Below are 72,089 nucleotides of genomic sequence, written 5' to 3'. Positions count from 1 at the left end.
TGGTAAAACCGGCAAGGCTACCTCCGAACTTGCAAGAAAGTCCGGCACCCGCGAATGGGCAATTACCGGGGTATTTCAGCCCCGCCGGACCCGGTAATTGCCCTTATGCTGGTGCCGGAAGCAGGTGATTCTCCATTCCCATTGACCCCTATAGGGGTCAATGGGAATGTGGAGGCCTGTAGCACTGGCACTGTTCATAACGGTGCCTGTGCTATAGGCATGCTGTGCTGGTGGGTGCCTTTCATTCTGCCAGGTCAGGCCTGGCGGAATAAAAGGCACCCGCGAGCACAACTCAGAGTTTGCCGGTCCGGATACAATGGTACCGGCAAGTTTACCGATACCGTTGGATATCCGGACCGGCAAGCTCCTAATGAGGCCCAATGAGTGGTATTTCAATTTGAATGGAAACATATTCATGTTTTTTTCAAAGGAGTGCTCTGATCAGCTTCAAGGTCTAATAGTGCCTACATCATCAACCACAAAGCCTTGTCCACAATAGGAGGGAACGCAATGGAATTCAGCAAAAAAGAGAAGTCATATTGTTGGTTCCTATGATGTTGAAGTCCAAGTAAAAGAGGTGACTGTCCCTGGAAATACCAGACAGTTCAGATGGCCTTGAACAGAAAGAAAGTATAAACCTTGTCTAATGAAGAAGCTTTCATTCATTTAATTTCATTCATTCAAATATTATTCAGCCAAAAGGACTTTAGTTACATGTGACACTACTTTTAGACCTTAAAGATGATCCCATTTGAATATTGGTTGACAATACTGACCCTCAAACTATCATGGTCTCTCTCCCCCTCCCGCCTCCCGACCCGCCCATCCCCACTCTCATTGGGCCTCGAGCCCGGGCTGCATGGGTCTAGCGACCCAGCTCACATCGGCTCCTCCATCCATAGCGAGGAAGCCGGCGTGAGGTGAGCAGCCCACCCCTGGGCACTTAGTGTTTTCTGGTGCATACCAGGGCCCCATGCCCCCATAGCATCCCTCTCCCACCCCGCACCCGCTTCCTGGTCTCTCTCCCCCTCCCACCTCCCGACCCGCCCATCCCTGCTCTCATTGGGCCTTGAGCCCTGGCTGCAAGGGTCTAGCGACCCAGCTCACACCGGCTCCTCCAACCATAGCGAGGAAGCCAGCGTGAGGTGACCCGCCCACCCCTGGGCACTTAGTGTTTTATGACTCATACCAGGCCCCCAGGGCCCTGTAGCGTCCCTCTCCCACCCCCGCACCCGCTTCCTGGTCTCTCTCCTCCTCCTGCCTCCTGACCCTCCCATCCCCGCTCTCATTGGGCCTCGAGCACTGGCTGCAAGGGTCTAGCAACCAAGCTCACACCAGCTCCTCCATCCATAGTGAGGAAGCCGGCATGAGGTGAGCCGCCCACCCCTGGGCACTTAGTGTTTTCTGGCACATACCAGGCCCCCAGGCCCCTGTAGCGTCCCTCTCCCAACCTGCACCCGCTTCCTGGTCTCTCTCCCCCTCCCGCCTCCCGATCCGCCCATCCCCGCTCTCATTGGGCCTCGAGCCCTGGCTGCAGGGGTCTAGCGACTCAGCTCACACTGGCTCCTCCATCCATAGCGAGGAGGCCGGCGTGAGGTGAGCGGCTCACCCCTGGGCACTTAGTGTTTTCTGGCCCATACCAGGCCCCCAGGCCCCCGTATCGTCCCTCTCCCACCTCACACCCGCTTCCTGGTCTCTCTCCCCCTCCCGCCTCCCGACCTGCCCATCCCCGCTCTCATTGGGCCTCAAGCCCTGGCTGCAGGGGTCTAGCGACCAAGCTCACACCGGCTCCTCCATCCATAGCGAGGAAGCGGCGTGAGGTGAACCGCCCACCCCTGGGCACTTAGTGTTTTCTGGCCCATACCAGGCCCCCAGGCCCCCGTAGCGTCCCACTCCCACCCCGCACCAGCTTCCTGGTCCCTCTCTCCTTCCCGCCTCCTGACCCACCCATCCCCACTCTCATTGGGCCTCGAGCCCTGGCTGCAAGGGTCTAGCGACCCAGCTCACACCGGCTCCTCCATCCATAGCGAGGAAGCCGGCGTGAGGTGAGCCGCCCACCCCTGGGCACTTAGTGTTTTCTGGCCTTTACCAGGCCCCCAGGACCCCAAAACGTCCCACTCCCACCCCGCATCAGCTTCCTGGTCTCTCTCCCCCTCCCGCCTCTTGACCCGCCCATCCCCGCTCTCATTGGGCCTCGAGCCCTGTCTGCAAGGGTCTAGCGACCATGCTCACACCAGCTCCTCCATCCATAGCGAGGAAGCCGGGGTGTGGTGAGCCTCCCACTCCTGGGCACTTAGTGTTTTCTGGCCCATACCAGGCCCCAATGCCCCCGTAGCATCCCTCTCCCACACCACACCCGCTTCCTGGTCTCTCTCCCCCTCCCGCCTCCCGACCCGCCCATCCCCGCTCTCATTGGGCCTCGAGCCCTGGCTGCAGGGGTCTAGCAACCCAGCTCACACTGGCTCCTCCATCCATGGCGAGGAAGCCGGCATGAGGTGAGCCGCCCACCCCTAGGCACTTAATGTTTTCTGGCCCATACCAGGCCCCCAGGCCACCGTAGCGTCCCTCTCCCACCTCGCACCCACTTCCTGGTCTCTCTCCCCCTCCCGCCTCCCGACCCGCCCATCCCCGCGCTCATTGGGCCTCGAGCCCTGGCTGCAGGGGTCTAGCAACCCAGCTCACACTGGCTCCTCCATCCATAGCGAGGAAGCCGGCATGAGGTGAGCCGCCCACCCCTAGGCACTTAGTGTTTTCTGGCCCATACCAGGCCCCAGACCCCCGTAGCGTCCCTCTCCCACCCTGCACCCACTTCCTGGTCTCTCTCCCCCTCCTGCCTCCCGACCCTCCCATCCCCGCTCTCATTGGGCCTCGAGCCCTGGCCGCAGGGGTCTAGCGACCCAGCTCACACCAGCTCCTCCATCCATAGCGAGGAAGCCGGCTTGAGGTGAGCTACCCACCCCTGTGCACTTAGTGTTTTCTGGCCCATACCAGGCCCTCAGTCCCCTGTAGCGTCCCTCTCCCACCCCACACCCGCTTCCTGGTCTCTCTCCTCCTCCGGCCGCCCTACCCACCCATCCCCGCTCTCATTGGCCTCGAGCCCTGGCTGCAAGGGTCTAGCGACCCAGCTCTCACCGGCTCCTCCATCCATAGCGAGGAAGCGGCATGAGGTGAGCCGCCCACCCCTGGGCACTTAGTGTTTTCTGGCCCATACCAGGCCCCCAGGTCCCCGTAGCGTCCCTCTACCACCGCGCACCAGCTTCCTGGTCTCTCTCCCCTCTCGCCTCCTGACCCGCCCATCCCCACTCTCATTGGGCCTCGAGCCCTGGCTGCAAGGGTCTAGCGACCCAGCTCACACCGGCTCCTTCATCCATAGCGAGGAAGCCGGCGTGAGGTGAGCCGGCCACCGCTGGGCACTTAGTATTTTCTGGCCCTTACCAGGCCCCCAGGACCCCATAGCGTACCACTCCCACCCCGCACCCGCTTCCTGGTCTCTCTCCCGCTCCCGCCTCCCGACCCGCCCATCCCCGCTCTCATTGGGCCTCGAGCCCTGTCTGCAAGGGTCTAGCAACCAAGCTCACACCGGCTCCTCCATCCATAGCGAGGAAGCCGGCGTGAGGTGAGCCGGCCACCGCTGGGCACTTAGTATTTTCTGGCCCTTACCAGGCCCCCAGGACCCCATAGCGCCCCACTCCCACCCCGCACCCGCTTCCTGGTCTCTCTCCCCCTCCCGCCTCCCGACCTGCCCATCCCCGCTCTCATTGGGCCTCAAGCCCAGGCTGCAGGGGTCTAGCCACCAAGCTCACACCGGCTCTTCCATCCATAGCGAGGAAGCGGCGTGAGGTGAGCCGCCCACCCCTGGGCACTTACTGTTTTCTGGCCCATACCAGGCCCCCAGGTCCCCGTAGCGTCCCACTCCCTCCCCGCACCAGCTTCCTGGTCTCTCTCCCCCTCCTGCCTCCTGACCCGCCCATCCCCACTCTCATTGGGCCTCGAGCCCTGGCTGCAAGGGTCTAGCGACCCAGCTCACACCGGCTCCTCCATCCATAGCGAGGATGCCGGCGTGAGGTGAGCCGCCCACCCCTGGGAACTTAGTATTTTCTGGCCCTTACCAGGCCCCCAGGGCCCCATAGCGTCCCTCTCCCACCCCGCACCCGCTTCCTGGTCTCTCTCCCGCTCCCGCCTCCCGACCCGCCCATCCCCGCTCTCATTGGGCCTCGAGCCCTGTCTGCAAGGGTCTAGCAACCAAGCTCACACCGGCTCCTCCATCCATAGCGAGGAAGCGGGGTGTGGTGAGCCACCCACTCCTGGGCACTTAGTGTTTTCTGGCCCATACCAGGCCCCCATGCCCCCGTAGCACCCCTCTCCCACCCCGCACCTGCTTCCTGGTCTCTCTCCCCCTCTCGCCTCCTGACCCGCCCATCCCCGCTCTCATTGGGCCTCAAGCCCTGGCTGCAGGGGTCTAGCAACCCAGCTCACACTGACTCCTCCATCCATAGCGAGAAAGCCGGCATGAGGTGAGCCGCCCACCCCAGGCACTTAATGTTTTCTGGCCAATACCATGGCCTCAGGCCACCGTAGCGTCCCTCTCCCACCCCGCACCCACTTCCTGGTCTCTCTCCCCCTCCCGCCTCCCGACCCACCCATCCCCACTCTCATTGGGCCTCGAGCCCTGGCTGCAGGGGTCTAGCGACCCAGCTCACACCAGCTCCTCCATCCATAGCGAGAAAGCCGGAGTGAGGTGAGCCGGCCACCGCTGGGCACTTAGTATTTTCTGGCCCTTACCAGGCCCCCAGGACCCCATAGCGCCCCACTCCCACCCCGCACCCGCTTCCTGGTCTCTCTCCCCCTCCCGCCTCCCGACCTGCCCATCCCCGCTCTCATTGGGCCTCAAGCCCAGGCTGCAGGGGTCTAGCGACCAAGCTCACACCGGCTCTTCCATCCATAGCGAGGAAGCGGCGTGAGGTGAGCCGCCTACCCCTGGGCACTTACTGTTTTCTGGCCCATACCAGGCCCCCAGGCCCCCGTAGCGTCCCACTCCCTCCCCGCACCAGCTTCCTGGTCTCTCTCCCCCTCCTGCCTCCTGACCCGCCCATCCCCACTCTCATTGGGCCTAAAGCCCTGGCTGCAAGGGTTTAGCGACCCAGCTCACACCGGCTCCTCCATCCATAGCGAGGATGCCGGCGTGAGGTGAGCCGCCCACCCCTGGGAACTTAGTATTTTCTGGCCCTTACCAGGCCCCCAGGGCCCCATAGCGTCCCTCTCCCACCCCGCACCCGCTTCCTGGTCTCTCTCCCGCTCCCGCCTCCCGACCCGCCCATCCCCGCTCTCATTGGGCCTCGAGCCCTGTCTGCAAGGGTCTAGCAACCAAGCTCACACCGGCTCCTCCATCCATAGCGAGGAAGCCGGGGTGTGGTGAGCCACCCACTCCTGGGCACTTAGTGTTTTCTGGCCCATACCAGGCCCCCATGCCCTCGTAGCACCCCTCTCCCACCCCGCACCTGCTTCCTGGTCTCTCTCCCCCTCTCGCCTCCTGACCCGCCCATCCCCGCTCTCATTGGGCCTCAAGCCCTGGCTGCAGGGGTCTAGCAAGCCAGCTCACACTGACTCCTCCATCCATAGCGAGAAAGCCGGCATGAGGTGAGCCGCCCACCCCAGGCACTTAATGTTTTCTGGCCAATACCATGGCCTCAGGCCACCGTAGCGTCCCTCTCCCACCCCGCACCCACTTCCTGGTCTCTCTCCCCCTCCCGCCTCCCGACCCACCCATCCCCACTCTCATTGGGCCTCTAGCGACCCAGCTCACACCAGCTCCTCCATCCATAGCGAGGAAGCCAGAGTGAGGTGAGCTGCCCACGAGGTGAGCTGCCCACCCCTGGGCACTTAGTGTTTTCTGGCCCTTACCAGGCCCCAGGACCCCATAGCGTCCCTCTTCCACCCCGCACCCGCTTCCTGGTCTCTCTCCCCCTCCCGCCTCCCGACCCTCCCATCCCCGCTCTCATTGTGCCTCGAGCCCTGGCCGCAGGGGTCTAGCGACCCAGCTCACACCAGCTCCTCCATCCATAGCGAGGAAGCCGGCATGAGGTGAGCTGCCCACCCCTGGGCACTTAGTGTTTTCTGGCCCATACCAAGCACCCAAGCCCCCGTAGCGTCCCTCTCCCACCGCGCACCAGCTTCCTGGTCTCTCCCCCTCTCGCCTCCTGACCCACCCATCCCCACTCTTATTGGGCCTCGAGCCCTGGCTGCAAGGGTCTAGCGACCCAGCTCACACCGGCTCCTCCATCGATAGCGAGGAAGCCGGCGTGAGGTGGGCCGCCCACCCCTGGGCACTTAGTGTTTCCTGGCCCTTACCAGGCCCCCAGGACCCCATAGCGTCCCTCTCCCACCCCGCACCTGCTTCCTGGTCTCTCTCCCCCTCCCGCCTCCCAACCCGCCCATCCCCGCTCTCATTGGGCCTCGAGGCCTGGCTGCAAGGGTCTAGCGAGCAAGCTCACACCGACTCCTCCATCCATACCGAGGAAGCTTGGGTGTGGTGAGCCGCCCACTCCTGGGCACTTAGTGTTTTCTGGCCCATACCAGGCCCCCATGCCCCCGTAGCGTCCCTCTCCCACCCTGCACCCGCTTCCTGGTCTCTCTACCCCTCCAGCCTCTCGACCCGCCCATCCCCGCTCTCATTGGGCCTCTAGCCCTGGCTGCAGGGGTCTAGCAACCCAGCTCACACTGGCTCCTCCATCCATAGCGAGGAAGCCGGCATGAGGTGAGTCGCCCACCCCTAGGCACTTAGTGTTTTCTGCCCCATACCAGGCCCCCAGGCCACCGTAGCATCTCTCTCCCACCCCGCACCCACTTCCTGGTCTCTCTCCCCCTCCCGCCTCCCGACCCGCCCATCCCTGCTTTCATTGGGCCTTGAGCCCTGGCCGCAGCGGTCTAGCGACCCAGCTCACACCAGCTCCTCCATCCATAGCGAGGAAGCCGGCGTGAGGTGAGCTGCCCACCCCTGGGCACTTAGTGTTTTTTGGCCCTTACCAGGCCCCCAGGACCCCATAGCGTCCATCTCCCACCCCACACCCGCTTCCTGGTCTCTCTCCCCCTCCAGCCTTCTGACCCGCCCATCCCCACTCTCATTGGGCCTCGAGCCCTGGCTGCAAGGGTCTAGCGACCAAGCTCACACCGGCTCCTCCATCCATAGCGAGGAAGCCGGGGTGTGGTGAGCTGCCCACTCCTGGGCACTTAGTGTTTTCTGGCCCATACCAGGCCCCCATGCCTCCGTAGCGTCCCTCTCCCACCCCGCACCCGCTTCCTGGTCTCTCTCCCCCTCCCGCCTCCCGACCCGCCCATCCCTGCTCTCATTGGGCCTCGAGCCCTGGCCGCAGGGGTCTAGCGACCCAGCTCACACCAGCTCCTCCATCCATAGCGAGGAAGCCGGCGTGAGGTGAGCTGCCCACCTCTGGGCACTTAGTGCTTTCTGGCCCTTACCAGGCCCCCAGGACCCCATAGCGTCCCTCTCCCACCCCACACCCGCTTCCTGGTCTCTCTCCCCCTCCCGCCTCCTGACCCGCCCATCCCCACTCTCATTGGGCCTCTAGCCCTGGCTGCAGGGGTCTAGCAACCCAGCTCACACTGGCTCCTCCATCCATAGCGAGGAAGCCGGCATGAGGTGAGCCGCCCACCCCTAGGCACTTAGTGTTTTCTGACCCATACCAGGCCCCCAGGCCACCGTAGCATCTCTCTCCCACCCCGCACCCACTTCCTGGTCTCTCACCCCCTCCCGACTCCCGAACCGGCCATCCCCGCTCTCATTGGGCCTTGAGCCCTGGCCGCAGCGGTCTAGCGACCCAGCTCACACCAGCTCCTCCATCCATAGCGAGGAAGCCAGCGTGAGGTGAGCTGCCCCCCCCCTGGGCACTTAGTGTTTTCTGGCCCATACCAGGCCCTAAGGCCCCTGGAGAGTCCCTCTCCCACCCCGCACCCGCTTCCTGGTCTCTCTCCCCCTCCCGCCTCCTGACCCGCCCATCCCCGCTCTCATTGGGCCTCGAGCCCTAGCTGCAAGGGTCTAGCGACCCAGCTCACACCGGCTCCTCCATCCATAGCGAGGAAGCTGGCGTGAGGTGAGCCGCCCACCACTTGGCACTTAGTGTTTTCTGGCCCATACCAGGCCCCCTCTCCCACTATAAAAGTCTCTCAAATTTAGCATGACCCCTGTGCCCAAACTGCATTGTGAGATATTTAGACTGCATTGATAGGCCTCTCTTCCACTATACAGGTCTCTCAAATTTAGCAGGGCCTCTGTGCCCAAATTGCATGGGATGATAGTCAGATGGCATTGACAGGCTTCTCTCCCACGGTGCTGGTCTCTCAAATTTAGCAGGGCCTCTGTGCCCAATCTGCATTGTGTGATATTCAGATCGCATTGATAGGCTTCTCTCCCACTATACAGGTCTCTCAAATTTAGCCTGGCCTCTGTGCCCAAATTGCATTGTGTGATACTTAGTCTGCATTGATAGGCCTCTCTCCCACTATACAGGTCTCTTAAATTTAGTAGGTCCCCTGTACCCAAATTGCTTTGTGTGATATTTAGATTGCATTGAAAGGCCTCTCTCCAACTGTACAGATCTCGCAAGTTTAGCAGGAACCCTGTGCCCAAATTCCATTGGGTGACATCCAGATTGCATTGACAGGCCTCTCTCCAACTATACAGATCTCGCAAGTTTAGCAGGGCTTCTGTGCCCAACTTGCACCCTGTGATATTAGATTGCATTGATAGGCCTCTCTCCCACTATACAGGCCTCTCAGATTTCGCTGAACAACTCACTCTTAAGTGAGACAGAACCCACCAGTGAATTACAGTGAATTGACACTCTGATTACGGGCTCATGCAGCACAAAGCGCAAGTCTGAGCTGCGCCCTCCAAGCCACCCTCCAACTAATAGATACCCTTCCCAAACCCACATAGCTAGCTCACCACAGTGAATCGCGCTCAGAGAGACGGACACTAAAGAGAGCCACCGATAACATCCAACTATATAACCCCTAACCACCACCCTACCCCTCTCAAGACAGTGACTGAACGAGTCGGCTACTTCAGCCGGAACACCACCTACAGACAGAGCCCAAACTAGTAGCGGACAGCCTCCACACCCACTACTGCACCACAAGACAACCAAACCAAAGCCGGACCAACTGGACATCACCAAACAAAGACTAAAACAACTCTCAATCTTATAATGACACGCAAACAACCCATTCCTAGGAAAAGACAAAGAGAAGTAAGAAAAAACACTCTGGAACAGCAACTAAGAACGACAACTATAGAATGCACCCCCACAGACAGGAACACAAATCGAACCAACACTGAGAGAAGAGACAAATCCCTCTACCTAACTCCATACCTCACTAACAACTGGCCACCACAGCAATCCAATCCAACGCTAGAAGCAGCAACATCAAACAACCTAACACAAGCAAGTAGAAGAAGGATGAACAACACAAAAAACTGCAAACACACGACCGATGCAATAACACCCTACATCACCAAAACAAGAGGAACTTCCAACCGACAACCACAACTCCTGGAAGACGAACCCGATGAAAACAAAAAAGCCCCAAAACAGAACCTAGAAGAACTTTTTGAAGACGCTGACACCCCGAAACCCACAGCCCAACAAGAGATTAACCAGGAAGGAAACCTCAACACCGTTCAGAAGACGACCTCAACATGAAAGTTCAAACCTAACAACACCTCCAAACTTCACTGCAATCTAATAAATGCAAGATCCATGTCAAAACACTCAACAGAGATCTTGAACCTACTCGACGACAAAGGCATTGACATCCTGTTCATCACAGAAACATGGCTGGACAACAATTACAAAATCACACTCCAAAGCTGCTTCCAACCAACTTCAAATGCCTGCAAACAAACAGGAAAAACAAAAAGGGGGAGGCATCGCAATAGCATTCAAACAACACCTGAAATAAAACCGGACGAACCACTCAACATCCTCAACTGCGAAACCATGGTAATACACCTAACAGCGAGCCCAAAAACCAACATCACATTCATCCTCATTTACAGACCGCCGACATATGATGCAACCTTCGTCGACAACTTCATAGAAGCCATCACCAACCTAGCCATCAATCACGAACACCTAACAATCCTGGGGGACTTCAACATCTGTTTTGAAGACAGTCACGCCAATTCCCAAAACTCACTGATTGAACAACTCACCACCATGAAACTATGACAACTAGTCAAAGGGGCAACACACTCAGCAGGACACACACTCAATGCAATTTTTGCATAGAAAAACCATCACCACGGCACCACCAATACAAATACTGTTAGCGACCACCTCATCATCCCATTCGTGATCACTCTGCCAACTCAAGTCTGCATCCAACCCCCAAAACTCACAACCACCACAAAAAGAAATTGGAAACACATCAAAGAAAGCAACCTATTCGAACAATTGGAATTAACCAAACCCTCAACTACAGAACTAGAGCTAGTTGACCTAGACGGGACGGCTGACCTAGCTGACCTAGATAGCTAAAAGAGCAATGGCAAAATGGTGCACCCCATTATTGAACGCCAGGAAAAAGGAAAACAAAAAGATGGAACTGGAATGGAGGAAAGAATACAACCCAGATAAAAAAACACTGTTGCAGAAACAAATCCGCGCATACAAGAAGGAAATTCAAAAGGCGAAGAGAAGACACTACGATGACAGAATCACCAATGCCACTAACACACAAAAAGAAATGTTCAGCATCATTAAAGAAATGAGAAACCCACCAGGCTGCGATAACACCCCAACCCCCTCAGAGAAACTATGCAACGACCTGGCAGACCACTTCAAGAAAAAAATCTGTGATATCCGACAAACCATACAAAAGAGACGAACCAACCACAACATACAACCTAACAAACCTAACATGAAACCACAGCACAAACTCTGAACCTTTCCTGAAATATCAGTAGAGGCATTCGCAATGCTGGTAAAAAAAAGCAAGAAAGCTGGATCACCCATGGACCCCTGTCCTCCGGACATCTTCAAATCAATCCTTGCGCAAGGAACGCCGGCAGATCACTACAGAAACCTTCTAAACCTATCCCTAGCAACAGTGACTGTACCGAGGATCTTCAAATCATCATATATCAAGCCACTCCTAAAAAACACAAGTGGTGACGTAGAAGACCTCTCCAACTATAGGCCGATCTCTAACATCCCCTACCCGGCAAAACTCCTAGAAACTTACCTATATAAACTAACCCAAGAACATGTAGAAAAACACCACCTGCTAGACCAAGACCAAGCCGGTTTCAGACCAGCAAGAGGAACGGAAACAGCACTACTATCCATCTGGGACGACCTCAAAACTAATGTAGACTCAAACACTACCTCAGCCCTTATTCTGCTCGACCTCTCCGTAGCCTTTGACACAGTTAGCCACGACACCCTGACCAAAAGACTAGAAGGCATAGGCATAACAGACAAAGCACTACTCTGGACCAAATCATTCCTAGCAGACAGAACAGAAACCGTATGGGTTAAACCATTCAAATCCACTCCCTTAGTTAACGACTGTGGAGTGCCACAAGGATCCTCACTATCTCCACTATATTTCAACATCTACCAGACTCCGGTCATCAGAATCTTCAAAAAATACATTACATGCTACAACTACGCAGATGATACTCAAATCATCTACAAAATCAAAGATGCCGATGCCGAGCATTCAAACCTAATTGACTGTCTAAAAGAAGTCTTCAGCTGGATGAATGCCAACAACCTGAAAATCAACCCAGGAAAGACAGAAATCATGATCATATCCAAAGACCAAGAGAATGAAACCACAATCCCGTGGCCTACGGAAATGGGAAATGCACTAACACCATCTAAGGTAGTAAAAAATCTGGGAGTCCTTACCTTAGAACCACAAATTAATGCAACAGTGAAGAAATGCTTTTTCCTCCTCCACACGGCAAGAAGAATTCTACCTTTCATTTCGTCCATGCACAAAACACTCACTATCATCACCCTCATCATGTCAAGAATCGACTATGCAAACAGCCTCTAGCTCGGAATACCAGAATACCTCCTGAAGAAACTACAACAGATCCAAAATGCAGCAGCAAGACTACTCCTCAAACTATCCAGAAGAGACCACATCACTCCTGCCCTAAAAACACTACACTGGCTCCCAGTAAAACATCCCATCACCTTCAAAACAATGTGCATAGCGCACAGGGCAATCAGCGGACAAGGAGCAGAATTCCTACAAAAGAAAATAACAATCTACAAACCATCGAGACCCCTCCGATCAAGCAACGAAATCCACCTGGGACTTAAACCATATCTTAAGAAAAAACTTGGAGGCACCTCCTTCTACCACTTAGCCGCAAAAACCTGGAACAACATCCCAAAAGAAATAAGAAACACAGAAGATCACCCAAAATTCAGGAAATCACTAAAAACCTGGCTCTTCAACACCACAGACTCAAACTAAAAACCGGAACAAAGAAAAAGGATGACAAAACGGGAAAGGACACGGACAACCCCAGAACTGACAGGGAAGCTCCCACGGCACCCAGACGGGTGACTCTGTACGACTGTATCACAGGCGACACGCATGAAGACCCAGTCAACTAACCCAGCCAACCCCACTCAACATCTTCACCCGCCCCTTAGTTACCACCAGGTACCACAGTGTTGTGGAATTGTCGAGAAATTGACAACCACCTATGAGTTGTTGACATTGGCAGGTGCACTGGCCACAGGAGTATGAAGGGAGGACAGGTGGGGCTATGAGAGAGAGCCTGATAGAGGTGGGGGCCAGATGAGAAAGGGACCGTGAATGCCAGACGGGCCCAGATCAGGACAGAGGCGCATCAGGGGAAACTATGCAAGCCCAGCGCCTCAATTCAGGATAGAAATGCCAACTAACCAACTCAACTAACAATTTCACCCTCTGCATGCACCTCTCAAACTCCAAACCAAACACATCCAGAACCTACAGCACAACAAACCACACAAACTTCACTACATTGCAACAACAAAACAAAATTCACACATAGACTCGCACAACAGTACATGACGACTAATGGCCGCAAAAACCCCAGGCCCAGCCAATGGACCCACCGGGCTGAGGCCGCCATCAGAACATCACTGCTCTCTTGCACTTTTCCTGCTTCCTCCCACTAACTCAACCTCTCCTCCTTTTTCAGAGCCACCAGAGTGCCAGGGGACCACTCCGGTGGTGATAGTGCGCGGTGAAAATATCCTTTAACATTAACATTAACATTAACATACTCTGTAGAGAGACCTCTATTAGACTGGCTACTGACTCTCAATATTTGTTGATGATTTGAAAAAATCTAATTATTTGTCCAATAGCTCAAGATTGCTATGGCACTACTGATGGTATTCAACCTACAAATATCTACACTCAATAAGGGGGCACTTCTTGGTGCACTCTCAATGCCCTTATGGGATAAAGTAGGTTATCTGTGACATTTGGAAAGAACAAATGGCATACTGAGTTACAAATAACTCTCGATACAAAAGAGTGATTCTTGAAATTAGACCCCTTTATAGATATTGTCCCACCCAACTCATGGCTACAGCTGAGATTCCAACATCAGAGGATTTCCCAGGCTCCCTTCAGATGGTCAATAACCAGATTGGTCTGACAGATGACTTTGAGACCAATGAGCAAAGACAACAAATGAGACGGATGTTTTTGAATTTCTAGAGAATCTTTTTTTTTTATTACTACAACTGTGGACGTACATCTCTACATTATACCACAATACAGATGGACTCAGATATGACCCCAGTATTCATTTGGTAGTACCGGTTGCCTCTCATATCCATGGAATCCCTCAGAAAGATTATCAAGAATTTGGAAGCCAGTAGCATCATTCTTCCAATTTACAATATTTTTAATAACCCTGTACTGGAAATATTAAAATCAAATGAACAACTGAGACTATGTTCCTAGCTTTTACAACTGAAGAAAATCGCTCCACATGCCAAGGAGACTTCTTCCGTATATCGATCAAAGATTTGCATAGATCCAAGTGTCTTGTGTTAAGGCATTGCGCCACGGGCAAGAAAAATTCAGTCCACAAGAACTGTGCGTTAGATATTCATTCAAGATTACAGTTGGAAACAGTAAATGTTGGTATCAACATTCTAACCCAAAAATTGAGTGTTACTGTATAAGCCTCATACACGTATTGTACACAGTGAACCTCATTACGAGGTTGGCGGTCCGGTAACAACGGTACCGTATGCTTGCCGGTACCGTTGTTACAGGACCGTCAAACTCTGAGTTGTGCCGCGGGTGCCTTTCATTCCGCCAGGTCTGCCCTGGCAGAATGAAAGGCACCCGCGAGTACAGCAAGCCTGTAGCACCGGCACCGTTATTAACGGTGCTGGTGCTAAAGGCATCCCCATTCCCATTAAGCCCTATGGGGCTGAAATGGGAATGGGGATACACCGGCACCAGCATCCGCGAATGGGCAATTACTGGGTGCGGCGGGGCTGGAATATCCTGGTAATTGCCCATTCGCGGGTGCCGGATTTTCATGCGAGGTATGGAGGTAGCCTTGCCAGTAAAACCAGAAAGGCTACCTCCAACTTCGTAATGAGGCCCAATACGTATATGAGGCTAATAGTCAATGTGTGTGTTAGAATGTTGATACCGAAATTTACTGTTTCCAATTTTAATCTTGAATAAATATATAACGTACACTTCTTGCGGACTGAATATTTCTTGGCCATGGCGCAATACCTTACCTAACTAACAAACAAAGCACAAATGTGTCTTGATTGATGAGGGGAATGGCAATTACAGTTAGGTATTTACAGCCGGCCGACACACATTGAAACAACCAGCTGAGACAATGAAGGGAGGCGCACAGACTTGCTACTTTGCCCAAACCCCATAAATCAATAAATTTGCTCAGCCCTTGATTTAACAAACAGATATTGTACGAAGGCCATGATTTGGGAACATCAATATAAACTTGCCTTTACCTTTTGGAGATAACTGCAAACATGGACTCATATGGCTTCATTACAATGTTGGTGGTATGCCACCGGTACATCCTGTGGGATAATACCAAAATGGTAATACTGTTACCGGCACTTGGAAAACCGGAATTACTGGCATATTCTAAGTGCTGGCAACAGTGGTAATTCCCCATTCCATGGAGTCCCATAGAACGTCAAAGGGGGAATTGCCAGTATTGCCAGCACTGGTAATACCGGTGCTGGTAATAGTGGAATATTTTGGTGGTGGGGTGCCAGAATTACCAGCAGCTCCGAGCTGCAGGTAATTGCAGCCACCTTACCACCGCACTTGTAGTTTGGCGGTGCAGGAAAAGTGGCAGCAACAGAATTACCACCCCCTTTTTCCTGCACCACCAAACTTGTATTGAGGCCCATAGCCTTTGGGTACATTAAAAGTGGGAGTCAATTAAATATCTTCCTGCATACGACTATGCCTGGCTACGCTAAAGAGGAAACCTGCCCTATGTAGATGATCTACTAAGTACAACAGTGGAAGAATATCTTCTGACACAATATAAAAAGGCAGATGATGTCATGAAAAGACTTCTGCCCTGCAGGAGTATGAGCATGAGTAGATGCTAAAACGCCCAATCAGCCCTCACACTTCTATAAACCAAGAGCCAACACAATCATAAAGGTAAAGCAGGCACAGTCAAGAGAGATATGCCTCCTTGTGGTAATGTGGGCCTCGGGAAGGCTATACTCTCAAGAGGGGGGTGAATGTGTTTCATTAGCAACCCAGCAGTTAAGTATTACAGTGCAAAATAAAGGCATGGCCAAAGCAAGGTTCTATAAAAATATATACATGTTCATCAAACACACCATGTTCAATAATAACTAACTAGAAAAACACTACACAAAACCCACCCCTGAGGAAAGAATACAGAATACACAATAATGGTAGATGCTGCACTATGGGTAATGAATCAGGGATGCAAGGCAAGCAAAAGCAACAATGTTCTTTAAAAAATATACATGCTTGTGAGCAAAAAGTGTTCAACATGACCTAACCAGTCTATAGGGCCCTGAAAAAGACCAAGGGGGACGTTAGAAGTCAATAATACTTTCTTTGCAACTCTTGGTGTTTCAGCAGCCAGACTTCTTGTTGCTGTGTGATGATATTGAGAGAGCAAAAAGCAGCAACGCAGTGGTTGAAATGTGTTGAACATTTCTTGAAACACGCTCCAAGCAGCTCAATGGTGAAAAGCAGTAGGATTCCCGCTGTCTCAGCTTGCAGGGGGTTGTGAAACCCAATCCAAGGGCTCAGGACAAGATGAAACCTTTTCTTTTGCTCCCAAATATAGGGGAGGTTGGCACACAACTGCAGGGTTCCTCCAACACAGTGAGGTCCTTGGTACCACTCGGAATGGCAGAGAGGCAGGTCCTGTACTCAGCAGCATATCACCCCCAGTGGTCCCTGGGGATGGTTCGGGACAGAGCTGCTCTCTGCCCTGGAACACCTGCCTTCACCTCACAACTGTAGGACTTTAGAAAGGGCTGCTCTCTAAACAGGGTCTAGTGAAATCTTCCCAATTGATGATCCAAAGATGCTTCAAGATGATTCTCAAGATGATTCCAAGAAGTGGTAGGAACACTCTTATTTTATAGGCAACCGTCCCCAGGTGATTGGACTAAAGCTAGCCTGATTTAGGGGTTCAATCCCTGCTCTTGAAATCTGTGGACATTTCCCTTATAATGTCACACCCAAAGTGCTTGTCTCCAGAGGAAGTGGAGGAGACAGGAAAGAGAAAGGAAGGCAGAGAGACTCTAGATGGCAGATCCCATACAAAACAGTACAGATCCATCTCTGGCTAATCTAGTTCTGCCCCTGCAGCTTCTCAATAGGATCAAAGATCTTTAAAAATGCAGCACCCTGGTGTGATGCCTGGCTCTCTGTGAATGAGTGTGTCTCTTGGTTTCTGTTCCCAAGTCAGCGTCCTCTGGAGTGGCTCTCCAAGGGAGAAGGGTATTATCTGTCCTTGCAAATGAACAATGAGAGACACCCCATTGTCCCACCAGCCTACTTTCCTGCTAATAGGGCAGGCTCCAGCCTGTCTGGGGGAATACATATATCCCTTAAACAGCTGAACTGGGCCCAGGTCTGACTCGTGTGTGATATCAATTTAATGTGGCTGGGATACCTCTGAGAGATGCTGCATACCATACGCGTGTTGGGTGTGTTGCGGCTTATACATTTTTTTTCATTCATTCATTCATTCATTCATTCATTCATTCATTCATTCATTCATACCCTAACTCAGGGTTGGCTTATATTTATAGTAGTATGTGCCACCAGGACAACATCTTCAGAGTTTTGTTGTTTTTGGAACAGGGGTGCATATTTTGAATTCAGCTCCTGCGCTGCAGAAACTTGGGTGTCACTGCAGCTGTCAAGAAGGCACCTGTGACCTCTGAACCTGCTCTGTGCCATTGGTAAAGCAGGTGCTGCGAGTCAGAGGTACTGATGCAGCAAAGCACAAGTATGCACTATGCTATTGGCAAGGAGCTTATGAAAGGAGAATCTGATGAGCAGATTCAGAGGTGGAAATACCTGCATCATGTTATTACTTAATACAAATCAAAAAGCAATGGTTTTCACACCCTTGCCAGATGGCAACTCATCACATGCCCCCAGCCAAAATGGTTCTCAAGGCGAGAAAATAACTGAAAATCATCTGCACTCGCATGTCGAGGTCCAGACCCAAGCAGCCTTTCCATTTTAATGCTTGGTATTGAGATGTCCCAATGCCCAAACTCTGGATTATTCCCACCCCTGGCCCAGTTTTTCTCTAATCCCATCAGCAACATGTGAAGACAGGTAATGGGCTGATCAGCAACATCTAGGCTCTGTTGAGTCCACTCCAATTCCAGCTTTGCATGGGCCTGTCTGGCTTTTATTTCCCTGTCCATAGTCTGGGAGGTCTAGAATTGGAGCCCTACTTAAGTCAACTTTCCAGTGCTGGAAAGTGGTTTGGCAGACAGAGGCCAGATCAGCGTTCTGTGTTGTCTGCACAGCCACACAGATTACATGGCATCCCCTGTCAGTTATGATATTTTTGGGGGATCCCACTTGAAAGAAGTTACTTTTATTCTCACCCAACCACCCAACCCCAGGTAGTGGATTATTTGGGTCTTGTGTGCCTCTCCTGTCCTGTCAGTAACTAGGCAGGACCGGACTAAGGGCACATTTCCGATCTATGAACCCACACAGGGATTACAGAAATGATCTGACAAGCTGTCAGATGTCTGAGTCATATCTAAGTGGCCAGCAAGTTTGTCAGGGAGCAAGTCCAGTAGGAAACTCCTGGTGCCTTAGTAAACGTCAAGCTGACCCGGCCTCCAGCTGAAGGCAACTCTTCCAGCTCTGGCAGGCCCTTCAGATCTGAGACTTCCCTGTTTATCATCTCAGGTATTCCCTCTATGCTCATAGGCAACCCTGAGATCACTGAATCTGGTGCAAACTCCATAGTCACTTCAGTGGTGGCTACGTCCTCTCTCACAAGAGTTTGAGCTTCGGGGACTTCAGGCCTGGCCTGTAAACTGCCAGTGAGACCGGTCTCTCACACTTTGCATGTGAGGAATCAATCCTCAGGGCCTCAGCCCTCAAGCACGTACTCCTGTGCTGCTCTACAAGCTCACGCTCTAAGTACTGCTTCGACTATGTACGAGTCAGGGAAGTCACTGCCTCACAAACACCCTAGTGGAATTCCGTTCTGGACTGCAACACAGTGCAGGCAGGTTCAGGTAGGTGATGCCCCTCCAAATAAGCCAAGTCTTTCACATTTTTGCCAGATGGTAATTCATCACAGATAAGTCTTAATTCCTAGTGGTGCTGAACCAAATACATTTTCCAGCACACAAAATCATAGATGAAGACTTTGACCTGGATAAAAAGAAGGTTGAAGTATTACTGGAATTAAATAACTACACCATTTTCTTTGAATTAGGAAGCTTCTTCTGGGGGCGGGGGAGTGTGCTCAATAATAGTTCTATGTTCATAGAGGACTATGCAATGATCACTCAAGAACTAGTACATTTATTGGATACAGGGGTGAAGTGGGAGTGGGTTGATTGACAAACAGATGCTGTAAAATAACTGAACAGAAGCCTGCCTTACGCTCCATGATTGACTTACCTCATTAAAGAAGGAGTTGGTCCAGGAAGCAGAATTGTTTGATACCTGTTTGACTGCAGTAGTGTGCCCGAGACTGTGATCAGCTATGAAAGGGGATCTTGTATCTAAGTAAAACGTTATCACCTGTAGGAAAAACTTCAATTAATGTAAAAGGCACACACTGGTAATGGTATGGACAGAGAAGAATGATCACCCATTTCTTCATTGGGAGCACATTATAGTGAAAACCACTCACTGATCTCTGTAACATCAAGAGAGTGGTCTGATACAAACTGGAATGTCAGCAATTTGAGAATAACTTTATTGATTCTTTCTATGTAAGGCTTCATGGTAGAGATCAGGTATGGCCAAAATAAAAAGAGTCGGATGGCCCAAGGATTAGTTGTGCTGAGGAACGTTGTTTAGAAGAATATTCAATAATAAATTCTAACATGGACGAATTTCTAGCCTCCCCGCACAAGGTGAATGAAGAAACATGTCCTGGGATTCCCACTGTTTACCTGGATGATATTGATATTGATATTTTATTTATATTGCGCTTGTACACAAGTGTTTCAGAGCGTGACAAAGCAAAGGGAGGGGAATAGGGGAGAACAAAAACAACAATATTACTAGGCCCAGTGACATTGAGAACGTGCAGGTGCATGGGAGAGGGAAAGGGGGAAATGTGCATGGAAAGGGAGGGAGAAGTGGAAAGTGAAAATCAGACGAGAAAGAGTAAATTATAAAGAACAAATAAATAAATAAAAAAAGGAAACAAAGAGTGGTAGTGCAGCCAGCAAGTGGCAGGTGCTGGGTTTAAGGCAGCAGACAGGGTAGGTCTGATAAGTGCAAGAAGAACAGGAGGGGGGCTGTATGGGTACAGATACACACCCCAGTGCGAGGGGTGGCCCGAAGGCAGTGTGGGAGGGTGGCAGGGGGTGCAGGTACCTGGGCACGGATGACAGAGGGTAGGTCAAGTGCATGGTGCTGAGAGAGAACAGATAAGCAGGGGAGAGGGGGCGAAGGCAGAAGCAAAGAGGAAGGTCTTGTGGTTCTTCCGGAACCAGAGTTGGTTCTCCTCAAGTTTAAGAGCGGCAGGGAAGCTGTTCCAGAGGGAAGCCCTGGCCGAGGACAGAGATCTGGCCCCAGCTCATTTCTTTGAGAAACGACTTACCCTGAGGGAGTTGGCGGTAGAGGAGCAAAGAGTTTGTGAGGGAAGGTATTAGCGTAGGGTTAGCTGAAGGTATTTTGAACCCAGGCCCCAGAAAGCCTTGTGGACAATTCTGAGGGTTTTGAATGTAATCATTTTATCCACTGGGAGCTAATGGAGATATTTCAGGGCTGGAGAGATACGATCCCTGGGCTTAAGGCCAAGGAGAAGTCTTGCAGTCCTGTTCTGGATTAGTTGCAGAGGGCGCAGGGTGGTGGCAGGTAGATTTAGAAAGATGCAGTTACAATAGTCCAACCTAGAGCAAACCAGAGCTTGAGAGACAGTGAGATTCTGGAGGAAGGAGAGGAAGGGCAGAGTACCTCTGAGGAGGTGCAGTAGGACGCTTGACTTTTTAGAGACATCAGAGATGTTTGTCCAGAGAAGGAAAGTGTGGAGTCAAAGATGACCCCAAGGTTCTTAGCCTCGCAGGTAGGGGTGGGAGAAGGGCCAAGGGAGGCCGGCCAGAGAGTGAGGGGGAAGGAGGGTGAGGGTGTGCCGATGAGGAGGATCTCCGTCTTGCTGGCATTCAGGCTAAGATCGTTGGCAGCACACCAATCTTGAATGGCAGTTATGCAATCAGAGATGAGGGAAGGAGAGGAGGTGGCTGAGGGAAGCCTGAAAATGAGTTGAGTGTGGTCAGCATAGCACTGGAAATTGGAGCAGAAAAAGGCAATGCAGTGGGTGAGAGTTGCCAGGTATTGGTTGAAAAGCCAGGGTGAGAGGTTAGACCCCTGGGGAACACCATGGGTAGAGAGGGAGATAGATGATAGGAAGGACCTAATTTGAACCTGGACGGGTCAATCAGAGAGGAAAGAGGTCAACAAGGCCAGAGCCTGATCGGTGATACCCAGGTTGTCACAGAGATGGTTGAGCAGGATGGTATGGTTGACCGTGTCGAAGGCAGAAGAGAGATCGAGAAGGATGAGGACAGAGGAAATGTTAGAGTCAAGGTTAGAGAGCAGGTCTTCACGAATGTTCAGGAGTGCAGTTTCTGTGCTTCTGGCAGCTCTGCAACCAGACTGGTGGTGGTGGAGACCGCCAACAGAATTGGAATGAAGGTTAAGCTGCGAGATGGCCAACTTTTCAAGGAGTTTGCCCAGAAAGGGAGTAATGGAAATTGGGCGATAGTTAGCCAGACAAGAAGGGTCCACTGTGGGTTTCTTGAGAAGAGGATGCCCAAGGTAGTGCTTCAGGGGGAGGGAAAGGATCCTGAGGCAAAGGAGAGGTTGTAGAAATTGACAAAGTCAGGGGTGAGGGTATCAATGTGGTCCTTGATGGTTTTAGAGGAACAGGGATGAACCTGTTTTGACAAGACTTTCATAGATCGGACTTGTCTAGCAACCTTGTCAGGGGAGAAAAGAGGAACGGACAAGAAAGAGGGTGGGGGGGTGGCTGAAGGAGGGTTTACATGAACAGAAAGAGAGGGGAGAGGAGGGGGAGGGAGGAGATGGTGGACAGGATGTCCTGGGTTTTTGAGATAAAGTGAGAGGCAAGGGCATTGCAAATAGCCTGGGAGGCAACCAGAGAGGTAGAGACTGCAGCAGGGATGGCCAACTCCTTGCAGATTTTAAAAAAGTTCAACCGAGTTGTTAGATGCTGCAGCGACACATGCTTGAATGTGGGCTCTCTTCTTGGTGAGGACAGAGAGTCGGTATCTCCTTTGGAGAAGGCAACAGGCCAGTTTGTCACAGGATGAACAAGAAGCCCTCCATTTCCTCTCAGTCAACCTACACTTACGTTTAAGTGTAGCTATGTCAGAGTCATACCAGGAATTGCACTTGGTTTTGGACTACAAACGGATCCTCGTGACAGGGGCAAGAGCATCAAGAGTATCAGAAATAGAAGAGTAGAGCAGAGATAGGGCTGTGTTAGGATGTGAGTCAGCCAGAGGTGGGGGGAGGAGAGAAGGTGGTGGAAAAAGCCTCAACTGACACACGCTTCATGGGCTGGATGTCCGAGAAGGTAGGTGGCAGTATTGCATAGGCTTGACATGGGGGAAGACATCTGTGGCTGAAGCATTACTAAAAGGTGTGAATCCTTGTTGCACCCACTTCAAGAGCCCACGCTAACTTCAAAGAAGACTCATAAAAATCTCTGGTTCCAGGCTGACCCAGGGGAACAGATGGCTGTGGGGATCCCATTTGCTGACAGAAACACTCATCATTAATATAAAAGATTATTCATTTTTAGGCATTTTGTGCAGCACTCGGACTGAGGATTAATTTAGTTTTTATGCCATTTTTCATGTAATTTCCATGCAGTTTTGTGGGTTTAAAATGCATCTACCTGTGACTCTGGGAACTGTAATGGCCAGTTAGACTGCGTTTCTGGCTGATCTGAACATGTGACAAATCTGAGAGTGGGTGAAAAGGTGGAAAATAAAATTAGGAATATGCTTGATAACTTACATATTCATAACGGTTGTACATTTTATGAAAACAACAAAAATGTGACACATGGCCATGCTACATCGTACGGATTTGGCGGTTGGCTTATCTAATTCCCCATGATCAAGAATATATGTTTTGTATGGTAATTGCTAGCACAATTATGAAGTTATGATACATAACTAGTTTTTGCCAAAAAGTTGAAAGGAGAACAAAGGATGGTGATAAATGGGAAAAGACAGATGTTGCTACAAAACCCCTGAACCAGTCCTAACTGGGGGTGGAGAGAGAGAGAGGGCAACTGTCCAATCCTAGCGGCAGGAATTATGGTGGGGTACTTCCCCTAGATTGTAAAATTAGTGATGTCAGGTCTGCTATATAAGGGGGATTGTAATAGGACAGACACACTCACACACAAACTGGGCAGACAAGAAAAGGAGGACTGAGAGAAAGCTGCTGAATCTTAGCATCTTTGAGAGTGGAGTGACCAGGCCCCCTGCCCTTTCTTTCCAGAGTGTCCTGAGATACAGCTGGTTTTCCTGAAACTTAAACAAAGACTTGCTATGTACGTACCAATAACCCCAGCCCTAAATTGCATAAGCCCTTCATTTTGTAGCAGTGCATCCAATATTTCCCATTGAAAACCCCAATTGCCAGTGTAGTTCAGTCATCTCCCCATAGAAGAATCTTTTGTTTGTATGTGTATATTAGCATATCTCCAGTGAAAACCCCCTCATTTGTCTCTGTAAATCCTTAGTATGTTTGTAAGTAAACTAATTAATTCCTCCATTGAATTTCACAGGATCAAGATTGGTGGAGTTCGAACTACCAATCTTTTTCCCAGTGTTTTTGTTAATTGTTATAGTCATTAAAGTTTTGAACAAAAGAATGAATCCCCTTGTGAGCTGAAAAACAAATCTGTCCCTGTGTTTAAATTGTGCCCTGCTAAGCGAATTTTCATTTACCAGTGTCATTCCTCTTTGCATCTGTCATCCTGAATCAAAAACCAATTTTAGTTTTGTGAGCTAAACGCCTTTCCCAGAGCCTACCTGTCATTATAAGCCTCAGTGTAAACGAATTTCCATTTGCCACTGTATTTTCCCTTTGCATTTGCTTTCTCCAAAAAAATGATTTTCCTACTCTATTTCTATTTTCCCTGGTATGCTGATTAGTAGTCTCTAAGACTCTGCCTGTCGTCTAAGTGTAAGCAGTACGACTTTTCTTCTATTCTGTCCCTAGCAGTTGCGAGAAATAATAAAAACCCTGTTCTTACATTTTGCTCCAAAAACGGGCTTTCCCTTTCTTTGCTGGATTCCCATCTTGTGGTGGTGGGCTACAACCAAAACCAATTTCCCCCCTATATTCCTACTTCTTGCCACTGCCTTACATTCAAAGGAATCAAGTCCAATTGATGTTTGGAGGTGAGTGTTGTGGGGGGGAGTGCTTAACCGTAGCTGCTATCACATTATGTGAAATTGGTATTTTCATGTTTTATCATTAAGACAGAAGCATGTGTAACAGTCTATTTCAACCTGGTGACTCTGGATAGAATATTGTATTTGTGTTGCCACAATTTTGGTGGCTGTTGTATTTTGATTACCCTCATTTACATTGAATAATAAATTAATAAAATATCTTATTACTACACACCGGCCTGGTCCGTAGTCCATTGTGACACAGGGTGTTGGTGGAGGTTGGTTGCAAGACGGGTTGGAGGCCTACTCAAAAAGAATCCATTGTATACTAAAAAATAAAACACGTTTTATTGTGCACCACATTCATTGTAGTGGAAGGAGTTCCCTGGCTGGCGTGTGCCGTGCAGTAAACCGTGACAGTACCAATGTGCTATATTCACATCTATCAAATTAAGCCATTCTAGTAATTCTGCAGTGCTGCTACTTTCTAAAATGATCGGCTACTAAATATAGAGCTGCAAACATCTTCCAAGATGAAAGACCTAGTAATGGATGAGCTAGCTGCCTCTTTCGTGCACATGCATACATCAGAGCTGAACAAGCTCTGTTAGCAGGCAGGGGACGTGACCATTCAGAGCAATCCACAGCTGAAGACATATATACATGGCAGGATTCACAGGGGGCATATGACTTTGTTTGTTCCACCTGGGGATTCCTGCCCTGCCCAACAGACTTAGTGATTGTGCATTCTAACATAAATAGAAAGCAATGTTTGTTTACCCTCCACCTGACCTAATGCAGCTTTACTTTTCATACAGGTCACCTGGAAAACCAAGGAATCCAGAATATAAGTGTCCATTCCCCTTGTGAGTTTTATACTGCTTGGGGCTACACTGTGGGGTAAGGATCTAAACCCTTTCAGTCAAAATCACATCTATAAGCAGGAGGCACCATGAGGTTTATAACCAGCATATTTGCTGTCTCTCCCACCCTGTCCTCCCCAGTTCTCCCACAGATGCAGTCCCTGCCCACCCACAGCAGCTTGCCTGGTGCCTATTACAACACCATAGGCCCTGAAGAAAGTGGTTTCACCAACACACACCACTGAATCTGGTCAGCCAATGTCTGTTTAGGGATCTCCCACCTACCCAGGGATACCCTATATTTGTATGTGTGTATAGATCAAACACACATGGTTCTTTTTTAATCATGTTTTAATAGATTTTGAGTTCAAGATAGCAGGCAAATTAAAATAATAAGGTTTCCTGATAGAACTTTAGCACTCTAGGGCAGAGTGTGAAGTGTCCTGTCAGTGTTTTTACTACTTGTTTCTGCTAGCAATAGGGCAAACCTTTCTCTGTCCCCTATGTCTAGATAGGCGGCTCACCACCAACATCTAGGGACTGCCAGCACTGCGAGGGCACTGTTAGTATTGTTAGAGGGCCATTGAGGTTATATATGATTACATTACTAAACAATTAACAGTTGACTGTACCTGTACAGTGTTTGTGTATAATCAAAGACCTCAAATAAACAGAACTGAAGGGCTACATGAAAAGGCCTACCTGGCATTACCAAAGGAAAAGCAGCATCTTAATTCACAAAGGAAGAATACATTCAAAGGTCCATTTCCCATGAAAAACAAGATTTTTAAACACTGACACAAAAACGCCATTGCATGTGTGTTTGCAAGTTAGAGCAAGACATGAGGAAAATATTCCCCTGGCAACATAAAGATGTCAGGGAAAAGGCATGGTGTGTGTTGACAAAAAGTGAGGTGGATTATGCTTCGCATGAAAAATACCGGCAAAACATGTGAAAAGAAAAGCACTCTTGGTTTCCATGAAAAGTCCCTGTGGGCCTATTTAGGCACACTATGTGTGTGTCTTTCTGCAAGGGAAATCCAGAGAAAGTGAAAGCAAAATGGTAATCCAAGTACAGATTGGAAAAGCACATCACATTGAAGGATGAGAAACAAATGCATAATTTTTCAATGAAACTGTCACCCATCAAAAGGGGCTACACTGTGACAATTCAGACCCACTTTTCAGCAGAAAAACAAACAGCAGATGATAAAAAAATGTATTTTATTGATTACTAAAAGAAACAGCCCTGCACTTTCAGAGCAAAATCAAAGTGAATCCTGATCAGTAAAACACATTGCATGCCAAAGAATAAAGGCCTAGGTTAGAAATTACAATCTATAACTTCCATTTCAGTCAGCGACAAATGCTGGGCTGCTCCGCAAACTTCACAAAGATCTCTCCCACTGGAAGCCTGGCTTTTACATACCCCCAAGCTGTTTACAACTGCAATAAAGTGTGGCTGTAATAGTTGTCGAAAGTAGTCTTTTCATAGATTTTGTGTATCTGAAAGGGAAGTTATGTGCAGGCCAAATGCTCTAGCTGGTGCATCCCATGTATTTACGAGCTGAAATCAACTTCAAACAACCAACTTCAAAGAGACTAATAAAAAAAACAGTGGCCCAGTGAGAACAAATTGCCTGGATGCAGGTATTTCAGGAGAAATACCATTTGTCCATCAAGAAGATTTACTACTAATTTAAAAGGACTATTATCACTTAGGCCTTTTTCCCAGCAACTATAAGTCATACTGATTATATGTAGGTTTCATTTTTTAGAGAATTTCCAGGTGATTTTGGTGATATAAAATGCATCCACCTGCAACTCAGGGAACTGTAAGGGACATCTAAAATGGGTTTCTGGCTGATCTGATCATGAGAGTTGGCATGATGTTGGAGGGTAAAGTTAGGGAAATGGATAATAAATTGCATATTCCTAACTGTTATACTTTTTGTAAAAACTGTGGAAAATTGCCAAATGGCTGTGTAACATGGTGTGGCTACTGCTGTTGATTTTTTAAATTACTGCTGTTTAGCTGAATCATAAAATCTATACATTAAGGCAGATACTAATAAATCACTATGCTTTTTGATACATAACTAGTTTTTGCCAAAAGAAAGTCACATGAGAACAAATGGCAATTACAAATGGAAATTGCCATATGTCTGCTCCAGACTCCTAAATCAATCCTTAGAGATGGGTGGGAGTTAGGAGGAGAGATAAGGGTAACTGTCAATCCTATGTGCGTGAACTCTTGCAGGGCACTCCCCCAAGAATGTAAACGTGATGGTGTCATTGCAGCTATATGCACTGGAATGCACTGTTAGGAAGTGTCAAAGCTGCTGAAACTTACCATCGGAGAGAGCTGCTGAAAATTACCATCTGACAGCTGCCAGGAAACACCAAAAGAAGATTTTGCAGAGATTGCCTCTCCATGGAGCGGTCTATTTCGAGGAAGGCCTAAAAGCTGACTGGGCCCTATGGTGGAGAGCAGGAGGCCATCCATGAGAGTGGAGTGACCAGACCACTGCCCTATCTTTCCAAGGGGTCCTAAAATGCATCTGGCTGTCCTGAACTTTAAACAGAGGTTTTCAATGTAAGTAGACGTGAGCCCTTTGCAACCAAAAGGTGGGGGAATCTACTGGCCTTAAATCCTTTCCCTTTATAGTGGGCAGGGGAGAGGCTGCAAAACTGTGTAGATGCTTAGCCTACTTAACTAAAAATATTAATTTAATTAATTCCCCTTGGCGGCACACCACAGGGTGATTTCTACTCAAATTCATAATTAACAAACCTCCTTCCTGGTGCGCGCTAAAAACTATAAACTGTAATTTAATTTAAATCCTTAAATTGCCAACTTCCACAACACAGGCCTTTAATTGGGGGAAGGTCCGAAATCCAAAACTCTCAAATCATCCCAATGTTTGCAATACAGCTTCCCAAACACAGGCCTTTAAGTGGAGGGGGTTCGAAAGCCAACATTTTCATATCATCCCAATTTGTATCATCCAGCTTCCCCAACATAGGCCTTTAAGTGGAGGGGGTCTGAAATCCAACATTCCCAAATCTTTTCAATGTTTCTGTCTGACTTCCCCAAAACAGACCAAAGTAAGGGGGGTTCTCAAAACAAACTGCTAAATCACCCTGTGTTTATTTTAAACCAAAAGTGTGGGTGAAATCATAATTGCCATATATATGTAATTGTACCAATCTATAAACCCTACTGCTAACCTTTTAACCACGCAGGAAAATCGAAATTGCACAGCACTACATTTGCAATTATGTTTGTTTATTGATCAGTTTCATTATTTCTTGAAGCAAAATTTTTAGAAAGTAAAGAGTTGTGATTGGTGTTTTCCTAACCCATTGGTGTGATTTGCTTGTGTAACAAGAAGTTAACTGTGAGCCACAAAGAAGGTGGGTGTGTAGTTTAGTGTGATTTCTATTACCTTTCAATAAAATAAATACAAATATATTTCCTATACCCAGCCTGGTTCTTGGCTCACTGTGGGCACAGCAATGGTTAGAGGGGGAATTTGTGTGGCTCTCTATGGGCCATCAGTAAGATGGCCCATAAAACATGTGAGTATTGCAGGGCTCCTTGATTGGCGGTGAGAAGTAACCCCCCAGGTGAAGGGGGGTCTCAATATAATGCTGTGCTTTGGTAAACTGTGTTTTTCCCTGTTTTCTGTATTTTCGCTTTTAGCCCCCTGCAAGGTTGCAATGCGATGCATATTGCTCCCTATAATGTTTTATTTTGTGCAGTATCCATGTTTGCTTCGTGTTACTTGGTGCAGGGTGCTGCTTGCTACAAAACATTATATTCTGGCGTCATTGTAGCGGGTCCGTACGTTGATTGGCGCAGTGCCACGTCTGGTGGTCTTTGTTATTTAGTCGCCTCTATTAGGTCTTGCAGAGTGTTGTATGGTGAAGTTTACTGTTTTGCACTCCATATGGGGCTGTGCAGTGTTTGATTAGCGCAACGTGGTATGTGTTGCGCATTGATTGCTGATATTTGTTATATGGAAGTGTGTTTGAAATGTTTATAGCTTTTTGTTTAGTGTGGACCTGATTAACAAAATCGTTTTCAATTGGAAAACCTCAATGAAGGACGCGTTGTAAATTCGGTGTTGAATTGTGGTATGGGATATTATATTTGGTAAAGTAACTTGTTTTGCGCAATGTATTTCTAGATGCCTTTTGTTTGGTTGTGTCTGTGAACGCTCAGGCTGTCAGTCGGGCTGTGCATCGGTGTACTCGCCGGGGCTGTGCAGGGTGTGTGTGTGTGTGGAAGAGTGCATGTGCCCCGCGCTGCTGTCAGTAGTGACAGAACCCAGACACCGCCGCTACTGTATCGTGAGATTGAGTTTCCAGCAGCAAATGCTCTGCCTGGCTTAATGTCTCCAAAACCCCTTCTCCAGATAGTGCAGGTCACTTCGGCTGTAACTGGAGGCCAGGGAGCAGCATATCGGGTTTTCCGTCCGTGTTCCACGCGAAGGTTGCGCGGCGCTTTTGCTCGACGGGACTGCTTCTTGCACGGACGTGCCGCCTTGTGAACTCCCACGCAAAGGCCTGACCATAAGAACGGTATTTGTATCAGCGGCCGGTAAGTGGGCGCGGGCTAATGTGCCGTTTGCGGGGATTGTAGGCACGCAGGCTTTTCTTGCGTGCGCGGTTCCCTCGTGTGGCAGCGCCCTCTCCCCTTTCGCGCAAATTGTTGCGTCAGGGCCGGTCCCTCTCCGACAAAGGGCACTACCTTGACCCGCGGCTGGAGGTTTTCATTATAAGGGGTCTGGGGGTCCTTAAATCATGTGGCCTGCTCCGAAAATATAGCCCGCCGATTATCGTTCCCCCGTTCTCGGAGCCTGGGCGTGCCTCTGCGCCCCATACCCCTATTTCCAATGTCCAGAGAAGCACTATCCATGGAATCAACCCGAAAAAAACTCCAGGCACCATGAAGACAGACGGGGAGGGACCTCCAGTTCAATCTGACCACTGCCATTTTTCAAAGACTTTCGTCGTCCCCAGAAGAATAGAGAGTGTGTGTGTGTGGGGGGGGGGGCATGGGGGTTATGGGGGGACGCAGGCTGGGCAAACATGAAAGCGAGACCCTTTTCAGATTAGACAGGGGGAAAGTCCTCCCCAAGAAAAGATGGGAAAATGTGCTAGACTGCGCAAAACGTGAATAAAAAAAGACCCCCCTCCCGCCATTGCGGGCACGCTGGTCTGTCACTCCACAGCAAAATGAGGAAAGAGTCATCACTCGATATATAAAAAAAAAAAAACAAGCCTCTTGCTAGGAGTATCCCTCGCCCCCATGGTAGTCGACTCTTGCTCGATGGGACCGAAAGAAGGACTCAAGCTATCTCTTTACAAGGGTAGTTCGCGTTTGGATTAGGGAGACCGTGCGCTATACCCCTCGCTAGTGCCTCCAAGGAGGCAGGGGCATGCAGCAGTACTCAGCAGTTACTCTCGACTTTCGGGTGACACTTTTTTTTTTTTTTACTGCTGGTGCTTTTTTTCAGGAGTCCCTGCAAGAAACGAGCCTCTCCGCGCCATAGGGCGAGGGCTACTTGTTTTAACCCCTTTACTGCTGGGCTGTTATACGTGTCTATGCAAATAGGACGAGCACACTCAAGGTGAGAGAGGGCACAGCGAGCAGCATTCTAGGGGTGAACTGCGCCTCCCCCAGGCTGGGCTGCCCTGGTGCTATCTGTGTCTGCAGTGAGCAGGGGCTTGACAGACACACCCAAAATTATGGAAAACACACCTGCACCAGTGTAGTACACATCGTGCACCACTGTATAAACGGCAACGGGACACACTGCCAGGGTAACTGACGTGCATTCTAACAGTGAACAGCCTCTGACATCAGAGGGTAAAAATGGCCCGGTTCATCGGGAAACTTCAGATTGCGCCCTGTCCAATGTGGGATTATACATTCAAATGGGAAAACGTTGGTGAAAAATGATGCTGCTTTCCATTATTTCGACTAGAACAGCCGTCGACTAAGTTCTGACGTTGTACTATGGTGAACGGGCACGTGTTTCTAATGCAAAGCAGTGCCACAGTTACTGCTCGCAAAGAGACATTTTTGGGGGAAAGTGAAATGTCCTAAAATGACCAGTTCTAGTCACAAAACAATGTTCGCGGTTACGATTGTAGAAGCATAGTTATTGTATGTATTATTTTAGTACTCACATTTTAATCGGATGCATTATTTCAAGAAGCACGCGTGAACTCACATACGGTGTGCGTGTGCGTGTGTATTTACGACAATGTATTTCATGTATGGAACTTTATAACAATTACTGTACTCGGCACCACCCGATGGAGGTGTTGTTTTTACTAAGTAAATACACATCAATGGAATAGTTAGCACGTATTCAAACCCCAGATTAGTCTTGGCAGCAAGCAGCGCCTGGATTGCTTCCACGCGCTAACTGCTGTTTTGCTAATTATGCGACCGTTTCCGCGGGCTTTACTGCCGCCCTAACACCAACAAAGGTTCCTTAAATCGCCCGGGGAGGAAACCACGCATTTACGGTATTTTGGGGCTAAGGCTGGTTGTGTTTACTTAGATTTCTGCTATGAAGAAACACGGCGGGACTCGCAAGGGGAGAATTTGTGGAAATGGGGTTTATATCTGTGGAACAAGCAAGGCAAGGACACCCAAGAGAGGAGACTTTGTGGTAGGAAAGGGAAACACTCTTGTCGTCCGTTGGACTTTATTTGAGTGAGCGATATTTTAGGAGTGGAGATACTGAAAGGTGAAAATAATATATTTATTTTGTTGTGAAAACTGTATGGGCATCTTCCCAAAAAGAGACGTCTAAAATGCACGATCCTAGTTCCAAGCTCAAAGGAAATGTTGCCTCAGGCTTTGCATCTTCCCTGAAGTGCCTTTTGAGATCTAAAGCTCCAAAGCCCACAATCACAGTAAACCCCATCACTAAACTCCAGTCAAGAAGTGCGCAACCCAGGGGTGTTGGTAGGTCTGGAAAAGACCCCCGGGGCTAAACTGATGTTGGTACTGTTGGGACTGGGGGCTCGCTATCCTGAGATTCTATCGGGGGCTACAACCAATAGATCAGGGGCTATAGCCTCCTTAGCCCCCCCCCCCCCCCGCCCCCAGCAACGCCCCTGGCGCAACCACTGTTTGCCTGCAATGAAAGGTCCTAATAATAACTTAAAGACGACATCGATAAAAAAGGTACATTCAGATAAACCGAGGATGGAGTTTACCTGCTTGTTTCCATTGCAGCCAGGGACATTTTGGGAGGGGGAGTTAAAAACATGTTGAGCAACGTAAACCTGTTGAGCCGAAAGGTGTCTCTACCTCATTACTGGCAACGTATGTGTGCCCACAAATACTGGGAGCGAAGATGTTTTCCCCCGTGCCCCGGTCTCCTCCAGGGACCCCCTCTCCTAGCACGGAGATCCAGCGGCTGCTCTTGCAGCCCATGCTACCGGTCATGATGCCTTTTCTCCACCCATTAACACCGGAGACCTGCACTTTTCAGCGAGGGCGTGATAAATAGCAAGACAGCCTTTTAAATGGTGTCACTGCGAGTCCACATAAATCCCGGCAGTCAGCCCTGGGCCGCCGTGATGAATGGCCATAAGTGCACCCCGGCTCCCACGCGGGCCTAAAGTAAACCCTGCCCGCCAGGAACCCCATTGTTTACACGGGAGCCGGGCGCGCGAGCAGACTCCGCCGCGATGAGTACAAAATGGCGGCGCGTACTCTGGGCCGGCGCAGGCCCGAAGCGCGCTGCCATTTTCTCCAGGCCTCAGCGGGCTGAGCCGCCTGCGCATCCCTACCGCGGCCTGCAGGTAAACCGCATGCCTGCTGGCCCGGGGCCTCGGAGGCCGCGGACCTCCCAGGTGGCCGGGTGTCCGGCGAGGTCCTGCTCTGTGTCTGCGCTCCCATTAAAGGTGCCAGGCCTCCTGGAGCCGCAGGCCCGGGGCTGGGGCTGGGGCTGGTCCCTCAGATCAACAAGCACCAGACGCAGCAGGGACGAGGCCACGCAAGAGCCGATTTCCACTCGTCGAGCAAAACAAACTGCACAAGTTACCGCTCGGCGGACACACCTTTGCTTCTTTTTTTCTCTTTGATATTAGCACGGGCTGCAGAGTGAGGACAGCAACTTTGCTAACATGCGCCAGCCGCCGATATCACAACTGGATCATTCAAAACATCTATTGAGCGCAGCTATGCTCACGCCTCTGCCCAACAAAATTCATCACATTAGGCCTGATTTGCAAATGGGGTTTTAATGGGATTTCCCCATTGAAAAACATTTTTGAAAAACGGGCACAGGCCCATTTGCTTATGTGTTGGCTATTTTCATTTGGTCCCAGGCTTCTAACTTCCACACAACCACATAGCCCACAGATACATTGGGAGACCTCCAAGTTAAAAAGGCGCATCGCCAGCCGACCCTTAAGTGCCTGAGGCACTTGGGGGGGGGGGGGGGGGAGACAAGTGAGCACCAATCCCTTGAGTTCAAATCCCGCCTATTATTATTGTCGCGTTTAGGAGAGGGACGAATGCGAGGCAAAGTGCCTGATAAACAAAACCCTTTTTCAATACGATAATCCCACTGAATAACGCTCTGTATATCGGGCCCTAAGTGTTACATAAACATGTGATTTAATAGAAGTATTGCTATGATTATTCAATTACTCCCGACTAAACATGGCATCTTTGGGTGTTACTATTTCCATAATACATACAGGAGTAAATCAACACGCAATGCCAATAGAAAGGGCCTGAGCGCCCCTGCAATCTAGAAATTAAATGCACGTGCTTCCCAATAAGGTCATCGCGCCAGTGCGCCACCCATGGGTGCATCATGCTGTGTAGAATTTCACACTGGCACTTTCCGTTATCCAGAACGAGCCCACTTCCAAATGTAACCCTGTGTGTTTTCAAGACCCTCCCTTGTTACTCTCTGGATTATATGTACGATTTGAGAAAGCATCACCTGGACAATGCTGGTGTAAATTCCAGTGTAAGAGCTGCACATGGTTTCCAATGGAACCAGTCACAGTACATGTGTTTTAAGACGTGGGACTATGTACACGCAGCAGAAAAAATCACGAATTATTTTTGTATTTATCAGGTTATATACAAATGGCAATTATATCTAATGGACGCCAGTCAGTTGCTGGACTGAACTGGTAACCACTGGGATTTACTCTTCGGGAGTCGATTGTCTGTCTAGAATACAAGCCAAGAACGTGTTCCATTCCATTCAGAACCAGTTACAACTGGTCAACTGGAATTTCCACTAGGTACACATTACCGACCCGAAGCATTGAGTCCGCGTATCCCAACCCCTCTATGCCTTGTTTCCACCGAAGGGGCAGGATTGTATTTTGCATCGAAGTCTGTAAAGGCCTGCGAAGTAGAAGGCAGGGCCGGAGGCGGGTGTGTCAGCCCCGGCGGAGGCCTCGGGATCGCCCGAGCGGAGGCGGGGGCAACGCAGACGCCTGTCTGCGAGGGCTCCCGCATTCCCGGCTCCAGCCCTTATCGGCTTAAACAGCAGCAATGCATCCCCGGCTCTGCTGGTGCCATTTATTGCCTTACGTGCATTATTGTTGAGTAGAAAATCGACGCTTTGGAAGAGGCCGTGAAAATGGGAGCTGAACCACACCGGAAAACAATTTCCAAAATGGTTCCGGAAACTGAGACATTAGGACGCCGCGCTTCGGGCTGGCCAGGCTCCCGGTATTACCCTAATAAGGCTGTTATGTTTACTAAATGTGAGGGACTGACACCAAGTGACCTCTGACTCTCGGAAAACCATTGGCAGCCTCTTACAGCGGACGGTCCAGAGGGGGCCGTGGCACGCGAGCCATGCTGTGTGCACGTGCAGGGGCCGGTAGTCCGGGAGCCTTTTGGGGCGCTTCGTGCCAACGTCGCAGACCCCGGTCAGAGGTTTATAAATGCCCGCCTGGCCTTCTCTGCAGGCGCCTGATATGACACAAGCCTGCCTGAAACAGGTCCCGGGAGAAGTTAACGAATAATTCAAGGCGCACAGGTTCCGTTCATGGACTCTTCAGTTCTCACGCACACATACATACATACACACACACGCACACACAGTCACGCGCGCCGCGCCTCTGCTTTGCAGGCGAGGCGCCGTCTGCATTCCCTACTTATTGTAAAGCTGGACATATTTCCGAGACCGCCATCTCCTCTCCGCCAGCACTGTATGCCCACGATCTTCAGTGGCAGGTATAGTTGCCAAAAAGGAGCTGAGAAACACGAAGGGAACAAGCCATCGGCCGTTAAAAGAATTCGGGATTGGGGACCTTAAATTGAAGACACTCCAGTAGGAAATAAGCCATCGTGTTGTCGGGGAGTAGCACTGTGCACTTGAAAGCCAGTTAAAAGATGACCGACCCTGCGGTGTGGCCTGGCGGGCAACCTCTGAGGTTCAGCCCATTGGCCACAGCGCTCGGTGGGCAGTGTGTTGGTGAGTAGATGTAAACAGGTATTTACAGGAGGGGGGAGAGATAGACAGACAGATGGAGAGACGATCTTAGCTAGAAAGGCCAGTAGACAATTATAGATAGATAAATAGATAACTAGATAGATAGATAGATAGATAGATAGATAGATAGATAGATAGATAGATAGATAGATAGATAGATAGATAGATAGATAGATAGATATGTGAATAGATAAACATATACACATTCGTGTCTAGATAGATTGGTAGATATAGCTCGCAAGGTTAATAGATAGATAAGCATTCAGACATTATGTCTAGATGGATATAACTAGAACGATAAATAGATAAACATATAGAGATACATGGGTAGGTAGATAGATATAGCTAGCTATATGGTAAGTAGGAGGCAATATATAGATCAATGTATCTGTGTCTACACAGGAGCTTTATAAAAATAGCCAATCACACGTAGACACGCGCACATATACAGTTTTATATTCAGCGGTGTCTACTTGTGCAACAGTTTCATGCACCTCCCCGAACCCGCCTGCGTTATCTCAGGACGTGCTCATTCTCTTGGACGGCAAAAGTTCCCGCCATGTCACGCGTGCGATCGCCGCCCTTAGAATACATGGGTCCTCGGAGGCAGTGCTTATAATTCAAAGATCACTTCGCGTTTAGAGGTGCTACTTACAGTTCCGTCTCCTCGCCGACCCACACAAAATGTTCCCATACAATGGACATCCCAGTCGTAGGTTTTTATTTTGTAAAGTTGTCACGTTCTGTGAATGACTAACTGGGTAAAAAAAAGTACTAGTAGCGCCACAAAATAAATAAATAAATATATATATATCTATATATGTACAATCACACAATCACACAAACCTTTTAAAAATCAAAAATCAAATAAAGCAGGCAACTTGGTAGTATATATTTTATATCATTGTTATATATCTATGTGAGCGTGATTTTCAAAAGAGCTTTTTACAATTGACGCCATCCCATTGCAATCGCTCTGTAAATGGGGCTGTGTGTGTCTGTGTGTGTTGCAGTCTATTCATCCCCACAGTGAAAAGGACTTCCTCAGTAAGTTGCAGTTCCTAGTCAATGCCTCGATGTGCTTCTGAAAGCGTGCAAATCCCATTCCAATGGCCCTTCTTAAAGCTGCCGCGTCAAACATGACCTGCACTGATTTCAATACATCCCATGTGAGTGATAAGCTCGAATGTTTTGCTCAGTTCAAAGTGACTTTGCACTTCCGACCCAAACCCCGATTCAGGGGACTATGCAAAGTGTAATATTACAGTGCAAAGTCAGTGCATGGTGATTTTGTACTGCAAAATGGACTAAGCACTGACTTTACACTGCAAAAATACACTTTGCACGGTTCCGCGAATCAGGGGTTATTTCGGCAGTGCAACGTGACCTTTCAGCACGGCGAAGTCACTTTGAACCGTGCAAAAAATGTCCGTGAATCGGGCCCATGGGGAGTATGTTTCTTATGATATGGCAATGTTGCTTACAACAGTTTGAAAGTAAAGGTGTCGAACTTCCAAAGCCAGCAGCTATATATATAAACATATATATAGCTCTATATGAGGGCAGTTGGCCTCGGTGACCATTCCGTAGCGTGTGTCCGAGTCGCCCATAGGTGACCAGCCCCATGTGTGACACTGGGCGGATGTGCTGTCAGAGGTCCACCTATCGCAACCATGTCCATGCACACCTGCATGTTGCCCTTCGCGGCAGGCTCTGCGGCTACTGGAGTGCGGACTAAAGCAGACACGCATCTCCAGAGCAAATCACGGGCGGACGCCGGGGGAGAAGCAACACCGCATTCATCATCACAAATCGAGATGTGGGTGTGCACATCACCCATCATTTCCACAACACACTGCCCGGTCTCTGATGCCTGAACGCCGCTCACAAGCTCGTCCCCAGGGTCACAATACACCTTGACAAATCTCTGCTGTTTCCGCGCTTGGAGCGTTACACAAAGAGCGCGGAGAAAGGCGCCCTCTGCACTGGACGTGGACGAGGAACCCGCTCTGTGTCGTACGTGGAAACCCCCGTGCACCCCTTGTTCACACCACTGGACTGGAGCTCTGATATCTGCCAGGAGTCAGCCTCGTGTTCCTACATCAAGAGACCTCCCGGTGTGTGGGGACCCCGCACACTGCCACACAGTACAACGCGTTACAGGTGTAGTGGGGACTCCGAAACACTCATGTATGTGGTGCCATGAATTAAGTGGGGTAAGAAATTGGGTTTTGGGGACACCGTGGACGTACTCCTACATAAGGCGCCTGCAGATTTTTGGATGAGATTTCTGAATGGCGAGTGGTCTCACCACGTTTCCCTGTCTTGGCCTTTTGGGTCAACATTCACTCGGGAATGTATAAATTGAAAGACGCGCTGATTCACTGCTGTACATCCAATGATGCTTTTGATGGATGATGCTGATTTTGATATGCGCGTGCTATAATTTAGTTTGGGTCTGTTTTAACTTTGTATATGAGTTACTTTGTTTGGAAGGTTTAATTTTAAACCATTGCATAACACAATAAATCCGATTGCAGAAAAGATGGCAACAATGTGCTGGGTCCGGGGGCAGTTGCCAAAAAGGGGCCGAGAAACACGGAGAGAACAAACAAGCAGTTGAGCAATTGATGTTGCCAGATTATATAAACGAAATATGCTGAGGCAGAGAAATAATTATATAAACGAAATATTCTGAGGCAGAGAAATAAGAGAGGAAACACACCTAAACACACCTACAATTTCGTTTCGTCAAACCATTTATGAAACATTCTGAGGAAAACAAATCTGCGGTTGGGGGGCGTTAAATGGATTTCCCTCCACTCTGAGGTGTGGAATGGACCCCAAGACCCACCTCGGGGCCCGTACCTTACGCACAGAATGTCGAATCGCCCCCGCCCCCCCTCCTCGCGATCTGTGCGTTCTCACACTTTAGGTCCTGTTTGAACCTCCGTAAATCCCTCTTGCCCCCCTTCACGCACAGAGAAGGGGCCATAATGAAATGGCATGGCTAGTTTTCAGGCCCTCCTGCCAGACCCGGACAGTTTTATGGCGTGAGCTAAACAGGGCAAGCAGGCCAGACTTCAAATGAGCAGGCGAAGTTGGGCGCATCGACTGCTGATTCGAGTCGTGTTTCAGCCGTCAGATCAACTTCCTGCTGGTGTGAAGAAATATTTGAGATACGCTTTCGCTCACATTGCGACTTTTGCTCTGTTGAGATTTTAACACAATGAGCATGCCACCCTTTCCTGCATGCCCTGTATTTGTATGACAAATGAGCTGATTCTGCTTGTAAGGAGAGGGTTTATTTTCCAGGTCCCCTGTCTCAGAAATCAATCTGCTCGTTTGAAACGCCTTCTCTGGCATTGGGGGTACCCCATGTCCTGATAAGCGGACGGATAACCCATTCGGGAAGGCTGCCCCAACCCACAAGGGAAACTCTGGCAGCACTGTCTGTCTGCTCACTTGTTGACAAGAGGCATTCTGCCTCATTTTTTAAGCGCTTTCCCCCACTGCCTTTTCTTGGTTACCGTTGTAATTTTGCAATTATGAAGAGCTACACCTCCTCGCAGGAAAACGTGTTCCGTGTGGACGGCACTGCAAGGCCATGCGATTCTTAAATCGATACAGATTGATAGGGGTCCTTTGGTTTTGATTGCCAACACTATTGGCATGAACGACAGTTCCCTGCAGGGAAAGCCTGCAGTAGGGCGAGCGCAGAACTGTAAGGACATTAACATCAAATGCATTGTTTCTGTAATACATCACCCTGGAGTTATGAGCTCCGTCTGCGGTTCATAAGCGATGTGCACTGCGAAAGCATTGTTTGTTGTGCGTGCTCCCACTTTGTTTAAGGGCTTTGGAGCAAACAGTTTACATGTTCAGAAATCCGATTAAAGGGAGCTGGCCTCAGTGTTGATCTCCAGCTCGTCCGGGAAAGCCCTTCATTATGTCTGCGGCCGATCTGAATTTCTGTGGATTTCACTAACTTCCACCCAACAGAGGCCTTTCTTCTGTAAAGCAGCTCGTTAGTCAGGTCTTGGCGCTGTGCGGGTGTAAACAATCCATGATCACCCTGTAACTATGCCGTGCACCGGGGCTCAGATAACAGCCATTTCCTCTCTCCCAGGAGTCCTGTTTATACGATGTACCTGTGCACTGCCCCCAGAGAGGGCCACTTTCCACTGTGAGTGCAGAAATCTGCATTCAGTCTTAGAATGAATAGCTGGATATTAAGAAAATACACCACGACCAAGAAAGAACATAGACGCAACGTGTATCATCTCCTGGATGAAATCCCTGGGCTGCCTGTTTCAGGTTAGCCTCAGCCTTTCAGCTTTCTTGGGGCGATACACCGAATGGCATTAGGTTGAGTTTCGTTTTTATGTTACCGTTTCACACAGCAGCTGGAATGTCCGGTATAGATGGCCAATTAGAAGACTCTGCCCAGCTATGTTGTGCCTAGGTCAGTATTCGTATGCATTTTGCATGGGTTAACTTAGCCCGTGCTTTAGGGACTAAACTTGCCATGCACACATTGGGAGGTGATGCGCCCAGCGGCCATCTTTGAGCGTGGCGTGTGTGCCTGGAAGACTTCTGAGCGCATTTCATTTATGACTCCCTGTTTAGGGCAGGGGTGGACTGGTCTATAGGGAACTTTCGAGATTTCCCGGTAGGCCTTAGCTTGTTTGCAATAAAAGTAGCAGCCCGCGTCTTTTTGTTTTCCAACTCAATGAATGGATGTGCTTGATTTGTACACAGTCCCAGCAGTGCACAGGGGCCACACCTCGCTGGAGGCAGAAGGCTCGTGTCACTTTGACAAAAACTTTCACGTTATGATAGGCAGGGAGTGATCACACCGACCCGACCACCAAGGGCGAAATAAGCAAGACTATGAAAATCACTTGTTGAATCAGGCCCTTTGAGTAAAATTGGAAACGTGGTAGTAACGTGCAGCAGAAAAACAACTGCTTTTCAGATAAATATGCTCTATGTGTACGTCTTTCCCCTATATAAAAGCTATCCGTTACAATATAACCATATCGTTTTAAATGTCATGCTTGGTCTTTTCTTTGACTTTTTTGTTTTTGTCTAAGGGAAGGAGTGTGCAAAATGGGCCTTGTTACATTGGAATTCTGTCAGGAACAACATAAAACATATCATTCTTCTGCCAAAGCACAGCCTCCCGGCGCAGTGTCCCGGCTCAAATGATCAGCGCTGCCATGGAAGACTGAGAGGGAATGCTGCACATGGCAGGGGCACCCCGGTCCAGGAGCCCGGGCATCGGGCAAGGGGGCAGAAGCTGTATATCCCGCCAGGTCACGCATTGTGCAGCCTACGCACAGCAAAGAGCGTGTTCGCTTAGAGTCGAGTTTTATTGCCAATGGTATAATTGCACCTTTTCCTTTTGGCTTTGAACCCTTACCAGATCACAAGATACAGCACAACAACACGACGGAGGATTTAGCAACACAAACCCCATAAACCGACATTAGGTGCGAGATAGAGACACCCTGCTTCTAAGGAAATCAGTATTATATTCAGGACCCTAGGTTCGAGCGGGACACAGTGGCGTGACTTTTTTTTTTAGCAGGGATGGGACCAGGCTAATCTGGGTCACATTTGTTGCCCAAGGGCGCCCTCATCCGACCGCCTCGGTGCTTTACCAGTGATGATGACTGACATCTTGGAAAAGGTGCTGAGAGGGCGATATATTTGTCCACCAATCACAGAAAGCTATAACATCAGCACACTGAACAACATGCGAGTGAACTCCCGACTCGTGCCTTTGCAATCAGCGCGTGAAGACGTTACAATGGGAGTGTATGCCAGAGGAGGCGGAAGCCACGTGAGGATGCGCTGCCCGCCCTAAACAAGAACACAGTGCGCTTGCTTTGTAAATCAGGCCCAATTCTGTCACACGAGCTGCCGGGTCCAGGCCCTCCTCACCACGGAGCCCACAAAGTGAAGCACTCCCGAGTACACATGTAGCTTTGCCCCCCTCTCCCCCACCCTGGTTAACTAACCGGAAGCAACCCGTAAGCGTGGTGAACCGTTTGCATGTATGGCTGCAGGAGCGTTGCTAGGAAAGGGGGCGGTTAGGGGGCCATAGCCCCAGGTCTTTTGGTTGCAGCCCCTTGATAGAAGCTCAGGGGTTACAAACAAAAAGGCTAGCTAGCCCCCAGTCCCAACAGTCACACAATTAGCATGGCCCCGGATCTTTTCCAGACCTAGCAACATCCCTGTATGGGTGTATGGGCCTGGTTTACAAAAACGTTTTTGAGTGGGAACTCCCCATTGGAAAATGATTCGTAAATTGTTTTGAAATAAACTCGAGCTTCTCCTAGAAGCCTGAATGCAGGGGGTACGGTACCTGCTGAGTGGGAGTACTTCCCCACTCCTAGTTCCCTCACATATACAGCACGGTAATCTATGGTGTGGGGGATATTCCGGGGCCAATGGAGCGGATACTATGAAAGGGCAGCCACGTCATATACTGTTACACGCGGAAACAGAATAGGGGATCATAGGGGCGGGGCATTTCCACTGCCTATTTCCGGTCTCTCTTTTCCCGATTAAAGCTTCCTTTTAATGTTGAAGCCTAAAACAGTGGTGCTTTTAGATTTATTACGAGGCCCTTGGAAACTTGCATTCGAATTACCATCAAATCGCTGTTGTTCATAGATATAGCCAGCGCCTTTGTAAATAATGGACTATAGTAGAATATATTCGATGGTTAGTTTAGACGTGATCCCACCTAAACTCGTAAAATAAGAAAACAATTCCTCCCTCCCTCCCTCCCTCCCTCCCTCCCTCCCTCCCTCCCTCCCTCCCTCCCTCCCTCCCTCCCTTCCTCCCTTCCTTCCTTCCTTCCTTCCTTCCTTCCTTCCTTCCTTCCTTCCTTCCTTCCTTCCTTCCTTCCTTCCTTCCTTCCTTCCTTCCTTCCTTCCTTCCTTCCTTCCTTCCTTCCTTCCTTCCTTCCTTCCTTCCTTCCTTCCTTCCTTCCTTCCTTCCTTCCTTCCTTCCTTCCTTCCTTCCTTCCTTCCTTCTTTCTTTCCCCCTTCCTTCCTTCTGGAGAGGGCAACCCGGACGCACTATATTTGCCATTCTAGTGAGTGAAGATGGGCAGAGCGCTTGGCCAGGCTACGCCTCATGAAAATGCCGCCTGGTGACGTTTCTGTGACAGACTATTGTGTTTAATCAGTTGCCAGTGCACACATACTAGGAAAACAATGTGGAATGGCCCACATTTACCAATATCAGCCATAAAACTGCCGGCACTATAACAGAATACGTTTTTTTACGTGTACCGTTTCATAGCGATTCGTCCCGCTTCCGGGCGCTGTATTAATAGCTGTTATAATTACGCAATTTTATCGCAATCGATCTAGTAAAAAAAACGAAGGCCGAGCCCATTTAGGGACTTGTAAATGTGACACTCTGTGTGATATATAGTTGAGAAACCAACCCAGACAGAGCAGGTATGTTTATTTGGTCATTACAATCACTATTTCGAATTCAGTCCAGAGTTCAGAAGGGAGTGCCCCAGGCTTAGTATTGAACACTTATTTGACGCTGGAATCGATGGGCGCTTGGATGAAATTCGGAGACCTTCCACGAACTGGTTGTGCCGTGAACACTGAAGGTCCCGTTTGACACTTTCTGCTCCCAAGGTCTGAAGTTTCCCACAGAATCTTCCGGAGCACTGCACGCCGACGAGACAGTCTCATAATGTACTTCCGGGAGGGAGGGTTCCCCAGTCGTTAGAGATGTCACCCAAAACAAGCATGCTTTTTCGCAAGTACTGATTGAGGTTCAGTTGTGATATTTTCCGGACTTCACACTGATGCCAAGATGTAAAACTTGTTTAATTTTTCATGGATCCTTTGAGAGAAAACCATTGCACATGTAATGGGGCATTTGATCAGAGTGACTAAATAGGCGTCAGCAAAGAACAACAACTCTGAACAAGAACGAATCTCTACACCTTTAAAAGTATACACTTGTCAGTTAGCCACCCCGTTGTTCTGTAGTGCAGGATTACAGGCGATTGAGAAACATTTGCATTTTTAAAGTTTCTCATCCCATTGAAACTATCGCCTTGCCATTATGGCCTTTCAAACCGAAGTCATTTGAACAAGAGCGCCCACTACTGGGGACACACGTGTCAAGCGTTGCAGGTTCAACGCTCAACGGTGGCCGCCAGATCGGGCCGCCAGGCGCTCCAAGTGTCCAGAGTTCCCTGCCCATTCTCTCGTGTCTGTTGGTCTCTAGACTTGCCCTCTCCTTTTTTCATCCTCGCCACTCCTTGGAGTTTCCCCCTTTCCGTGCTGGTTGGAGTTACATCGGCTTCCTGCACCACCTTGTCATATTGTACAATATACAAATAAATGAACAACAGGAATTTAAACAGTACACATATAATATATATACCAGGCTCAGAGTCGTGGGCGCTGTCGGGGTGACCACGTTTCCTGTCACCCAAAGTTACCGCCTTTCACGCTGACTTCTTGGTTGAAAAGCGGAAAGAAACGGGATTGCATGAAAAGCGGTAAGCTTCCTTTTACAGCTGGGTCTAGTAAATACTTTTGTTTGAACTTCGTGATGGATTTTGTCACATATAAACCCGGGGATCCTTTCATTTTTGTAAACAATTGTTCAGCAAAACAATTTGTCATTGACATTCATCAGCGTGTAATAGATGCGCCACGGCACACTTAAATGCGCCACAGCTTGCATTCACCCATTACATCTTTCATGGGTTTCTCTTTGCCCTCCTCTACTTAAACATCCCGCTAACCTGAAGTTGTAGTACCTTTTCACATACGCACTTAACAATTATAAATTGCACGAGGTTTCATGAACACGAACATTCCGGCTTTCTCGCGCATTTGCACCTGAATTCGTTCCATGTTCTCTTGGGAGTGGGTTCCCTGTCAGTCACTTTCGCTCGGTGTGCGTTTGCGTGGGATGTTTATGGTAAGCAACCCTCGAGCACATCACCACACGCAGAGTGCAGGCCTGCGATGGAAGCGATAGCGAGGAATGCGCGCTCAGATAAGCGGCTAGCGCGCGCCGAGGCGCCGCTGTCCTCGCGCGCGCCACTGCGGGCCGCTGACAAGAAACAGGCCTCGGAGGCCAAGCAGGGACACGGGGCACATAACCGGGGGGCTTACACACCCCGCAGGGCGCAGAACGCCCCATCAGCAGTGTGCTGTTATGCCAGGCCACGGAAGGCCGCGGGTTACCGCTGCTTTATTGAGAGGGAACTCCAGTGACCCGCACAGCATCCTGCAGAAAAAAACACCGAATTATACCGAAAAATCACGTTAAGCGTCAGTGGTATGAGCGAGAGAGCACGATTCAACATCAGGTTTCAGCAAGAGGCATACATTTTGGGCATGAGCACAAAAGGTCACATTCAGTAACCTTGCCAACGAGTTGCGTTGTCTTTTTAGCAGTGTTCTTCTGTGTTTACAATATCCACGAGGTCCCAACTCATAGCTACACGCTTTTGGGCTAACTGCACAAAAACCCCAGACTCACTTGTAGTAGAAAACGTTGCTTTAATGTGACAGGCCACATTTTACAAATACATGCTAAATTGGCTCCTTGACTTTCAATACTACAAATCAATTAACAAACACCAAAACAATTAATTAATTAAACAATTCATCAATTTCGATCAGGGGCTATGCTAATTTTGGGACTGTCGGGACTGGGGACTAGCTAGCCATTTTGGTTGTAACCCCTGAGCTTCTATCTGGGGCTAAAACCAAAAAACCCAGGGCTATAGCCCCCCCTCAGATCCCACCTAGAGACCCCTCCCTCATTCCCTTTTTTGCTTACCCCAACTTTCCTTCAAAGGTACATGTCCATGTTACCCTGCCCCTTATAAGCCTCCCCACATGCTCAACACCAATCTCCTTCCACCCTAGTCTTGGCCGCACAGCCCGGCTGACCTACTGTTAAACGGGATATCATATCGTGCCTCCTTTATTATATATATTGGCCTAAGCCCAGTCGCTCTGCAAAGAAATCCGTGTTGCAGAGTTCCGATCTTAGATCGATTTAGCCGCCATTTTAGGTTCATCATCCATTTTGATTCTCGCACCAAAGTCACCACGTATTCTAAAATGGTGGACAGTGTTCTTCTGTTTGTAACTTGGCCGTCTTGACCTCCACATGCAAGTTAACGTCTAAACTGCCCGTAGGCCAAATGCTAGGGTCATGTAATGAGACCTTGTCCTTCGTTGACCTGTAGAATGAGGATTACCTGTGCCAACGAAACTGATCCGCAAGCATATATTAAGCTCAATGTTGTTTAAATACGGAATGTGAACAATTGTTTAACTACATTGTATAAAACATGTACGAAGGCTTAATGTTAAATCCGAAAACACACTGCTGCCATTGTAACCTATTGGAGTATGTACTAGGAATAATCCATATGCATATAGATGAATAAATTAGAAGTGAACTTGGCACAAACCCCTAGCCCGAGAAATGGTTAACCTGTAAATGGGCTGGACATCATGTTACAAATTGTATAAGAGAGTGAATGTTCTGATGTACAGTCCCACTCACTTCTCAAACCAAAAGGGCTGGTATTTGCTGTGATGTACTGAGGGCCAGATAGCGATCTGATACTTTGTTCCTTTGAAAACGGTTCAGTTGTAGAATAAAGATCTGTGTATTTTTGTAAGCCCGCGTTTAGTGTATTTCCTTTTGTGGTACTCAGCCTCAATATTCTCTTTTTGCTTTTACAGATGGCGCCCGAATAGGGACCCTCAAGATTGATGCCAGCTCGTTGAAGGTTGACACGGCTATCGGACCGGGATCGGACGGTGTAAAGGGGGCCCCTTTCTTGGATGAGACGCGACACCTCAGCAGCGCCGCACAACCCGATCCCTGGACGGTGAGCACGTGGTCCGAGTCAGCATCTTGACGAGGTCCATATATCGAGGTGGGCAGATTTGCCAAAATCCCCAAACACGAGGAAATCTTTGCTACAAAACTTTGTAATCCGATCGGACCTCCTTAGGATTTGATCAGGTGAGTGGTGACCCAATTCTTAAGTATCCTGATAATTTGTTTTGGCGTATTGCACTCGCGAGTTCAATTATTGACCAGGTAACACCAGTATTCTGATATGCCTGGGAAATTGTCTGCTTGCTTCAGGGCATTATTCCGCAAGAACAGACAATCTTTGGAATTTGGCCGTCCGGCATCAATGGAGGGATCGCCGGCGTATACTATGTACTGTAAGCACTGCATTGGTAGTATAGTATTTAATGATATTTGGCACAGACAAACTAGACATGCTTCCGAACTCCAGTGGCCAATCAATGGTAGTTTTGAAATCCCTCATATTGAATACTTAGAATCTATATTATTGAAGAAAAAGGCTAGACCTGCAGCATTTGATGTATTACAGAATTGGAAGAAAGAAGCTTTGCAGCAGCTTAAGAGTAGAGAAAAGCATGCGCGCCGTCATATGACGAACGCCGAAAAAGCATTGTTGTATGACCAAAATAAACAGTCTGAATCAGCTAGGAATATGGATAGGGCTTTCTCACTTGGTATCCAGAAAATCTATCCTTGTAAAGACTTTCATGTTTCTGATGAACTTATCGATAAACTGTTAAATGAACGAAGGCCTGGTGTCACTGTGCCACCTACGTATGTTCCTCTTCCTTCTGCTTTACCTCTCCCTGCTGTTATTCCTCCTCCCATAGTTCCTCCTGCTCCTCCTATTGTTCCTCCTGCTGTCCCTCTTCCTCCAGTCGTTGTTCCTCCTCTTGTCGTTGCTCCTCCACCTGTTCCTCCACCTTTGCCTGCTGTACCAGTAATAGCACCTCCATACCCTGATGTTCAAAACGTGCCTACTGTCCCTCTTTCAAATGGTTCTACACCGCTTATAGTAGATCAGGGAGCGGGATCGAGGGTTGTAACTGGTAATACTGTGTCTCCAGAGAAAAAACGTGAGTTAACTGCGTGGGCTAAGCATTGCATGGAGAAGGGTGAACAAGCTGATGTTTTCGCCACACTTTCTAATATAGACAATCTTCCTGAGAGAAACGTTTTATTGAAAGATTAGGAATTCATTTATGTGTAATGTGGAACAGACTATGTGATATGGATCTCCCACAGTGGTTAAGGGATCTGAATACTTTAGCGTTCTCTAGAGATACTGCGGAAAAGGTACAAGAGCATGTTGAGAGGATTCTTGAGTATAGAAGGGAGCTGGAAAGGTTACGGAATGAAAATGAAGATGCTGATAGCTTGGACGTTATGTTCGTACAGAAACGGTTCCTTCCTTGTCGGAAATCGTTAACTGAGGAAACACAAATTTGTACGAAAGATGCGATTAGATGGATCTCAGACATGACGATAACTCCCGTAGAAGTATATGACACTTATAGTCAGTATATGCCAGAAATGCAGAGGAAAGTGATACAGGTAATGGTAGAGTACCTACAGGATGAGTGTGTAAAGAAGAAGATTTGTTGTCCCGCAGAGTTATTGAATATTTATAAAAGGGCTTTTTCGTTTGACACTTCTTCAGCTGCTTTAGCGCTGCATTTGGCTCTGTTGCTTAGTAAGCGTTCGGAGTTGCATACTTCTCATTTGCCTATGAGAGAGGTCCCTCTGTCACTTGTCCCAAAAGTCGAGGTTCCAGCGGATGCCGGAACAGGTGCACAAGCCTATGAAATTCCTGCACATTATGTCTCACAGTTTGTTCACGTCCCGTTCTCGAGACAGGAAGTGAACACCATCAAACAATCTATTCCCGACATTAGGAAGAATCCGACAGGGTTCTACAAAGAAATAGAGTCTGTTTTGCAATTTTCGGTATTCACTCTAAGTGATATTGATTTGGTATTTCCCTTACTCCTGCCTGTCGACTTGTGGAAACAGATTAGAACTGTAGATGAGGTACCAGGGCTAGGAGATACATGGACTAACATGGTTAGACTCGATGGAGAAAGGCCAGCTGGCGAAAGACCGCCTCAGGTAATATTAACTTTGCCTGACAGAATAGTTACAAAATTGAAAACTATAATTCCTGAAAAGAGAATTATTTAGGACAAGCTTACTGCCCGTGTCCAAGGGAAGTCTGTGGGTGCTACCGAGTTCTTTGATCGGTTCGAACAGGTATTTTCAGATTTCAGTGGACAAGACTTAGGCACAGAGTCTGGGAAAAGATTATTCGTGGACAAATTTGTGCGTGGATTGCTGCCTGACATCCAGTCTCAAATTATGTCCTCCGAGAGCGCTTGGCAAGCGAAGTCTCAGTCAGAAGTATTGCATATGGATCAGTACTATGAATATCGTGTCAATAACGAAAAAGAAAGAGTTGAAAAGAGAAAAGGAGACTTAAAGACGAAAGTACTATTGCAGCAAATTGTTAGAGGCCCCAGAGGGGGTAATTCGCAATTTAGAGGTCAGTACGTTCCGCAGGGAAATGCGCCCTTGGGTCCTGTAAACATTAACCAGTGTGCTTATTGTAGACAAGAGGGTCATTGGCGTGCACAATGCCCGGTCCTCCAGCAGAGGTCAAATAACACATTTGGAAATATGGGTAGACGATCCAGAGGTCGCCCAGGTGTAGGGGGTCCTGGTAGAGGTCAGTTTTCACAGGATTCACAGCAACCTTTTTTGCAGGACAATCAGACATCAAGGGTGGATAATAGAAACCTTTTTGATCATCCTTCTGCTGCTTACCTCTCTGAAGAACTTCCTTTTGACGACATTCTGTTCCGCTAGGATTGCCCGAGACAGAGGTTGGAACCAACGCCTATACCCGTTAATTAAAAAGGTTCCTACGTTGAGATGTTAGTGGGAAATAGGAAACATCTATTCTTGATAGATACAGGGGCATAGAAGTGTTCCATTGATCATTCACGGGTTCCAAACATTCCACTGTCAGGGCAAACCAATGTTTCTGTAGGTTTTTCTGGCAAACCAGTTGTCCGGTTTCTTCACCGGTACCTATTTCTTTGGGTCCCTTTACGGACCATTGTTCATTCCATTTGACTATGAATTGTGGAGAGAATTTGTTGGGGTTGAATCTGTTGAAGGAATTAAATGCGGTAATTCATTGTTCTTCTGACGGAGTGCGTTTGACAATTTCACCACAGCAACTTTCTGTCTCTCAATTCTTGACCAGACCTTTGCCCCCGGAATTTAGAGATGTTCCGAGTGTTTGTGGGCGATTGACGACACTGATGTCAGTGTTTTGCAAATTGAGCCCATTAAGATTGTTTTGAAACATGGAGTAAAGCTGCCACGTATTCCACAGTATAAGATCTCGGTCGATGGTGAGCAAGCTTTGAAATGCATTGTCTCCGATTTTGTGCATTGAGGGGTGATTGAGGAAATTGCAGGTAGTTTGTGCAATAGTCCGATTTTACCCGTGTACAAAAAAGACGATAATGCAATTCCTTTTTGTTTCATAATTGATCTACGTGCCATCAATAAGATCGTTGTTCCACAATTTCCAATTGTGCCTGATGTGACGACAATATTAACCATGATCCTGGCTTCAGCTACTCATTTTAGTGTTGTGGATCTAAAGAATGCTTTCTTTAGTATTCCTATACATAAGGACAGTAGATTCCTGTTTGCGTTCACCTTAGGGGAACGTTTGTTTACCTTTACCCGTGCACCGCAAGGTTACACGGAAAGTCCTAGTATTTATAGTAGGGCTTTGAAAGAGCAGCTCGATACCCTTGAGTTGCCCTCTACTTGTACACTGCTTCAATATGTTGATGACTTGCTTTTAGCTGCTGACTCAGAGAGCGCTTCTAAGGAGGGCACTGTGTTGTTGCTTATTCACTCGGCTAAACATGGACACAAAGCTTTGCTTAAAAAATGTCCATATTGTTGTCAGGAGGTCGCCTATTTAGGCTATCTCCTGTCAAAGAAGGGAAGAAGGTTGACCCCTGAACAGATAAAAATAATTTCTAGCATGTCTGTCCCAAATACGCAGAAGGAAGTTAGAGCCTTGATAGGTATGGCTTCTTACTGTAGGCAGTGGTTCCCCAATTTCTCACTAGTGATTAAACCAATGTTGGCTTTGACGAAGAAGGGCATTTCTTTGCCATTGCCGTGGAACTTGGAACACCAGCAATCATTTGATTTGCTCAAGACTGCATTGTGTTCGGCACCAGTTTTGGGCACACCAAACTATGAAAAGGCCTTTGTGTTGTACGTGCATGAATGTGATGGATGTGCTTTGGCTGTATTAACGCAGGAACATGGAGGGAAGAATAGGCCATGCGGCTACTTTTCTTCCGCCCTTGATCCTGTAGCATGCGCTTTGCCAAGATGTTTGCGAGCTGTCGCTGCTGCTGCTGCTGCATCCGTAAAACAGAGCGAGGCAATGGTCCTAGGCCATGCTTTAACCCTGATGGTACCTCACTCTGTAGATGTTCTACTAAACAGAACACAAACACAACACCTCACCTCCGCACGATTAACGAGATATGAATTGATCTTGTTTGCACCGCACATACAAATTAAGAGGTGTTGTGTTCTTAATCCGGCTGAACTTTTACCTTTCCTGCAAGGTACTGCTTGCATTTATGAAGAGTCACATGACTGCCTTTACACTACCGAACAAGAGACAAAGGGTAGAATAGATCTCAAGGATACTCCTTTGAACAATCCACAAGGGGAGCTGTTTTGCAATGGCTCCTGCTTCAAACTCCCGGATGGTATATCCACAGCTGCTTATGCAATCACTACATTGAGCACGGTCGTGGAAACCAAGAGAATCACGCATAACTCTGCGCAGGCCGCAGAGATTATAGCATTGACCCGAGCTTGTGAACTTTCCAAAGGGCTTACAGTAAACGTATGTACTGACAGTTAGTATGCCTTTTGGGTGGTTCACAACTTCGGTAGACTTTGGGCAGAAAGAAGTTTCTTGACTTCACATGGTACGAAAATTCAACATGGCTCCTTGATAGTACGGTTACTCTCAGCACTTGCACTCCCTACTCAGCTAGCTATCATAAAATGCGCAGCACATCAGAAGATTGTAGACAATGTAGGAAAATGGAACGCCTTTGCTGACCAGATAGCCAAACAGACTGCCACTGATCTCTCTTCAGAAATGTATACTTCAAGGGAAGCCACAAATGTCTGTACTTTGGATGAGGGTATTGAATCCGTAAGGGATATCCAAGCTGATGCCACATTAGAAGAAGCTAAGAAATGGGCTGAGGGTATGGGAAAATGGGATGATGATGGGTGTTGGGTGGACAAAGTTGAAGGGGAGTGGTTACTGCCTGACGCATATATTATGATGATGGTTGTTATGGCTCATGGTCCCACCCGTATTTGTGCTCGAAAAATTACCAGAATGTTGCAAAATGTGTGGGTAAATGACAAAATCCCTAAAGTAGCTGAACGCTTCTTTCAGGGGTGCATGTTTTGTTTGCAGCATAATGTAGGAAAGTGCACATCAACTCCTAGGGGAAGTTTTGGTCCACCTTCTGACCCCTTCAAGGTTATTCATTTAGATTTTATTGAGATGGAGCATTGCGACAATTTCAAGTATGTATTAGTCGTCATCTGTGCTTTTAGCAAATGGGTCAAAGCTTTTCCTGTCAAAGATGCCACAGCTATGACCTCGCAAAGACTATGTTAAAGGAATATTTTCCAAGATTTGGGTTACCGAGAGTCATCTGGTCGGACAATGGTCCACACTTTATCGCTGCTGTAATTCTGCAGATATGCGTGGGATTACAGATCGATAAACAGTTCAATTCGGCTAGACACACTCAGAGTGCTGGACTAGTAGAAAGACACAAACGCATCATCAAGAACAAGCCCGCTAAAACGTGTGCCGGTACCAAACTAAAATGGCCGGATGCCTTACCGATCGTGTTGTTATCTATGAGAACAACCCCTCAAACTAAGACTGGGCTCTCTCCCTTTGAGGTGGTTATGAGTAGGCCTGCTAATATTTGGAATGTTCCGAAGTCTCGTTCTTTACGAGACGTCCGAAAATGTACTTCTCTCTGACTACTGTGGGCAGTTAACTAAAAATCTGTATTTGATTTATCACCAGGTGTGAGAGGCTTTACCTGTACAGTACGAGGGTCCCGGTCACAGCATAGAACCAGGAGAGTGGATCCTCACGAAATCGTTTGAGCGATCGTCTTGCCTCGTACCTCGTTGGCGGGGCCCCTTCCAAGTTTTGCTGGTCACACAGACTGCGGTGCGGGTAGCAGGCCGGAAGCATTGGATACACGCGTCGCATACCAAGAGGATTCCACACCCAGTGCCACACGATACAGAAGATACAGAACCCCTCACCAATGCTGTAACCAACGATCACGAAGCAGCAACCAGCATCAAGAGTTCATCGGAGACTCTCCCTGAGCCCGTGGGGGTTGGGGAAACAGTCATTTCGTCCCCACATTCTCTAACAGTTTCGTCTTTTGAATTTGTTCCGGATCTTGCATCAGATCCTGCTTTGGATTCGTTGCTTCCAACGGGAAGTGACGACACGTTGTTCACAGATCACTCAGTACCAGGAATCACAAAGTACGATCTGCGCTTGAGGAAGTAGACTTACTGCACGGTTTGGCTGTGCCATCAAGGAAAATCATTGAAGGGCTTGTCTTTTTGCCCCGATCATTTGTACATTAGGGGATTCTGTTAGCTATGGTTTGTGGAAGGACTAAGAAAACGCTCACCCTGGAGGTCGCCAGCAAATAACATTGGTGCATTCATTTGAAGAATACAATGCCTGCAACCGCTTCCGCCCGAACAGAACTGATAAGAGAATGTGTGACCAGCTGCGAAAATGGGCAATTTAATGTGTGGGCCCCGAAAACGTATTGCTGTCTTTTGATAATGTTAATCCGTTTCACAATAGTTGTTGTCTTAGGTTTCTGGTATCTAGAAGAAGTACAACCATTAGAGAATTTGTTACCTACTGAAAATGTACCTACTGTTTCTACTCCTTTCGTGCATCTGCATACTCTATCTCCTAGGGACTCTCAGCACAGACAGAGATATCACAACAACACACTATTACTCATCATGAATGCTACACATGCCGTTTTTAACAAATCTAATTGTTGGGTCTGTTCACATTTACTGCAACATGGGGATAAGGGGCTAGGTTGGTATATTCATCCTTAACCTTTGACAACTGCATGCTATGCTTCTCTTAGAGCACTATTCTTTGGCCAATGGAATGATAGCATCTCGGGGAACTTCGATGGGACTAACTTAAACGAGTTTGAAAAACTTGTTCTGACGCCCCTGGGATGCTCGCTTTTCGCAAATAGGAGTAAGCTTAATGTTGCTTCTATTAGGACTTCTGATAGACTGTCCCATCCTTTTCAATCTTTGATCTCTTTCAAGATGGCTCCTATAGGCAATAAGGACGCCACACCTCCTTCCTACACTGTTAATCATAGCCCCGATTCATTTTCTTTCTGCATACAAAGGAATGGTACTCAGTTGATGGGTGATTTTAAAGGTTGCGACAATGTTGCGAATTTGACTGATGAGGACAGACCCTTGTATGTAGGAGAACCTGTCTACTTTGTTTGCGGAAATGTAGCATTTCCATGGTTACCCAGGGATTGGCAGGGAACTTTTTATTTAGGGATCCTGTTACCCGGGGTATTCATTGCAAGTACTGTAGAGATTTCAAAGGCTCATCCGCGGCAGGACGAGAATGGTGACACTTCAGCACAAGTTCTAGGAGATGTAGCTAAATCCTTGTGCCTTTTTGGGGGCAAATAATGAACTCTGAAGATATCAGGAGACTAGCAAGAGTACTGGAGAGGATCATCAACCGGAGAACTGACATACTCTATAATATGACTCTAGAACAGAAAGCAATAAGGTTAGTAGCACTTCAGAACCGGATGGCATTAGATGTCATCCTGGCTGAACGTGGTGGGGTATGTAAATTGGTGGGGTCTGCTTGCTGTGTTTTCGTGCCAGATTCCTCCCCAACTATCTTCAAGGCAATACAGATTCTGCATACCCCAAGTCCAGAAGTGCATGTTTCCAAGGGAAACTGGGATCTTAGCGCTTGGTTCTGGGACTTCTTGCGATCTTGGGGATGGAAACTACTTTCGGTCTTGCTGATTATTTTAGGTATTCTGTTGTTTCTTTGCTGTTGTATACAATGTTTTCCTGGTATGTGTTCGATGCTAGGGGGATGTTACGCATAAATGATGGGTACATTAGGACATAAAGTATGCGCCTCAGAGAAAAACTCCAATGAATATGTGCTGAAAGAAATCTTAGTATCCGATCTTATGGAAATTGATATCTCCGATAGTGATTCAGGATGTATGGACATTGAGACGTGGAGTTACTCGTTAAGTGACTAGAAGTAGTTTAGCGCTTGGCTTAGGTCAAAAGGAGGGTTTGTTAAACGGGATATCATATCGTGCCTCCTTTATTATATATATTGGCCTAAGTCCAGTCGCTCTGCGAAGAAATCTGCATTGCAAAGTTCCGATCTTAGAACGATTTAGCCGCCATTTTAAGTTCATCTGGCATTTTGATTCTCGCTCCAAAGTCACCCTGTGTTCTAAAATGGTGGACAGTGTTCTTCTGTTTGTAACTTGGCCGTCTTGACCTCCACATGCAAGTTAATGTCTAAACTGCCAGTAGACCAAATGCTAGGGTCATGTAATGAGACCTTGTCCTTCGTTGACCTGTAGATCGAGGATTACCTGTGCCAACGAAACTGATCTGTGAGCATATATTAAGCTCAATGTTGTTTAAATACGGAATGTGAACACTTGTTTAACTACATTGTATAAAATATGTACGAAGGCTTAATGTTAAATCCGAAGACACACTGTTGCCATTGTAACCTATTGGAGTATGTACTAGGAATAATCCATATGCATATAGATGAATAAATTAGAAGTGAACTCGGCACGAACCCCAGCCCGAGAAATGGTTAACATGTAAATGGGCTGGACATCATGTTACAAATTGTATAAAAGAGTGAATGTTCTGATGTACAGTCCCACTCACTTCTCACACCGAAAGGGCTGGCATTCGCTGTGATGTACTGAGGGACAGATAGCTATCTGATACTTTGTTCCTTTGAAAACTGTTCAGTTGTAGAATAAAGATCTGTGTATCTTGGTAAGCCTGCGTTTGGTGTATTTCCTTTTGTGGTACTCAGCCTCGATATTCTCTTTTTGCTTTTACACTACCACATCAGCAACAGCATGAAACAATTATCATTTCCATGAAAACACTATTAATGCCCCAGCCTGACACACCAGCGCCACCATTCCCCCTTTACAAGGCTAACCATGCAACCTGCAACATAAAACCAAAAGACAATCTAACCCTTCCTCCTTTCCCAACACCTCCACATCCCTCAGCGGAAATCCACTACAGTGTAATGGTTTATTGAGAAGTCACTCTCAACACAGGGAGTTCCTTCCCTCCCCACTCAAGTGGTTATTCAACAAACTCTTTAACAGATTATTTTTTAGCCATACCTCAGGCACATATCATGCCCCTTGTACACCCCTACCTTGAGCTAACAGTGAGCCAAGAACCAGGCCGGTGTACAGGAAATATTCTGGTATTTATTTAAATGAACAGTAATAGAAATTAGCACAAAAATATTGAAAACACCCTTTATCCGTGGCACAACACAACCAACTTCTCTCAGCATAAATACATCACAAAAGTGAGTTAAAAAGAACACAATCACAACTGTACACTTGCTACCAATTTCACTTCACAAAATAAATACACTGATCAATAATATAATTTCCCCACAAACCTTTGGTTTAAAATAAATACAGGGTGATTTATCACTTTGTTTTTCAGACACCCCCCTTTTGCTTTGGTCTATGTTGTGAAGTCAGACAGAAAAATTTGAATGCTTTGGGAATTTTGAATTTCAGACCCCCCTTACTGAAAGGCCTATGTTGAGGAAGCTGGATAAAAAAAAAAGTTTGGACTGATTTAAGAACAAAGACATCTCTCTTCCTTAAAGAAGTCGGGGTCACCTGGGCAATAAGGATTACCGAATTCAATGGCAGGCTATGTTGTCAGTGCACACTGGGAAGTGAGCTTTGTTAATTTCGAATTTTAACAAAACTCACCTCATAGTGTTCTGCCAAATGGGGAATTAATTAAATTAATATTTTTGGTTAAATAGGCTAAGGAACTACACAGTTTTGCCCCCCGCCCACTATAAAGGGAAAGGATTCAAGGCAAGAAGACCCCCCACCTTTTGGTTCTCCAGGGCTTAGTTCTACTTACATAGCAAGCCTCTGGTTAAGGTTTCAGGAAAGCCAGCTGCATTTCAGGACACTCTGGAAAGATAGGACAGGGGTTTGGTTACTCCACTCTCAAAGATGGCCTCCCGCTCTCCACCATAGGACCCAGTCAGCTTTGTGGCCTTCCTAGAAATGGACAGCTCCCCCAGAAGCACTCTCAGCAATCTCCTCTGGTGTCTCCTTGCAGCTGCCAGATGGTAAGTTTTAGCAGCCTTCCTGTCTTTCTCCTTTTTCTGTCACGCGGTTTTTGTTTTTGTCTGTCTCCTGTCCTAGTGCAGTCCCCTTATACAGCAGAAACAACATCACCAATTTTACAATCTTGGGGAAGTACCCTGCAATAATCCCTGCCACTAGGATTGGACAGTTACTCCTCTCTCTCCTCCCAACCCTTCCCCCAAGTCAGGATTGGTTAAGGGGTTTGGAGCAACATATGGCAATTGCTACTTGTAATCCCCATTTTGTTCTCCTTTCAACTTTTGGCAAAATCTAGTTATGTATCACAACTTCATAATTTTACTAGCAACTGCCATACCATTTTTTTTCTGTTTTAGCTGATCATGAAGAAATAGATAAGCCGACCACCACATCCGTATGATGTAGCATGGCCATGTGGCACATTTCTGCCATTTCCCAAAAAAGCACAAAAGTTATGAAGATGTAAGTTATTAAGCATATCCCTAATTTCATTTTCCACCTTTTTACCAACTCTCACATTTGGAACATGTTCAGACCAGCCAGAAACCTAGTCTAACCGGCCATTACATTTCCCAGATTCACAGGTAGATGCCTTTTATATCCAGAAAATCACCTGGAAATTACATAAACAATGGTACCGAAATGAAATCAATCCACAGTCTGCTTGCTGCGAAAAGGTCCTAAATTATAATAGTCCTTTTAAATTAATTGTGAATGTTCATGTTCAGCAAATGGGAGGTCTGCTTCATCCAGCACAGCCATCTGTCTCCTCGGGCCAGCCTGTGACCAGAGGTTATTTTATGAGTCTCTTTGAAGTTGGTAGTTTGTGCTTTGAAGTGTGTGTCCCAATTTTCCCACATATTTGTCATGCACCAGCCAAGGATGAACTTCATTGAAGACCCTGCTTTCAGAGCCAGCAAGTCTGGAGGACACTGTGCTTTCAACACCTTCGGCAGCAAATGTTATTGTGGGGGTCATTAGATGGAAGATGTGACATCCAGGCTGGAAGTGGAAGTTTTCTTTTGTGAAGTTTTGACCACAGCCAGAAACAGGTTTCCATGAAGACAAAGTGGCTCTTCAAATTTCACTGGAGTTTTGTAGGTGAAACATAATATGCATTGCTTTTGTCAACCCACACATCATGTTTTGTTTTCCTGACATTGTTCTGTGAGCAGTTATTTTTCTTACAGTTTTATTTTTTTCATACCGTTTTTATTTGCACACACATGTGCAGGCCACTTTTGCTTTCCATGTCACAGGGATCGTTTGTAAATTAAACTGCTGCTTTTCTATTGGTAATGACAGGTAGGCCCCTTTCCACATGGCTCTTTAACTTTACTTGAAAAGCAAAAGCAAAAGCCAGGCTGTTTTTGTTTCAGTGTTTAAATGCCTGCTATTCATTAGAAAGGTTCTTCTGTTTGGGGGCTTTAAATGCACCCACATGCTCCCTCCTGTTCTTTCATGACTGTTTGTTGAGGAGAGCAGGGCAAAGTGGGGCTTCCTTAGGCATCCTTTACCTTCATCAGGGAGTGGCCACTCCAGTGTCCCCTTCCGTCTCTGGGTTGGGGTATGGTATGGCACCCCCTTTCTTCCTTCATTTGGGAGTGGACACTCCAGCCTCTCCTTCCATCTTTGGGTTGGAGGGTGTGGCACGGGGCACGGCACCCCCTTTCTTCCTTCCCTTCTAGGTCCCTGGGGCTCTCACCGGACTCCGCACTCACCCCCTGGCTGGAAGTTAAAGAGGTTAGTTCTCTAATAATAGATAGAAAAACGTGTTTCAGTACTAACATTTCTTTTCTCTTTCATCTGTACAATAAAACCAGGTAAATTACTCCCTGTTATATATATATTTTTTAGAAGAGATGTGCTTGCTCTGTCAGGATGGAAGGATGAACAAGTAGACTGGAGGAGGCAAAACACATGGACAAACAAGAGGAGGAAGACAACAACGAGGAGGGGGCAGAGGGGCAAAAAAATCGGCAAGGAATCCCACAGGGAGACCGCTGCGCTCTGGGAATTAAAAGACACAGCCGCTGAGACAGGTTTACAAATGTCAATTGTCAATCTCTCCAAACATGTCCTAATGGAATCACAACGTTCTGTGCTAAGTTTGGGCTTAAATTTCTGTCCCGCATCTGAATATGACTATCTGCAGACCAGGATAGACTTTGACCAATATGTACGAAAAATTTAATTAAGGAAATTCTTCATGACGAATCCCATCAAAGAAAAGAAACGAATCGCCCAAAGTGGGCGGACTGACCTATCTAAATCAGATTTGGATACCCTTTCCACCCTCATGTTCCTACAGAATGATGGGGATTCAACTTCTGAATCCGCAGAATTTGACCCGGGTGAACTGGACATCAATATGGAGTGGTACAAAAGCACCAAATTGAAAAACAAATCCAAGTTTATGCCTGCAGTGATCACAGGTGGCACCATAGAAACATTTCAAAGTCTGGTAATTGAGGACCTGAAGAAAATAAGACATAGGAGGTGAAAAATCACAAACCCAACATTGGGAAGGAATACACCAAAGCCCTGAAAGAATTGAACCTCTTGCCCAATTGTATCATTAAGGCATCAGATAAGGGCCGCAACATCGTACTTATGACCAGAGACTAATATATACAAGAGGCAAATAGACAACTTAATGACAAAACTTGCTATGAAAAACTAAGTGAGAATCCAATGAAGACTCTGGAACTGAAAGTACAGATTTTCCTTAACAAATGGTCTGAAGAAGGAATGCTTGAAGATAATGACATCAGATTTCTCTATAAATCCCACTCCACTACTCCTACAGTTTACTTCCTTCCTAAAATACATAAGAACATTTCCAAGCCTCCGGGGAGACCCATCATCACACTAACAGGGTCATTATTGGAAAACATGTCCAAGTACATTGATGAATCTTTGTTTCCTTTCGTACTTACACTACCCTCATATTTGAGAGATATGAAGGATTTTTTGTTGAAGATTAATGAAATACCCTGCGAGTCAGATTTTTTACTAGCTACGATGGATGTGGTCTCTTTATACACATCCATCACTCATGAGCAAGGTATAAAGGCCTGTACTTATTATCTGAATACCAGATCGTTGAATTTTTCTAAACATTCGGAAATGATTCTGGCCATGATTTTTCTGTGCCTGACCAACAATGTTTTCCTATTTAACCAAAGGTAATATAGACAGAAGCAAGGTACCGCGATGGGAACGACCTTTGCCCCATCATATGCAAACCTCACAATGGGGTATTGGTAGAAATATGAGGTATGGAAGGAAAGTAACGAGAGGTTCACTAATAAGGTTGTCATGTGGCAACGCTACATTGTTGATTTATTCATCATCTGGAAAGGCAAACCAAAGGAATGGATGGATTTTGTGGAACATCTTAACATTAATGAATTCAATCTTAAATGCACCGAAACCCACAGCCCCAAGGAAGTTGTATTCTTGGATGTCACGGTCCAAATTGATGAGGGGAAAATAAAGACCAAAATGTTCCGGAAACCAACAGGAGTAAATGCCCCATTACATGCGAATAGTGCCCACTGTCAAAATTTGATTTGGAGTATTCCTTATGGCGAGTTTATCCGTCTCCGAAGAAACTGTTCGGAACTCAGTGCCTACGACGAAGAGAGCAAAATCACAACCTGCGGCTTTCAAAAACAATGTTATCCAAAACAAGTGATCCAGGGAGCCTATCTAAAGGCACGTCAGTGCGAGAGGTTTACACTATTACTGGACCACACTAATAGGACAATAAACAGTGATAAAGAAACAACCACTCGTCTGATTTTGACGTATGGACAATCTGCCAAATACATCAAAGGCATCATACGCAAACACTGGAACACATTGGTAGTGGACCCAGACCTGAGACAATCATTGGGTGAATATCCTAATTTTGCATTTCGGAAATGTCCATCAATCAAAGACAAATTAGTGAGCAGCTTCATGCAACCGGACATTATTTCCCATCAGTCTACTTGGTTAAGTTGTAGGAAGGATGGCTTCTACAAATGCAGAAAATACAAGATATGTGAATTTGCGGAAGAGTGCAGCACATACTTACATCCTATACTCAAGAGAGCAATTGCCATCAAGGACAGGATAACCTGTGACTCAGAGTATATAGTGTATGCACTTAAATGCACTTGTAGCAAATGGTACATAGGCAATACCAAGTGCAAATTAAAGATACGAATACAGCAACATATCAGAGCCATCAAAAATCAAGACTACACATACCCCATTGCTAAACATTTTTGGGAGAAACATGATGAGAAACTATGTGACTTTCCGTTCATTGGGCTACAGCAGGTAAAGATTGGGCCCAGGGGAGGTGATAGAGAGAAATTACTGAGACAACGAGAGACCAGAGTCATTATCGATTTCGAGAGCAAGTTTCCATTGCGACATAACATCGATGAGGAACATTATACCTTTTTGGGTGAATAATATTTATAGTTGTTGTATCGCCTACCTATTGTCATTACTAAATCAGGATAATGATCGTTCGCTGAGGATTTGTTAACCTTTCCCTCAGTATTCCCTTATTTCAGAGAATTTTAGTTCTACCGGATGGAGATCACCGGTTAGATGGGTTTTTAATCATGTACAGACACAGTTTTTGTAATTTCTATATACAGTTATATGTCATTTCTTATGCCTGATCACAACAAGTTTTTTAATGTTCACATTTAGTCCAGGGCGGATCAAGTGCCGCCATTTATTCTTCTAGCACTAGTCACTTTGAAAAACATGTTGATGGTTTAGGTTTGTAGTCATCCATGGTAATACAATGCCGTGGTCAAAATTGTTATTCAACTTACCCTGCATTGTCTAATAGTACCTTTGCAAGAATATATTTTGAAATGAGGCACTATGCTTCCCATGTGATAGACCCGGTGTTATGCGTCTAAGTTCGCATAACATAATTTGAACACATACACAAGCCACAACTGTTGTTTCATGATTAGGGTCTGAATTCACTCCAATAGGTGTAAAAAATCAAGCACTTCGAGATTGTATTCTACATAGTGTATTCATATAATAATAATGTGTGCACACCTTTAAATTATTGACTAATGATGCGTGGAACTACTTTATCTGAATGTTATGTACAGTGAGAGATCCACTCCAGAATGGCGGACGGTGTGATCAGGCATTTGGTATGGAAAGAAAAGGTATAGTCCTACCTCTATTGTGACTGCTATTCAAGGGGGAAGGATTTAAATTCTGTGTCTTGCAAAATCGAATTCATGTGAACAAGCTACAAGTCGTAGCGAAACACGTCATCATCGGAGGTTTACTTTTGTGTTGCTGGGCGAGGGCAGGAGGTTTCCACATGGAATTTTTTTAAAATTTTGTATTCAATAAAGAAGACATTTTTAATCGAACTTTGGTATAGCTGGCTCTTTGAGAACGTTGGAATGAACTTTGAGACTTTATTGCACGACACTCCGGGAGTGCAGCTCAGGACTGTGCCGGTCGACGGTACAGAAAATGGTGATATATATATATATATATATATATATATATATATATATATATATATATTGTTAAACGGACGTTATGGTTAAGTTGCACTTGTAAAAACCTATGCAATTCAATTGACAAACGTTGTTACAGGGACGTTATTGTTACAGGTAAAACCGAACCACCCCAAAATTTGCCAGTTATGGTAAGCTAAGCAACCATAACTCGCACCATCAGTGTGCACTGCAAGGACTAACACCCATGACATCAAAGATGCCATCACAAATCTCATTGATGACATCACATGTGCATTTAGTTTTCATGGAAAGCCTCCACAAGAGATTGTTATTGTAATGGTGGCATAAAACTATGAAAGATCATTGGAAGAACTATCATGAGAAAAGTAGTTCATTGCGCAATACATTGCTATACACACCATTGTATTACAGACTTCCTTACAGTACATGAACCAACTAATGTGGACACGTAGCCATTGTCTGCACCATGCCCCATAGAAGTGTAATCTTGAAAATGTTCCCATGTTACATAGTGAAATCATGAATGCTTTCGTTTTAGAGTTTTGGGTACTGTGAAACATGTAAGAGGTAGCTACCATTGCCTTAATGACTACATAATTGCACTACTGTACAGAAAACACGAAGAAAAAGCCACCGTGCATACACCTATGAGCATATACAGGGAAATTACAGTAAGCAAACAAGGAGCAGTAGTACCAGAAAGTGTTTATAACATAACTGATTACCTTTCTGCACAGAAATAATTGCTGTGTTTTATGCTTTCTTCTTCCCCTATATGTATTATATGATGTGAGTGAACCCTGAGGAAAGTAGTGCAAGAAAATATGAGAAGGGTGCCGTATACAAAGAAAGAACCTTTTGAATTGTTGCTTCCTGACTGTTAGTGAAGATAAGCACCTGGCCTACTTATGTCAGAGAACAAAAAAGTGGCATCCACCCATGTGATGTCATTATTGATGTCATCAATGAGATTTGTGATGGCATCTTTGATGTCATGGGTGTTAGTCCTTGCAGTGCACACTGATGGTGTGAGTTATGATTGCTTAGCTACCATAACTGGCGAATTTCAGTTTTTGTTTGGTTTTACCTGTAACCATAACATCCCTGTAAAAACGTTTGTCAATTGAATTGCATAGGTTTTTACTAGAACAACTTAACCATAACGTCCCTTTAACAATGTTTTTGTTAGTGAATTTCATAGGTTTTTAGTAGGGCAATGTAACCAGAAAGTTGATTTAGCATAGTGTTTTCTGTAAAGATGATAGCTGTTTGGAACTGCAGCGGAACCTTAACGTCTTGTTGACAACGGTTTGTTACAGATTCTTTGGCTGCCTTCATGATAAACATATGGAAGGGCCAAATTGTCTGGTGTATGTATCCATTTGCGCTACCCCTTCCTTTTCCGAAGAGCGTTGGTGTATCTTAGCAATTACAGTTGTACATGGTAAATGTTGGTGAGTGTTTGAGTAGTTTCTCTTTTTGTGTTAACATTGCATGGTGAATCTGTACCACACAGTACTGGCCCAGATGACTACAGATGAGCAATATGGACGTTGCCTTAGGAGACTGCACCTGGTCGGCATATGTGCAATCACACTGCAAGTATCCGTAGGACTCCATTAGTGGCTGCATGTCCGCATCTTCTAATGCACTTTTAATAGTTGTGGAAGCGCACGTGTATCCGTTCCACACCTATACCCATGCATAGATCATCCACTGTGTGCTGGGAACACCGCCCCTGTCGCTAGCACTACGGATTCATACGGTAGACGACCGCTTTTCAAGTACTCCTGCCGACTACGTGGGTGGCTATGCAAACCTACCAATGTGTGGCTAAAGCACACCTGACTGTATGACACCCTCTGGTAAACAAGGAACAGCAACCTGCAGTGTAGCGTGGGCATGTTAAATGTCACATTAATTTGATTGATGTGCTGCTTGCCTTTGCATGACGCATGAAACAGACACACTGTGTCTGCACTGAGCAGTGTGACGGAAATTGTCAAGAGGTCGCCTGCAGGTCGTACAGTTGATGAAAACATGTAACTGCAGGTGGAACAGTTTGTAGTGAGTCTGCAAAATTGCATAGCTGGTGGGCCTGGTCACACACATACTAGTGCATGTAAAGGCAAGAAAGCAAACAGCAGACTGTGCAGAGCACAAACAATGTTAGTGGTGGTTAGAAAAGTACTGTAGCTGCATGGGTCTTATAGAAAAAATGGCTTCCTGCTCCACGTAATGAAGCTGTGTTTTCCATTGTTATAAACATTCTTGTATTCCAGAATGTATGCATCTCTGTGAATGCTACTCCTAAAACTAATGGCGTAGCATGAAGTGTTTATAGTGCATGTGACGACAACAGAAATGAAAGCACAAGGAACCAGTGGGCAGTCTGCCACCCTTCCAACAATTACAAGTAGGGTAATTTCATGTACAAACTTTTCCACATCTACTGCGGGCACTCCTGTAGGGCAGCAGAGCTCTAAAACATCCTTGCAGACCATATGCCATGCTACAGACCCTTACTCGGCAAAGGGCATTGTATTGTGCATGTACTGCAACACGCTACTCTACAGTGGGAAGGTACTTGGAAGTGCGTGGGAAGGGCCCTTCCGGGAGCATGACAATGACTGGTGTCTGTGTAGGTAAGGGCCACCCAATAATTCTGTCTCTCAGCAATTCCCCATGGTATCCATGCAGGTGTTGCCCCTCTGTACCGGGCCTTCCCTGACGTTCCTTCTGTGGCGTGTGTCAGGAGACCATAATAAATGAAAATGAACTGGGAAAGGAAAAAAGGGAAATAAAGAAAGCACCTTTAGAGACGAACAATGGAATTACCAATGAACGGATGCAGGGCAAGAGGCATGGCACTGTGCAAAACACTGTAGTTGAATCAGTTAGAAAGGGGGTCGCTGTAGAAAGAGGTTTCTTTACGTGTTGCACAGCGTTTTGCAGAGTGTCAGTGCACAACACTTCCTACAAAACATGTTCCACTACTTTCAAGAAGGGCACCAAGGCAATTTGGATGGGGTATGCAGAAGTCGGGATGGCAGGCATAGCAAGATGAACGTTATAGGTATGGCAAAACCATTCGTGCTTTGAAACGTCATATTCCCATGTGTGAAGTACGCCATTGGCACATGTCGTACAAAGGCACGAATACACTTCTTCACAATGTACTGTGCTTTCTCCATTTGCGGACCAAATAAAAAATGACGCAGCCACATCAGTGTCTGCATAATGCGATAGAAAGTTATGCAGGAGATTGGAAACAGACGCATGACCTGGGCAAGTGCCTCCTTCATCGCAAATGGCACTGAAACTTGTGTTACACGCTGTGCCATTTTCCCTCCACAACGAACAACAATAATATTGGCATGATTGGTTGTCACCAAAGTGTCTCACAGATAAACCAAAATCAGTGACTTCATTGCAGATACTCCATAGCACTACACATCCACATGAAAGATTCCAAAATGAGCAGCCACTGCACTGTGTTTTCCATTCACTTTCAGTCAATGTATTTCGAACTCCCCTGAAACCCGCACGCTTTGGCTTGTGAAACACACAGCCATAACCGTACCCTCAGCATTTCAAATACACCGTGTACCACAGTCTGTGCGTACACACCAAACCCAGAAACCTTATTGACCAATCCTGTAGCCTCTACACGCCCATTTCTATGGCCGTCATCTGCAAAAGGGGTGTATCTAACACGTGCCACCCTGCAACTATCGCGATATTCGTGAACGTTTCATGCTTTGTGCACGCCGGAGTGGGGGAATAACTTTCAACCAGGGTAGGGAACGTCATTAGTTGTGGCGTCTCTTAAAAGAGCCTTTTCTTAAGGTGCTTCCATAGAAACACCTTTTTTGCGGTTTTATAAGTAATTTTGTCTTTTCAACGTCAGCTCACATTCTTACAATAGGGTCTTCAGTGCAGCCTGTAGATTGTGAAACAAAATGTAATTGCCACTGTTCGACAAAGACATGCCATTTCCTTTGAAAAGGTTTATATATCGGGTACCAATGTTCTCATTCTCACAGGAGAACATCCAAGCAGCACTCAAGAAGTCACACATGCTTCTGTTGATGAGACCCCTTCCGACCTCTGGCTGGTGACAGGAATCATTGGAATAGGTCCACACTATTCTCGGGGGTATGCATGAGAAAAGCACCTTAACAGTGGGAAAAATGTGCTGCACTACTTTCATCATCTTCTTCAGTTGACAGTACACATGGGAACAAGGCATGGAATCCAAAAAGAAGGCTCCAAAGTGCATGACCACAACATGCACAGTTACGAAGAGGCCATGGGTCGACACTGCACCACAAAGCGTCCACTCCCTCCAAAACTGAAATTGCCACAAAAGCCTTCTTGGAGGGCATACATGAACAGATCTTCCACAAAGGCATCACCCACGACAAAAACTGTGCGTCTTGCCATGTTTGCCAGCCGGACTACAGAAACAAATGGAAAAAATTATTATCGCCCTTTCCTGTGATGCACAATCTGAGCACATGGTTGGACATTCCCCACAGTCCCATTTCCATTGGCCACCATGGTGAGAAGCACAGGATGTGGCATGTTCCTTTCCCCAAGTACCTCGAAGGCCCCGCCTCAGTAAAGCAGGAGTCACCCCAGTGAAGCAGGAGTCTTTCTCCCTATTGGTGCTCTTGCCTGTGAAGCACACCCAGAACGCCTGATTGGCCAAAGGTCATACTCCCATTTCCATTGGGCAGCATAGTGAGAAGTGTAGAATGTGGCACATGCCTTTCCCCAAGTACCACAAGGGCCACGCCCCAGTGAAGCAGGAGGACTCCTTTTTTCGCTTTCCACTCCAGCCATGCATGCAAGGCGCTAGGCCCTCCCCACAGAAAGCACACCATAGTATAGGCTATGGTTAAATGTTCATGTCATGTGCGCTGCACTCCACATTTTCAATTCAGCCAGCCAGCTTTTACACTGGGCACATATTTGCATGCATAGCTTCATAACGTTGTGTTGGGTGTGCTGAACGGTATGAAGGAGCCTGTGTACGTTTGCCATAGTTTACATGTGTGCTGCTGAGCACGGCCTTTCATGCTGCAATATCTTTCAGTACTCCCAAAAGCAAGGGGATTATAAGGGCCAAACCATAGGAAATGCACATGGTGGCACGTGGCTCCCTATTGTTCAACAGGGGCACTGATGTACACCATATGTTAATGTACGCATACCAGCTCACTTCTGCTGCTGTACCAAGTCTACAATGTCCTCTACAACCATTGTGTAAAAATCACCAACTTTAAATGCATGAGACACCATTGTACATGATATGTTTAAATGCTCATCCCATGTGCACTGTACTCCCCATCTTCAATTGAGCCTGCCACCTTTCACCCTGGGCACATATTTGCATCCATGGCTGCATGACAGACTATTGGGTGTGCTGAATGGTATGTAAGAGGCTGTGTATATTAGCCATAGGTTACATGTGTGCTGCTGAACACGTCTTTCATGCTGCAATATCTTAAAGCACTCTGTAAAGCAAGGGGCTTATAAGGGGCGAACCATATGAAATGCACATGGTGGCATGTGGCGCCCTATTGTGCAACAGGGGGAATGATGTACACCATATGCTAATTTACGCATAGCAGCTCTCTTCCGCTGGTCGATCAAGTGCACAATGTCCTCCACAACAATTGTGTAAAGGTCACAAACTTCAAATGCATGCAGAGTGACAACTGCATGGCTGCAATAGGTCGTGGTGGTTATTATAAAGGCCTAGGCTGTTGGGTGCAGGTGTGGTGAACTGTATGTAGGAGACTGTGTGCATTGACCATGTTTTACATGTGTGCTGCTGAGCATGTCATTTCATGCTGCCATATCTTACAGCACTTCCTAAAGCAAGGGTCTTCTAAGGGCCGAACAATAGCAAACACAAACAGTGACATGTGGCTCCCTATTGTGAAACAGGGGAAATGATGTGCACCGTATCCTAATTTACGCATACCAGCTCACTTCTGCTGCTGTACCAAGTCTACAATGTCCTCCACAACCATTGCGTACAAGTCACCAACCTGACATGCATGCAGACTGACAAGTGCATGACTGCATTAAATTGTGGTGGCTGTCATGAAGGCCTAGCCAGCTGGGTGCATGGCCTACGGTCTATGGCCTTCGGCCATGCACCCAACAGTCTAGGCCTTGCCCATACCCACCACAACATAACAAAGCCATGCAGATGAACATGTAGGCATGTGCCACAAATTATAAAGGCAACATAGGCACCAGCACTTTTACCCAACCTCTGCACCCTAAAGAAGGAATGCATTCACAAATGTTCCACTTACCGTAATGCACAAACATACCACAGGGTTTGGCATCGCTACCCACTTCCATTCAGAAACCATTGTAATAATGCCAACCAAACAACACAATCATCAGAACATTGGTCCTGCCTCCACACTGTACTACATGCACACAAGCAGTACTGCATAGTGCACTGCAACACTTACTAATCTGCGCAATGCACACTACGCAAGCATATGTAAGAACCAGTTGCATTGTAACCTCTTCTATATTTACACTATTCCATTAGTGCACCCAGTGGACACAGTACACGACTGGTCACTGCAGCATCCCCACCCATACCCCAACAACTGTACGATGTTCTACCAATCACCACACCCATGCAACCAACAATGCGTGCAATGCAGCCAAACCACACAAACAAAGCGACAATGTGGCACTGACTTTCAACCAGTGGATATACCTTTTCAACGAGTGGGCATACTTTTCTGTACAAGGGCTGCAGCCATGCATTAAAGGGGCTACGGACTTGCCACACACAGCACACCATAGTACACCCTATCTGTAAATGTGCCTGTCTTGTGGAATGCACTCCCCTTCTGCAAATGTGCCACCATTCATCACAGAAAGACATTGCCGTTGCAGCTGGCATGCCATAATGAAGGCTGCCTGCAATGACCACACAAGATTTTTGCCTGTTGAGATAACCGCGCATTGGCATACTATGCACGGGATACCGCTGGCACACCACCTTCTTCTTCTAATGAGATCCATCACTTGCAGCACTTCTCACTCCCCCACCCTTTCCATCCCTTCTTCCCACCAGCAAATTCCATAAATTATGTTTTCCAGACCCCTTAACCTCTTCAATATTTACACTATTCCATTAGTGCACCCAGTAGACACAGTACACGACTGGCTAATTTACACAAAGTAGCTCTCTTCCACTGGTCTACCAAGTGTACAATGTCCTCCACAACCATTATGTAAAAGTCGCCAACTTCAAATGCATGCAGAGTGGCAACTGCATGGCTGCATTATGTTGTGGTGGCTGTGATGAAGGCCTACGCTGTTGGATGCAGGTGTGGTGAACGGTATGTAGGATGCTGTGTGCATTGGCCATGTTTTACATGTGTGCTGCTGAGCACGTCCTTTCATGCTGCCATATCTTAGAGCACTTCCTAAACAAAAACGATTCACACACAACATGTCACCGTACACTGCAGTGTAATCACATTTTTCACCACGTGGCGAACAGGGAAAAGGGATGCCGGAGAGGAGGCAGATATGAGTGCTTTTAGTGGCATCACAGTTAGATATAACAGGCCCTGCCATGAACAAAATGCATTATGTGCTTGGCACATGCACCACAACACTGTCCTCCGATACACCATGCCGGTGTTTCCCAAAACCTTTGATGCACAGCACGCTTCCCTCCAGCCAACCACCGGCCACGTCCAATGTTCGCCGATAGCATGGCATACCGCAGGCCAATGAGACTTTGGTCCTCAGAGCGAACAGGGAAATGGATCCGTGGAGCGGCCCCAGATATCACACATTTTTTGGGTCGTACATTTATGTCCTTTGTAACAAAAGTACTGTTCTGATTTCCACACAACACACAAAAGCAAGCTTTCAGACCCAAGCCCCCACTCCTGCTGCACATTTGGTGCAAATCCATCCAGCCATTTGGGGTGTAGCTGTGCGCAACATTTTCGCCCATTCAGTCTATTGAAAAAAAAGCACGAAACCTCACCAAACTTGGCGAAATAATTTAGATCTGGCCATGTACTTTGTTTGCAAAGCTTGGTGAGGATTCCACCAGGGGGAGCAAAGTAAAAAGCTGCCAAAATAGTGCTCTTCCTATGAGATTAGCAACGTAACCATAACTACACACATATAATAATATATATATATATTTACATCCAATTTTTCATCCTTCCTTTTCATTCTTCAGATGGTACCCCTGCTCGACTTTCATTTGGCTCATCAATCAGTCGCAAAGCATTTCTGTCATGACAGCTTTTCAACTGATTGATGTGGACTAATTTGTCTTCTGTCAGTTCTACTTTTGGAATGCTGATCTTGTAAGTAACAGGTGATATTTTATCTACAATTTCAAAGGCACCACGCCAACATGGAAAGAATTTCAGCTCCTTGGCCTGATTCCTTTGACAATTGTACAGGTAAAGCTTGCTACCTATTTCATACTCTTACTTGGTGGTCTTTAGATCATAGTAGGTCTTCATTTCTTCAGCTGAATTTTCTAAATTGCGCTGAGCATCAGTAAAATCATGATGTAGGTGCTTCCTTAAATTTTCAATGTACTCATGAGTAGTGGACGCATTTATCAGGGTCTGCTCCTGAGTTCTATAGAGCAGATGCTGTGGTAACACCATTTTTCATCCAGTCATGATCTCAAATGAAGACATCTTTGTTGCAGAAGATGGTGTATTCCTAATAGCCAACAGGACAATCGACAATCCGATCTCCCAACTGGGTCGAGAGTCTGCCAAAAACTTCTGTAACATACTCAATTGTTTTGTTGTATCTCTCTACCCCCTTCCCTCCTGCTTGAGGCCAGGCGGTAGACAATGTGTAGTTTTCTTTTAACCCCTAGAATCTCCAAAATCTTTGCCATCACCTCACTGGTAAAATGGCTTCCACGGACCGAGTCAATCCTGTGGGGGAGGCTGAAACTAGAGAAGATGTGGTTGATCACTAGGGCAGCAGATGTTTCTACCTTACAATTCGGGGCTGGTAGACATTCTAACCTCTTTGTGAACAAGCATGTCAGTCAACATGTACTTGTTTCCTCTAGAGGAGTGAATCACTGGCTCGATGAAATCGACTTGCAAATCTGACCAAGGCAGTGTCCTTCCCCTTTTTTTGTACGCGAGCTGTGTGTGTGAGTGAACTGGGTTGGAATTGAACACACACAAGATACCCCTTTAGGTAAGTGTGGAGGTCCTGGCCCATGTGTGGCCAGTAGGCAACCTAAAGCACATTTCCAATGTTGCATGAAACCCCTATGAACTGAGTGATTGCGTCATGGGCATTGTTCAACATCAGGCTTCGGAATGAGGTAGGTGCCACCCACTGGTCACAGCTCTCCTTACCAGCAAACCTTTTTGGATCCAGAACATCTTGGAAAACTTCATCAACAACCGAAGATCCTCTTTTCCGGCAT

The 72,089-nt window shown here is 47.1% G+C and overlaps 1 long non-coding RNA gene across 1 annotated transcript; it reads left to right on the top strand.

Moving 5' to 3' along the window:
- The first annotated feature begins 29,524 nt into the window (after positions 1-29,524).
- Positions 29,525-55,729, top strand: LOC138516364 (uncharacterized). The gene is made up of 3 exons (XR_011282264.1): positions 29,525-29,678; positions 46,347-46,632; positions 52,661-55,729. It is a non-coding gene; the product is annotated as an uncharacterized lncRNA (long non-coding RNA).
- Positions 55,730-72,089: the final 16,360 nt, after the last annotated feature.

The sequence above is a fragment of the Ambystoma mexicanum genome, chromosome 6q, assembly GCF_040938575.1.
Source record: "Ambystoma mexicanum isolate Mex_15411 chromosome 6q, UKY_AmexF1_1, whole genome shotgun sequence".
In the NCBI taxonomy this organism is placed as follows: Eukaryota; Metazoa; Chordata; class Amphibia; order Caudata; family Ambystomatidae; genus Ambystoma; species Ambystoma mexicanum.
This window is presented reverse-complemented; position numbering and strand designations above follow the sequence as displayed.